Source organism: Phascolarctos cinereus, unplaced genomic scaffold, assembly GCF_003287225.1.
Source record: "Phascolarctos cinereus isolate Bilbo 61053 unplaced genomic scaffold, phaCin_HiC Scaffold_7;HRSCAF=346, whole genome shotgun sequence".
In the NCBI taxonomy this organism is placed as follows: Eukaryota; Metazoa; Chordata; class Mammalia; order Diprotodontia; family Phascolarctidae; genus Phascolarctos; species Phascolarctos cinereus.
The window spans coordinates 81,106,508-81,177,585 of record NW_027556180.1 but is presented as its reverse complement, the minus strand read 5'-3'; the positions used below and the strand labels follow the sequence as shown (position 1 = coordinate 81,177,585).

The window sequence follows — 71,078 nt, the reverse complement described above, 5'->3', positions numbered from 1 at the left end:
CCATTATGGAAAGAGCCTTGGGCTCCAGGCCCTCTATTGAGAAGGCTCAGCAGTTTTTTCCCCCATTTGCCACCAGTTATACTACTTTTGGGTTTCTTTGGAAATCTCCATCATGCCACTGCTCCCCCACCCCGCTTTTCAGCACCCTTTTGGGTATCATCTTTCCCCATTAGATTGTATGCTCCTTGAAGGCAGGGAACTGTCTTTGTTTTTATTCGTATTTACACCTCCAGCACTTACCACAGTGCCTAGCACATAGTAGATGTTTAATAAATAAATCTTCATTGTCTGATTAGGTTACCATTTTCAAAGTTGTTTGTTTTTAGAGTGTTATTGTTTTCAGTATTCATTTAAAAAATTTAAAGTTTTAAATTCTCTCCCTCCTCCTCCTTCCTTGAGAAAGAAAAAAATTAAGCAATTTTATATAGACTGTACATGTGCAGTCATGCAAACCATTTCCAGATTAGCCATTTTGCAAAAGAAAATGCAAACCAAAAAAGTCAAGAATAACAAAGTAAAAAAAGCTCCATTGCATGCAGATACTATAATTTGTTCAGCTATTACCCAATTCCAGTTTTTGGTCACCACAAATAGAATTATAATTTTTTTTATACATATTGGACCTTTTTCTACTTATTTGATCTTTTTCGAATTTAGGCCCAGTAGCAGGATAGCTACTGGTCAAAGGCCATGTAACTTTTTGTGTATAATTCCAAATTGTTTTTCTAGAACAGTTGTAGCTATTCACAGGTTCACCTAGAGAACATCAATGTGCTTGTTTTCTTTGTTTGGGTTTTGTTTGGTTTTTTTTGTTTTGTTTTTTGGCTAGGCAATGGGGTTAAGTGACTTGCCTAGGGTCACACATGCTTATTTTCTTATACATGATAAATATACGTTTATCATTTTCTTTTTTCAAAAATCATCTTTGCCATGCGAGGTAGAACATCAGAGATGCTTTAATTTGTATTTCTCTAATCATCCATGGAGCAGCTAGGTGGCGCAGTGGTTATAGTACCAGGTCTGGAGTTAGGATGACTCATCTTCCTGAGTTCAAATCTGACCTCATTTACTGTGTGACCCCTGGGCAAATCACTTAACCTCATTTCCCTCAGTTTCCACATGTGTAAAAATGAGCTGGAAGAGGAAATGGCAAACCACTCTAGCATATTTGCCAGGAAAACCCCAAATGGAGTCACAAAAAGATGGATGCCACTGAATAACGACCAAGCAACAATTATTCATATTCAGATAATTTTTTCATATGGTTATAGATAGCCTTGAGAACTACTTGCTCATATTCTTAGGCCATCTATCAATTGGGGAATGGCTCTTATTCTTATAACTTTGAATCAATTGGGAGAAAATAGCTACAAAGATTTTTTTTCCCAATGAATTACTTTGCTTTTTTAAAAATTAATTTATTTTGGTTTATCAACAATCACTTCGATAAGCTTTTGAGTTTTAAATTTTTCTCTCCCTGCCTTCCCACCTCCCTTCCCAAGATGGCGTTCAGTCTGATATAGGCTGTACATATACATTCCTATTAAGCGTATTTTCACATTAGTGTTGTTGTAAGGAAGAATTAGAACCAATAGAAAGGAACCACAAGAAAGAGGAAACAAAATAAAACAGAAGAAAAAAAGATCAAATAATATGCTTCGATCTGCATTTTTTCTTGATTATTTATTTTTAGTTTTCAACATTCACTTCCTTCCATAAGATTTTGAGTTTTAAATTTTCTCCCCCTCCCACTCCTCTCTCCCTTCCCCCTCAGACGGTGTGCAATATGATATTTATACATTCATATTAAGCATAATTTCCCATTAGTCATGATGTAAAGAACAATTAGAACTAATGGGGGGACCATGAGATATATTTCTATCTTTTAAACAAATGTTTTTAAATAACTATTTTTTACAATATAGTTTGGAGTCTGATAATGTTTATATTCCTTTTATTACTATTATATTTGTTCATGTAAAAATATTTTTATTGATTTTTTTCACCCTTAAATCACAGCCATTTCTCTCTCATCTCACTCCAGACTGAACTCTCCCTTGTGACAAAAACCAATTAAACAAAAATATCTGATACAGTGATCATGTTTGACTGTGTATGCAGTTTTCTCTCCTAGTAGCCCCACTTTTCTATCATATAGAAGGAAGTCTATTTTATTGTCTCTTTTCCAGGATCTTCATTGATTTTTTTTTACTACTCCGAGTTCAGTTTCTTTATAGTGATGATTTAATTACATTTACTTATACAAATCCTTTTGTATTTTTCTGCAAATCATCATACTCATAATTTCTTACTGTACAATAATGTTCCATTACATCAGTATATCATTTTTTTTAGCCATTTCCCAATTGATAGGCATCTACATTATTTTCAGTTTTTTTGTTACCACAAAGAATGTTGCCATGAATATTTTGAAATATATTGGGCATTTGTTTCTGTCTTTGACTTCCTTTGAGTACTCCTACTTTCTTTTTTAAAATTTTCCTTGAGATTCTAAACATTTGGTTTCTTTAAATGAATTTTATTATTCTTTTCCAGTTTTATAAAATACCTTCTTAGAAATTTGATTGGTGTAGAACTAAATTTATAAATTAACTCAGGTAATATGATTATTTTAAATATTATATTGGCATATCCCATCTAGGAGGATTGAATATCTCTTCAGCTATTTGTCTTCCTTTGTTTTTATAATGTATTTGTAGTTGCATTGATGTTAATTTTCTTGCATCTTTGTTGGTTAGCTCCCAGTTATTTGGTACATTTTGTAGTGACTGTTTGAATGGAATTTCTCTTATTATTTTTCCTGTTTTTTATTAGTATTGTACAGAAATACTGATGATTTCTACATGTTTATGTTCTGCTACTTTACTGAAGCTGTTAGTCTTCTCAGTTAGTTTCTTCATTGATATTCTTCACTGATGTCAAAACGTAGGTTTTTGCTGATCTAAGTTTATGGAAGAAGTAAAATCACTATATTCATTATGCCACCATTACTTAAGGCAAGCATAGATTCTGCCTAACATTATTAAGTTTAGTTTGTTAGCACTAGGGTAGAGTCTACCTTAAGAACCACCAGAGGGCAGCATTTATGTTGTCAGACAATAGAGAGAGAATTTGACTTAGAACTGAATATAACAGAAAACTGATTAGAAAAAAAGAAAGGAATCTGCTGTAGACCAAGGCAGGATCTCTAAGTGACTTAAACCTTTTTTTCAGTTTTATATATCTTAGTTCACTTAGATATTTGAGCACCTAACTCAAAGGCATTTAAAAGACCACATGAACTTTTGAATCACAATTACTGAATTTTCAGTAAAATGTGTGTATTGTTGCAAAAACCAACCAAATAAACAAACACTGTGCCTTTCAATGGAAAGTTCCAATTAACTACTAACACACAAAAGATCTGGCTCCATAGTGCAGCTAAGTGACATAGCAGTGGAGGGAAACAAAGCTTATCTATAAGTAGTGACTGAAATCGAAGGCATTCATAGTCCCAGCAAGTGACAGAAAAGAGCCATGATGAAGCTGAGTGCTGGACATGGAGTCAAGTTTAGTGCCTAGATTTGAAGCTCTATTCTTCCGCTGCGTTATCGACCTGTATGACCGTAGTTTTTCACTTTCTGGTCTCTTTCCTTATCTGTAAAATGAGAGTTAGACTACTAAGTATGGCTGACACTTATAGTGCCTGAAGTTTGTTTGATCCCACAAGGTAAGTACTGTTGTTAAACTGGTTTTACAGAAGAGGAAACTGAGGTTCAGAGAATTTCAGTGACTTGTCCTTGGTCACACAAGTAGCTCCTTTTTCAGTTTTAAATGGATGATCCGAAGGGCCTTTAATATGGTAAGTTAACTATCCTTGTCTCTAGAGTTTCCTTTTCTTAATTTTTTGTGGGGGAGCTACTTTCCTATGACTGATCACATCCTACTATGAGTAGCAGTTATGGCTTAAGTCTGAACCTGAAACTTAATTCCTTGGGTGAAAGTTAGAAACAATGGACAATCTTTTCACTGCTGTTTTTACTACTTCTTCCCCAATAGTTAACAAAACATTCTATTTTAAACTCTTTTCTAGGCCTATAGTTTACCTTTAGATTACAACCCTAAATTACTTTTCCTGTTCCTTAATTCCTAATGTTTTTCCTTTTTTGTTATTCAGAGTTGTGGATGAGGAGTGGAATCATCACATCGCATCTGGTTTCCATAGTATAAATGAGGAGCAAGGACTTCTTTTTTCTTTCGAAAACAATTGAGTATGTTATGCTCTAAATTGTTGTGCAGTTGTGTGCAACTTTGCATGACACCATTTGGGGTTTTCTTAGCAAAGAGTGGTTTTGCCATTTCCTTCTCCAGCTCATTTTACAGATGAGAAAACTGAGGTAAACAGGATTGAGTGACGTGCCCAGGATCACACAGCTAGTAAGTGTCAGAGGCTGGATTTGAATTCATGAAGATGAGTCTTCCTGATTCCAGGCCTGGGGCTCTATGTACTACACCATGTACCTCTCCATTCTCAAATTAGCCTATCTTTTTAGGCAGCTCTGTGATGCAGTACATAGGGGTGAAGCCTGGAGTTAAAATCCTACTTTAAACACTTACTAGCTGTGTGACTTTGAGCAAGTCATTTTACTTCCGTTTGCTTCATTTTCCTCATTTGTAAAACGGGGTTAATATTATTACCTACCTCCAGGACTGTTGTGAGAATCAAATGAGATAATATTTGTAAAGTGCTTAGCATATGCCTGGCACATTGTAAATGTTATGTAATTGCTAACTGCTATCATTATTATTATTACTATTAATAATAACAATAATAAAATTCTTTTACTTAGATACACAGTCCATCACTGGGACCATAGTTCATTACTATGACGAGGTTTGGCTATACTTCATTAAGAGTATGATTGCCTTTTCACTGGCTGTCTGCCATGATGGGAATCCTTTCTCTCTTTACCTCCACCTCCATGCTTCCCTGGTCTTCTTCAAGGCTCCGCTCAAATCCCTCTCCATCTCCTAGTGCCCTCCCTCTGAGATTACTTCCTACTGTACAGTATATATTTGTATATACAAAGTTGTTTGTTTATTGTCTCTCCCTTTAAAATGTGAGCTCCTTGAAGACAGGGATCATGGTTTTGCCTTTCTTTGTATCCCTTGTGCTTAGCACAGTGCCTGGCATATATTAAGTGTTTGTTGACCAACTAAATTATCTATGTAGCTCAAACTTCTTATGAGGAGTGGTGGTATAGTCAAGTGTTTGGACTTGGTACAGAATAAATGGGTATGTCATTGCTCTGACAGTTTGGTTCTTCTTCATTGTCTCTTCAAGTTGTAATTGATATTATTGATAGTTTTCATGTAAATGGGATGGGATAATTTTATAGCGTTAGGTGGGGTATGCCTGGACAATTGTAAGATTTTTTTTTTAATCATTCAGGAAGTAAGACATATGCAGGTTACTATTTAGGTATTAATAAAGATTATAATTAAATGCCCAAATGTATGTTCTTGGAGCTCAGAAAAGGATGAAATAGTGAGGGACAGTTTTGTAGAGGAAGTGGGCCTTGAACTGGGCCTCAGAGTATGGAAAGATTTTTAGAAATTTGGACAAACAATTTGGTACCATGCCCTATATATGTCCTGAAACAATACATACTCTTTGTCACAGTGATACCATTATTATAATGATACTCCCAAGAGATCACAGAGAAGGGAAAAGGGCCCATATATACAAAAATATTTATAGTAGCTCTTTTTTTTTGTGATAGCCAAGCACTGGAAATGGAGGGGGTACCCCTCATTTGGGGAAAGGCTGAACAAAGAATAGACTCAAGGCCCTGATTGTCCTCCCCTGAACAATCTCCAGCTTATCAATCTACTTCCTAAACCACAGAACTGAACACAATATTCCAGAGGTGTTCTGAAGAGGACCCAGTAGCAGCAGCACCATTTTACTATTCCAGGAAGCAATGCCCCTCTTAATGCAGGTCAAGATTTTTTATTTTTTAAATTTTTTTGTTTTTCATTTTTATTGCTGCTCATTATAGCTTTAAGAAAGATAATAAAACTAACAAATCCTTAACAGTAGTGTAATTTATTTTCTCACTGCCTAAAGAGGGGCATTTACAGTTCAAGGCTTTGGGCTGGAGGATGGATAATTGCTGAGAACTTTGGTATGATCATAAAATGATAAGCTGGATAAATCCTCCCTGACTCCCAAGTACAGATACAATTCAAAGGTATCTATAAGCCCTCTCTAGTCTCTTAAGACAGCTGAAGCTATTTATGAAATCAATCTATACAGAGCAGCATGTCGTACAAGGTAGGATGATAGATTTAGAGCTGGAAGAGAGCTCAGAGGTCGTCATCTCTACGTGTTTGCTTTTGTAGCTGCTATATAACGTGACTCCTAATCAGTTTACAATCCCTTAAGTCTACCAAATTCTTTTTAGAACTGTTGTCAAATCCATCTTCCCCATCTTATACTTGTGAAATTGATTTTTTGTGCCAAAGTACAGAACTTTACATTTATTCTTATTGAATTTCAACTTTGAAGAATAATACATGAATTTATTACTAAATCAATCAACACATTGGCATGGAAGCAAATGAGCATGAGTAGTCTCTTTAGCAAAGTTTCTTTATATTTGTACCTTAGCAGATAGTTCATATTCCTTATGAGGAGTGGTGGTATGGTAAAATGTTTGGACTCAGTACAGAATAAATGTTTGTGTTATTGCTCTGACAGCTTGGTCCTTCTCCATTGTCCCTTTGAGTTGTGATTGAAATTATTGACAGTTTTCATGTGAATCCACTAAGAGATGGGTCAATTTTGCTTCTGTATCTTTGCAAGAAATTTATTTTCCCTAAAAGCCTTGTGGGAATACATGTTGAGGACGTTGCCACTACACTTGTACCACAGTGGTAAAATAAGTGAAAGAGGCTTGAATTTCATCTAATTAGATTTAGCCCAATGCTTTAGCATTTTGGATCCTGACTCTATCATTCAATGTCTTAGCTACCACTTCTATATTGTAAATGATGTCATTTACAAATTTGGTGAGCAAACAATGCCTTTATCCAAGTCAATGATAAAAATGTTAAACAGCACAGGCTTGGTTGGCAAAAATCACACACAAAAAAAAGAAAAATTACACTCATTGGAGGGGTTGTGAAATAGTTGGGAAGGAGAGGAGAACTAGGGATAGGGTAGCCTCCTCCTCCCAGGAAAGAAAAGATGATAACTGAAGCATTTTTAAAAATGCTCAGAAGAGGAAACCAATCAGTCAACAAGAATTTATTAAACAATCTTACTCTGTTCCAGGCATTGTGCTAAGCTCTGAGGATACAAGAAAAAGAAGGTCAGAAAGAATCACAGACAAGAAAGTCAGCTTTGAAAGTGACACATTGAATTGATCAGATATTTAAAAAGAAAAATAAGTTGTACATAACAGAGATTCATAGTTACATTTACATTTCTTTTTTTCCATTTTATTCTGGATATGGAGTTACCTATTTTATTTGGTGTTTGTTAAATTTAGAATAAAGATACATAAAAAATTTTAATTTTTTAAATTTAAATTAATTAAACTTAATCTAATCAAGAAATCTATTATATTTATTTGTTATTATAAATTAATAATTTAAAATTTTAATTTAATTTTAATTTAATAAAAAATTAAAAATAGCAGAGGGTCAAACACAGATTCCTAGGGCATCTCTTTGGAGATCTCCTGCCAGATTGACATTAACAACTACTCTTTGATTCTTGGCATATATGATTGTTATATCATCCAATCCACATCACTCCATCTTTTTCATAAGAATTGTATGAGATAACATCAAAAATTTTGGTGAAGTCTAGGTAAATTATATCCAGAGTTTCCTTTTACCTACTAGCCTAACATTCCTGTCAAAAAAGGAAATAAGCTTAGTGTAGCACTACCTATTTTTTTTATTAATTTATTTTGATTTATCAACAATCACTTCCATAAGCTTTTGAGTTTTAAATTTTTCTCCCCCTTCCTCCCCAAGATGGCACTCAATCTGATATAGGCTGTATATATACCTTCCTATTAAACATATTTTAACATTAGTGATGTTGTAAGGAAGAATTAGAACCAATAGGAGGAACAAGACAAAACAAAACAGAAGAAAAAAATAGCGAATAGTATGCTTCAATCTGCATTCAAACTCCATAGTTCTTTCTTTCGATGTGGATAGCATTTTTCATCATGAGACCTGTGGCAGTGTCTTAGATCCTTGCATTGCTGAGAAGGGTTAAGTTTATCAGCATTAGTCATCACACAACATGGCTGTTATTGTGTACAATGTTCTCCTGGTTCTGCTCGCTTCACTCAGCATCAATCCATTGTTTTTCCAGGTTTTTCTGAAGTCAGCCTGCTCATCATTCCTTATTTCACAACAGTATTCCATTACATTCATATATCACAACTCGTTCAGCCATTCCCCAACTGATGGGCATCCCCTCAATTTTCAGTTCTTTGCCACCACAAAAAAAGCTAAGCATTACCTGTTTTTAATGGTACTTGCCTCTCTCTTTATAGTCATTGCTTCCCTTTTCCAGATGTTCATTTACCATCCCTTCAATGATCCAGTTTCTCAGGAAGTGAAGTCAAGCTCACTGGCCTATAGTTGAAAGACTCCATTCTCTTTTCTTTTATGAGAATCAGGACAATTTTATGTCACCTTCCAATCTATGTCACCTCTTCTGCTTTATGTGATCTTTCAAATAGTATTGACAATGGCCCAGAAATCACATCTGAGAGCCATCTAGTACCTGAGGATGTAGCTCATCTTTTACTTCTTTCTTTGCTTCTCTTAGTAATAATTTCTCTGATACTCACTTTGTGGGATTTTTGTGAGAAGCTGAATTATTTTTTAACCTTTCTGAGCCTCACTCTCCTCATTTGTAAAATGGACATAATAATACCTGCAAGATCTACCTCATTGGGTGGGCGTGAAGAATCAACTTTATAAATGTAAATTAGTGAAGAAATCTGAATGTCTACTATTAATGCCTTTGCTACTAGAAAAGATTGTGAAACCTGCTTCTCATCTTTATAAACAAAAGTGGTCTTTTTTACTAAAGATGATTCCAATAGAGCCCACCTGGCTATAAATGGATGAATCAGACAGCAGGCTAATAACGGGTTTCAATTTTATCAGCTATGAAACGAGTACTTGGGAGTAGAGGATCTCTAGAGCTCCTTTCCAGATCCATCAATCTATAATTGCTCATTTTCATAGGCTTTTGGAACTAGGGCTGGAGGGGATCTCTGAAGCTATCTTGTCCAATCCCCTTCATCTTATAAATGAGAAAACTGAGGCCTAGCAAAGTTAAGTGAGTTGCTCAAGGTCACACAAGATTTGATTCTAATTATGGATCCAGGGGTTCCCCTTACAGACCTTGAATTTCATGCTTTCATTTAATTTGCTTAATGGAGAAGATTTTTCTTCCTTCCTTTCTCTTTCTTTCTTTTTTTTTTTTTGCTTGCCCCTAGAGCTACTGGCATATTTTTAAAAATGAAAATAAGATTTAAACCTAGGAATTTCAAGAATCAAAGAGTTGGTGGCTATTAACTTGAAGGTTAATGTGCTCTAATATACTGCAAGTGCTCCTCATTTGGAGTTTTGGAACCATTAAGTAAATGGTTTAATGTGTGTTGACATCTGGATTATTTGTAACAGACTTTTGGGTAAAATGGCTCAGAAACAGCACTGGTGTTATCAATTCTGATTTCTTAGCTCTGCTGGAGGAATCAAAGCTTCAAATTAACAGTGGCAATCAGAAAAGAGGGGCCTGTCATTTACTTTCATTTTAAAACAGCTTGGAATTGGAATTGTTGAGGGGAGAAAATAGGAAAAACAACTTCATAATATGAAGGATTGACATAAAAATTCATTTTTTCATTTCATTTCTTTTTTTTTTCCTAGGCAGGGTGATATAAGTGGAAAGAATTACGAACATGGAGTCAGGAGAATTAGATTAAAATCCTGGCTGCAATACTTACTAGCCATATGATCCTGGGCAATCACATAGCCTCTGCGAGCCTTGTTTTGCTCATCCATAAAACGGGAAGAGGAATACTTGTACTTTCTGCTTCACAGCAAGAAAATGCTTTGTAAACATTAAGGTATTAACACATAACTGATTTCATTCTCCTGCATGAATACTTCTGGGAAATGCTCCAAAGAGTTTTTTTCTTAAAATGATTCTTTAACTTTTCAAACTTTATTTAGAATTACAGAATGTCACAGCTAGAAGGAACTTAGAAGTCACGTTGGCCAAAGTCCTTGTTTTGCGGAAGAGGAAACTGAGGCTCAGAGAAAGGACATAACTGGCAAAAGCACCCAGTCAGGCTTATGGCAGAAACAGAACTAGAATACAGATCTTCGACCTGCAAGTTCTTTCTACTGTGCCAGGCTGCTCCTTGTAACAACCCTTTTTCCCCCCTCTTTCTAAACTTAACACAGACACGCACAGAGCTTTTTCAGATTTCAAGGAGAACAGATAGCTAGGATAGCACGTGAACCATGAATTTCTGTCATTTGTTTCTTTTTCAGTACATGGCTTTCACAGATGCACTGATGGTCTGTGTTTGGGAACAGCTTCTGAAATGAAATTTCTGTTCAGTTCAAGCTTGTGTGATAACAATAGCTTCTTCCTGCCTTGCATCTTTCTCCACTCCAATGCATCCTTCCCTCAGCTGCAAAAGTGATGTTTCTCATAGGATAGGCAATGGGGGTAAGTGACTTGCCCAGGGTCATACAGCTAGTAAGTGTTTTGTGTCTGATCTGAGGCTGGATTTGAACTCAGGTCCTCCTGAATCCAGGGCTGGTGCTTTAATCCACTGTGCTACCTAGCTGCCCCCAAAAGCGATGTTTCTGATGCATAAGCCTGACCATGTCACCCCCTTCCATTACTCAGTTTACTCCATTGTTTCCCTGTCCTCTCTAGGATCAAACATAACCTCCTCTATCTGACCTTTAAAACCCTTCACTACCTGGCTCCCTCCTACCTTTCCAGCTTTCTTACATGACTCCCCTATGATCAGCTGCATTGGTATCCTTGCTGTTCTAACTTTGTGCTTTGTGCTCCTGGATGTCTCCCACGCTTGGACTAACCCCTTTCCTTTCCTGGTTCTTCCTCCCTTCCCTTCTTCCCCAGCACTGTGACTGCTTTTTCTCTGAACTTTCCTTTCATTTACTTAGTATTTACCTTATATGAAAGTATTTACATGTTTTCCCACGTTAGAACATAAGCTACCTGAGGAGCAGGACAATGTTTTTGCCTCTCTTTGTATCCTTACCATTTAGTGCCAGGTATACAGTAAGCCTTTAATCAAAAATTGTTGGCTAATGAAGGACAGAATCCCTAGCTTCCTTCAGAGCATAGTTCAAGTACCAGGCCGTACACAGGCTTTCCCCATCATTCACCAGGCCGATTCTCCTTCCCTCACCCTCCAGTCATTTATACTTTTCTCTTCTGAAATTAATTTGTACTACTTAGTACACACTCTGTGTAAGGGGTGGTGTGGACACATTTGTGCTTTGTCCACGTAAGTTATGTATGAACCTGTGTCTAGATGTGGCTTGCAGGGAGTCCAGAAAAGATAATTCTATCGTCTCTTCCTGCCACCAACCCCCAATCCTTCCCCAAGGGAGGCTTTGTTTCCTGCCATGAGGGGAAGCAGGAACTTGGGTCCAAGGGATGGCTACTCTGTTCCCCTTAGAGAAAGAGAGAGTACTAGGCTATAATTATATCTATCTGCTCTTTTAAATATTGTCGATCTAGGGAAAATAATGTTTAGGTTCAAACTAAACTCCTGATTTCTGTCTCTTAACGGGAAAGGAGTACTATAAGCTGTATATTCAAGGCTCTATTCCTCTTCCTATCAGACGCCAGTTAAACAATGAACACGTAGCAAATAGCAGATAAACCTATTTATTCAAAAGATAGTAATCAGAAGTCAGAGAAAGTATACATTTGAGATTACACACCAGAAAATACACAGAAATAATGGGCTCTCCCTTTGGGTGTGAAATAATTCACCTCAACCAAGAGAGTCTCAGATCTCATCCAAGGGGAAATTTCCCAAAGTCTCTAGTGTTATAAACCAGGAATAGGGACATGATTGAAATGCTGGCTCCTTTATATGTCACTTTCTCAGAAGGTGGTCTTCCCAGGTCTTTCTTTAGCAACCTGAAGAGATTCTGGAATGGTATGACTTCTCTCTTGAAGATGGAAGCCAGAAGACCAGAATCTCACTTTTTCTAGAAACCAACTCTACTTCTTGACAGGTAGAGATCATTGAATAATCAATTTCCACCAATAAAAGAGCCTCATATAAATGTGCTTTGAGGCTTGGGTTACATTTGTATGTACTTGTGAACAATCCAGTAGAATTTAAGCCCCCCGAAGGCAGGGTTATTAATTTCTTTTTTTCTCTTTGTGTCCCCAGTACCTAGCATGATGCCTTGCCTACAGTAGGAACTTATTTTGTTGAATTGAATTGTTTCTATTTAAGATGACTCTTGTGCATTATTGCTTGGACTTTTTAAAAAGTTACAATATGGAGAAATAGCGGAATGAAGCTAATGTGTCATCAAAGCCTTCATTTTATGAACTTGTTATAGGATCATAGGATTCAGAGTTAGAAGGAACCTTATAGTCCATCTTCTATTCCAACTTTCTTATTTTAAAGATAACGAACAGAGTCCCAGAGTGGTTAAGTAACTTGTCCAGTGTCATGGAGTTGGTAGAGATCAAAGTTCTTTTGGCTCCAAATTCTATATTTTTTCCATTATCTTTTGGGCAAGTCTATTGTCTACTTAAATGTCAACCTTGTGGGTTTATGATGTTCTTGACATACACTCACACATAACACCAGTTTTGAGAATCTATTTAAATTCCTAGTAATAAACTTTAAATGAATATAACATACATTCTCTGGCAGAATGCATGAATTACATAAAGTTAAGAATAAATCTATTTGTAACATTGTGAATATGTCTGTGAGACTATCTGCAAAAATGAAAAGGAATGTTAGAAGCAGCATACACCTTAGTATTCTTGTAAAAAAAATCTATCTTATCTTTAATTAGAAGCTCCAGGATCTTTTAAGTTATTCTAAGAAAATAATAAAATGCTTCAAAATCAGAGACAATGTCAGTGTATTGTAATGAGCAAGAATCAAATTTAAAAAGCTTTCCCCACATCTATGGCAACCCTAAATAGGGCTGCCTCAGTCAACAGATAGAAAAATGGCCTACTGGGTATCTTGTAATTAGATTTGATTCAAAGATATCCCAGTTAGGAAATACCCATATGCAGGCACATCCACACACAAAGCTATACTGCACAGTGGAAAATAAGAGAAGAATGGCTCACTGATAAAGTGGTTAACTAGCCAGTATTTGCCTGGCTTGTTTATTTTATCAAAAAATATCAGTTGCTTCTTACTAGCATGCCATGTCAGTTTGGGTTTCTTTTGTTTTAGCTTCAATTCTGGGGACCCTCCTCACAGAGTCATTTCTGGGAGGCACAGGTTCTTGGCCTCTGAGTGTTTAAGCTGTTCACTCGTTGTCCCGGACCAACTGACCTCGCGTAATGTATGTTTTAAGAGCTCGGCAACTGAAGTCCGGAAACGAGCCTGGAACTTCTTACTAACCAAGACATAAAGAAGAGGGTTCAGACAGCTATTGAAGAAGGCCAAACCAGTAGAGAGGGGGAGTCCTGCCTGAAGCACGTGGTAGAAGTGGCTGCTGTGGTGAATTGACAGCTCCCAAATGCTAAAGAGGTGAAAGGGAGTCCAACAAATCACAAAGGCCAGCACCACGGCCAGTATTGTCCAGAAGTGCTTGCTGGACCTCAGGGTCGCTCTCCTCTTCACCTGGAGGGCGAGAAGTGAGTAACAGATAATCATGGTGAGCAGGGGCAGGAGGTAACCCAAAACAAATTTTGTCCAGGTCAGAACATGGTGCCTCATTAAAATAATGCCAGTGTCATTCTGGTGGAAATTGTTGTAGCAGATGGTGTGGTTGTTGAGGTCAAGAGTTTCTCTGAAGTACAGGGTAGGACTACCAATCATAACTGCCACCAGCCAGACTATGCCAATGACAAAGAGGGCGTTCTTTAGCGTCCGGTAACGTTGAGAGAAGACAGGGTGAATCAGATGAACGTAACGGTCCAGGCTGATCACCGTGAGGAAGAACACACTGGCAAACATGTTCAACAAGGCAATGAAGGAGTTGGCTTTACACAGCCAGGTGCCAAAGGGCCAATGGAAATTCATGGCCACGTAGGAAATGTAAAGAGGTAGGAAGAGAACAAAGATGAAATCTGCAATGGCCAGATTGAGGAACCAGAGAGTGGCGACTGTCTTTTCCCACTTAAACCCTGTGAACCAGATGACAATGGCATTTCCTGGCACCCCAAGGACAAATGCTAGGCTATATAATGCAAGGGAAATCCACTGCACAGCTCCCAGGTGAGCCTTCTCTTCCAATTCCAGCTCTTCTTGAGAATACTCAAAGGGATAGGTGTAATTCTCAAACTCATCAAAGAAATAGTCACGGTCTTCCATGATGTCTTACTGCCTGGAAAATTAGGAAATTATAAAACAAGTTTAGTAGAAAAGGGAAAACTTCCTTTAAGATGAGCACAAATGAAAGAACATTTTTTTCATCATGGTAGACCTGAAATTTCTAGTCAGGAGTTCAAATTCTACTCCAGATACAAGTCATGACATTTCTGAGTAGGCACTGTGCTAAGCAACACAAATACTGTATTTAGAAAAGTTACTTCCTTGGCCTCCCTTTCTTCATTTGTAAATGGGAAAAAATAATTATCATTCACTTAATTTGTTGAGAAATTATAAGGCTTTTTATTTAGAAAGTGTTTAAGGCTCTCTAAATTAACAGCACTTTATCACACTATTTTCTAGACAGTTCTAAGAATCTGATTCAGATTAAATTTGTTGGGTTCATTAGAAGCTTTAACATGCAATAAACAGCCTTTGGGTGTTTAATGTTTACACAGGGAGAGATACCAAAGAAAACGTGAACTCTATATACAAATAATTTATGATCTACTTAAGACTACAAGCATAAATTCCTTGAGATCAGGGATTATGTTTTCTAGATCTTTCTATTTTCCACAGTAGTGCTCAACACATTGCCTTGTACATAGGGGATGCTGAATAAGCATTGGTCGAATGAATGAGTGAATCCTAGAATTTCAGAGCTAGAAGGGACCAACCATTTCAATTTTAGGGATAGACTGAAAGAGGTTAAGTGACTTTGCTAAGGTTATGCAGGTAGAAAGTAGCATTAGATTTCATATTGTCAGTCACTAGACTCCAAATCCTGACTATGTCCTTTACTATATAGCTCAGAGAAGACCCATGATTTCACCAGCTGCAGAGAATTCTCACTGTGGGAACCCGCTCCACTAATCAGAGCTATGAATCATAGTCAAATCCCAGGGAATTGCCTAAGGTGCTGCCTCATTTCATGCAGGGTCACATACCTAATGTCACAGAGACAGGTCTTTCTGATTCTGTGTTCAGCCCTCTGTCTGTTAGACCAGGTTCTCTCTTTTGTCCAGTGAGTAATCAAGTACATAATAAACTATATGTAAACTATATGAAAAATGCTTAGGAAACACAACCTACAGGAGAGGCTGCTAGAGACAAAACAACCTTATGCATAAGCAAAGTGGGTAGTCACCTACATAGTATGATTTGAGTGACTTTATGAAGACTACGTCCCCAGAGTATCTCTCCCACCCAGATGCCAAAATGCCTGAAATTCCACCATTTTAAATCCTTTTCCTTGGATTAAGCATTGCTCCCTACCAGTGGTGCTCTTTTAAAATGCAAATACTACTGAGAAGAGTAACATAATAGATCAGTTTCTTTTTTTTCTTTCTTTCTCTTTTCTTTTCTCTCTCTCTCTCTCTTTTTTTTTTTTTGGTGAGGCAATTGGGGTTAAGTGACTTGCCCAGTGTCACATAGCTAGTGACTGTCAAGTGCCTGGGGCCGGATTTGAACTCAGGTCCTCCTGACTCCAGCGCTGGTTCTCTATTCACTGCACCACCTAGCTGCCCTGATCATTTTCTTTTGTGATTGGAGAAACTGGGGTATTGTTGTTGTTCAATCCTGTTCTGCTCTTTGTGACCCCATTTGTGGTTTTCTTGGCAAAGATACTGGAGTGGTTTTCCATTTTCTTCTCTACCTCATTTTACAGATGAGGTAACTGAGGCAAAGAGGGATAAGTGACTTGCCCAGGGTCACACAGCTAGTAAGTGTCTGAGGCCAGATTTGAACTCAGGTCTTCCTGACTCCATGGCTGGCACTCTCTTCACTGTACCACCTAGCTGCCCCATGGAGATGGAAGATGAAAGAGCAAAAAGGGCTTTGAAAAAGTAGGTGGGGAGGAATTATGCCTACAACATTTCACCTACAAAGGGATAATTCTGCTTACAACAGGCAGAGTAAGACACAAACCAGGTTGTAGACAACTGAAGATTGAATGGGTGATGAAGAAGGAGAAACAGCAAACTTATGCTATCATTTTTACAAATGTAATGGTGAAGGGAAGAAGTAATATGTATGTGTTGGGTGATCAGCAGTGTCAAAAGAAAGTTTTATTTTTTTTTTAGAATTGAGGAGACAGCTGGTTATAGGCAAAGGAGAAAGTCAGTAGAACGGGAGAGAATGAAAGTGAGGAAGAAAATGTCCGATGGAACATGTTTATGGAGGAAATGGGATGAAAGGCACAAATGTAAGCATTAGCTTTGGCATCTCTTCTCCTTCACATTATATCCCCCTTTTGATATATTCTTTTCCTTCACTTATATTTCTCTATGTGCATTTCTCATGTGCATTTTCTCACCAGTGTGCTTCCTCAAGATTTCTTTAAATCTCATGGGTGTCTCTCCAACCTGGGGTCCTCATGCTTATTTGGGTTTAATGCAGGAGGAGGAATATATAGCTTGAGTCTCCATCCAGTAAGACTATAGTCAAAGGTCAAGCAAATCACCAGAAGGCTAAAATCAAATCAGTTAATTGAATATAGTAAAGTGAAAATAATGAGTAAACTTGTATAATAAAATCATTTTAGCCCCTCATAAACAAAGAAGAAATAAGGTAGGAGGCTAAATCTAATTTCTGCCAAACCACGGTCCAATTTTCCTAGCATTTTTTGTTAAATAATGAGCCCTTAGGAGTCTTTGGATTTATTGAACACTAGGCTGCTTGGTTCATTTTCTTCTGTGTATTGAGTATCTGATCTGTTTCTCTGATCTCTCTGTCTCCCTCTCTTTCAGCCAACACCAAATTGGTTTGATCATTCTGCTTTGTAGTACATTTGAAATCTGGTACTGCTAGGCCATTTCCTTCTCACTGTTTTTCATTATTTTCCTTGCAATTCTTGACCTTTCTTCCCCCCAGATGAATTTGGTTATCATTTTATTCTAGTCTTCTAACATTCAATCCTTTAGTTTAACAATTTCCTCATAGTCTCCCACGCCGGTGGAAACGGGAATGAATTGCCCAAGCTGGGATGAACTTCCACTCTGAGGACGCTAGAGGGGGAGCTACTTCATGTTGTTGCTGGCCTGCCTCTCAGGGCAGGCTTCTTCAGCTGTCACCTGCTGTATTTGTGCATCCACCAGGGTCATTTGGGGGAAATTGCCTCTGCAGCTGGTCCTCTCCAAAGCCCCACCTCCACAGCTGTCAGTTGTAAAAACCCTCAGCTCTTCAATTGTTTACAGCTCTGCCTCTCTATGGCCATCTCTAACTGCCATTTCCACACCTGTCAATCTCAGAAGCTCTATAGCCATATTTGACCCCACATCTCTTTTCTGCCCCTGTAGCCTCAGGCTTCCTAGTTGCCTTTGGTCAATGCATTCTGCTGTTCAACTGAGCTGCTTATGTTTTTTAGTACTTTTTTTTTTTAAGCTTTATACTGTCCAAACCACCTGCCATCTGCCTGTTGTTAGACCTAGCATTCTTTATGATTTTTATTTCACCTAAGAAGTATCAAAAATGGCTGCTTAGGCGGTGGCCATATTTTTTTTCCCTCCCTTCCCCTAACTCGAGGTCATCAGCTTTGACTCCCACCTAGGATAGGATGAATTATTTTAAATGATCTCTTTCTCACTCCAGGGTATGGGCAATGGGACCTTAAAGTGTCTTTCCTCTTGCTGCCTCTGTCTGAGACTTGGAATAAACTCATTCATCTCTTTGTGTGCCCTTTTCCTCTCCCATCATGGTCTCCCTGGCAGCTAGCACATGCAAATTTTCTGGAAACATCACAGAGCCTCAGGTTGGGAGGTAATAGGAAGAGGCACAATTTGGCTGTGTCTATGGCATTCCTGATGACAGCAAAAATCTCATGTCTCACACTATATTTTGGCACAGACTGGACATTTCATATTAGGACAATAGTTCCTTCTTTTCCTCTTCTGCGATTGCCTTTTTTCTTTTTTTCTCATCAAGATCTCTAAAACATTAAATGTTTCTGCATATCCCATTTCTTCTTTTAATTGACATCAATATTTCATAATTCTATCTCTCTTCCTCCCTCTCTCTCTCCTCCTCAGACATACCATATGCATACAGTTCTCTAAATCTATTAGAAAATTGTGAAAATTGTCTGGTTTGAACGTTCTTAGAATCATCCTTCCCAGCTGGGGGTCTGACCTGAAGGATTTGAAGACCTCTACTTCCCAAAGACATCCATGTGCTATGGGCATACAAAAGTTGTAAAAATATTCCACATTCCATTTACCTACATACCACAATGGCACTATTTCAGTTTTGGAATAAAATACCATCTACTGCTTTGAACCCAAGTATGCGAGGGGGTATATGAGCTGTAAGACATTGCCAACAGAATGGGTGGATGACTACTAATCTATAAAATCAAGATTATTATAATAATTAGATCAGTAACTAAGTATATTTGGTCAGAAATGGATCTTTTTTGAAACTTTTAAATACGACCAACGATCTTGAGTCTGCTCTGGAGTTTAGCATGTAGTGGGAAATTTGTTATTCAGAAATAACATTCTTAAGATTTAGTTTAATCTGATGAAGTTTGGCTATTTATGTGTAGTTTAGACTATTGCCCTCCAAAAAAATGTACTTGACATGCTTGTACCAATAAACCTACATTAGAGCTTTATGATAAAATTTTTGCACTTTACAAAGTCCAGATAGTTCACATAGAGATTAAAGAGAAAACCAAACATTCATACTTTCTCTATATAATCACAATCTTTCTTTCTCTTTTTTCTTTCTTTTTCCCTTCCTTCCTTCCTTTTCCCCTTCCTTCCTCCCTCCCTTACTCCCTCTTTCCCTTCCTTCTTTCTTCCCTCCCTCTTTCCTTCTCTTCTCTCCCTCTCCTACCTTTCCTCTTTCCTTCCTCCCTTTCTCTTTTCCTCCTTCCCTCCCTCCCTCTCTTCCTTTCTTCCTTTCTTCCTTTTTAATTTTTGCTGCAGAGACCTCACAAGTTTAGATCTAGGTTCTCTCCATTCTGGAGATCAAATCAGTTTGAGGAACTTTCCTTTACCCCAGTGGTCTTTCTTTATGCTTCTTCCTTCACCATGGACACCAAAGCTGTTCTCTTCTGTGATCATTCTTGGATGAAGCCATTTGCTTTGAATGAACAGAGAGAGAGGAAGGAAAAGCTTTTGCTTGAATTCTTAGCTAAGTCTGAAGATGCTTCCTCTAGTGGGAGAAACATTAAATATGATGACAGCAATGAGACAACAACCCAAAATTTGGATGTAGCCAAAGCAGTTCTTAGAGGGAAATTTAAAAATGCATATGAATTGATAGAAGAGTGAACGGACTAGAAGAACAATTTATACTATAACATCAATATTATAAAAATGAACAGTTTTGAAAATGTATATAAACTGATGAAGAATGAAATGAGCAGAACCAGAAAATGTATACAATAACAACAACACTGGGAAGACAAACAACTTTGAAAGTTGTAAGAATTGTGAACAATGCAATGACCATTCATGATTCCAGAGGACTGATGATGAAACATGCTATTCATTACAGAGACATGGCAGAATTAGGGTGAAGAATGAGACACATGTATTTTTGTATTTATACTCCTTGAAGGAAATTGTTTTGCTTGACTGCATACTTGTTGCAAAGAAAAAAAATTAGTTTTTGTTTTTAAATGGGGTAGGAGGGAACAAAAATGGATTTCAGTTATTTATTTTAAATAGAGAAGTTCGGGGTTATAGACGTGAAATGTTATGTGCATTTTCAGATGAGGTCACTATATTAGTAGTTTTACTTAATTGCTTTATTTTGTTACAAAAGACCTCTCACAAAGTGGAAGTGAAATATAAATGTATGTAACGTATAAAGAAGACAAATCAACAAAACTTTAAAAAAACCACACTGTTCAGATTATACCATATTTCTAAGTGTGAAGTTGGTCTTCTGTAAAGATGCTATAGATGCTATATTTAAAGAGGCAGCTAGGTGGCACAATGTAAAGAACTCCAGGCCTGGAGTAAGGAATACTCATCTTTGTAAGTTCAAATCCAGCCTCAGACACTTACTAGCTATGCAACCTAGGGTAAGTCACTTAACTCTATTTGCCTCAGTTCCTCATCTGTAAAATGAGCTGGAGAAGAAAATGGAAAACCGCTCCAGTATCTCTTCCAAGAAAACTTCAAATGGGGTCACGAAGAGTCGGAAACAACCGAACAAAAACAAAAGATGCCAAAGACTCATAGCAGGGGATTTTTGACTTCTGAGTTCAGGATATGAATGGTGAGAATGGGGAATGGGTATGATGAATACACAGATGTATGAGAGAAGCCTACTTTACTTGCTAAATATCAGTTCTGGTTCATTTACAAAGAACCTCATTCTTGAGGACATAAAATACTTCATTACTGAACTTTGTGGAGGGCTTATTTTGTAAGATCTGTCTGTCTTCCTGGGGAAGTGAGCTTGACCTAGTTTAAAAAAGAGGGGTGGGTGGGGCTTGATTAGAGCTATATCTGAATGTTTTTCATTTGGTGTAGAACATAAAATGCTGCCCCACCCAGGACATACTCAAAATGTTTGGCACCAATGATATCCTTAACTTCTCTTTGGAGGAATGTCCTGAGGGAAAGATTACAGGAGGACGCAGAGGCAAAGAAATATTTTATAAGGACACCCTGTCTAGCCACCACACAAGGGAGGGAGGGTGATGAAAGAAAACTCATTCTGGAGTCAGAGGAACTGGGTTCAAATTTCACCTCTGACACCACCCATTTGACCTTGGGCAAGTCACTTAATCTCTTTAGGCCTCAGTTTCATTTGTAAAGTGAGGGAGGTTAACTAGATTGGCTTCTGAGTTGCTTCCAGCTTGTGAAATGGATTGCTTCTCTATCATTGATGTTGACAGTTCACTTCTGATTGGTAGCCACTATCTAAATCAGTTGGGGTGAAAAGGATATTTCCTCAACCCAGTGAAGGTGTAGTCTTCCATGTCCCTAATCATTAGAGCTTTCTGTCTCTTGGCGTCTTTCCTATCCATGCCAATCAATACTTTTAAGACCGAATGTTCGATGTCTATCAGCGAGCCAAATGTCACAGTGGCTCAACTTCAGGCCACAGAGGACTGGTTGCCAGGCTGAAGTGGTGCCATTTGTGGGTGCTGAAATGTGGTCTTTCTCTACAGCTGGTCAGCAGGTTGGGATTCAGGCCAATGGCTGGGAACGTGCCACTTCCTAACTTCCTTCATCCTTACCACTCTACATCAGTGAGTAGGAATTTCCAAAGTGAGACAAAATCAACAAGGGGCAGGACGGGGAGAAAAGCTCACATTTACAATAGCAATTCAGTTCAACCAATGGTAAATGCCAGGCATATTGAAGGCACTGTTTTGAGCACTGGGGATACAAAGACAAAATAAAAATTGCCTGCTTCTGTCCTCCAGGAACTTACATTCTACCTGAATGTAAGCCCTTTACAATTTAAAAAGCATTTTCCTCACAACAACCCTTCAAGATCAGTAGCAAAAACATTATTGTCCCCATTTTACAGATAAAATAATTGAGGCTTACGGTGCTAAAGTAACTCATAGGATAGTAGTTTTGAAGATGGTAGGGATCTTAGAGTCCAACCTCCTCATTTTACAGATGAAGAAAATGAGACTCAGACAGATTAAATAATTTCCCCAAGGTCACATAGCCAGCAATGGCAGGGCTACATGTGGACACTTCATTACTATAGGCTGTTCCCGTCTTGCCAGTGACTTGAAGTGACTACTCCAGGCAGTTAGAAATCAGCAGCTTAGAGCTGGGGAAGGATCTTAAAAGGCTAATGGTGGACAGTAACAAGGAAAAGGGACCATACCCTGAAGAGCCTTCCTGCTTCTGAGGTCTATCCAATAAACAATTCTCTCTCCAATCTTTCCATTCATTCCAGAAACTGTCCACATGCAATATTGCACATGTCAGCCTCTGGGAAGCTCCCAATTCAAATTATCTTGTTAACTGGAGAACCTAAGTCTCCAGTACAAAGACTGATTCAAATTTAGAAATCACTTCTGAAAGTCTTCATCTTGAGTCACACTTGAAATTTAAGGAAAAAACAAACACGGAATTGTCTTTTACCCCATACTTATGACAGTGACTCAAACTTGCTTTAGTTACTTAACCTGGCTAAGGAATCTACAGGGCAATTAACTGTTTGGCTGTGCTTCTCTGGTCATGGTACCACAGAGATGAATCACACAAGAGTATTTTAGAACTATAAGGGACAAAATAGATGAGCTAGTCTAAAATCTTCATTTTACAGATGGGGAAACTGAGGTCTGGGAAAGGGAAACTACCGGCTCAAGGTCACACATCTAGATACTGGTGAGGCTGTTTAAAAAAAGAGCTGATATCCTCTGACTCCATCCAGTGTTCTTTTCACTACCCCAGATGACCTCATTTCAGTTATGCTGAATTTATGATTTTGCCTGGGGTGCTATTAGGCGGCTTTCATAATTACATGATTAAGATTTCTGAAGCCCCACTTTTCATTCTGGAATTAAAATTTTAGCTTGTTCTTACACAGTGCTGGGTTTCAGAGCAATTTGTCAGAAAAACAAAACAAAAAAACCAAACCACGTGATTTCCAAAGAATAATGATAACCCTGTCGACTGCTCATGATTCTTGAAGTGTGCTGAATGGTGACTGAACACCTAGAAGCAGTGCTCACAGAATGGGTTCTATTTTTTTTGGAGGGTTTCTTCAGCAGCTACAAGGGGATAGAGGACGTCCTGGCCCCCTAGGAAACTGATCTAAGGTCAGTTCTAAGATAATGATAAAAAGGTACTTGCCATTCCAACGGGAGCAGAAGAGTTTGGCTGTCGTTCTACAGAGTGGGAATGAGGCAGGCAGTAGATTTTGGTTGCTAAAAATAAGCTACTTTGAACTTGGGCTACATTATTAGAATTATAATGTTCACCATGAAGGGAAGTAATAGTGTCATTGTACTCAGAAAATTTCTGAGCTTTTGTGCTTAATTTTGGATGTCACACATTAAAGGGGACATTGACAATGAGAGTATGTACAGAAGAGGATAGTCATGATGATGGTGGTTCTGGAAACTGTACCATCTGAAGAATAGTTAAGGGACCTGGGAGTATATAGCTTAGAGAAAATGACATTCCGAGTTGGGGGAAATGAACATGTTATTTGTCTTTAAATGCCTGAAAGGCTTACTGCATGGAATTGGAGTAGATTTTTTCTGCCTTGTTCAAGAAAGAACGATGATTACCAATGGTTGGAAACTATAGGAAAGCAGATTTCAGTTCAGGATTTAGTTTAATTTAAAAACTTTCTAACATTAGAACTGTCCAGAAAGAGAATGGGCTGCCTCATCAAGTAACTCGCCCCCAGTCACTGACAGAGACTGGTCATCTTTTAGGGATGTTGTAGAACAAATTGATCCTTGGAGTGAGAAGATGATCTGATTGACCACAAGTCTTTGTTTTGACTTTTCCACCCTGACCTCCAAAAGAAGGGAGCAAGCTGGGTTTTAGGCACTGGGGATTCTTCTAGGCCATCTTCAACATTAGATTGAGATTAGGGGTGAAGATATCTGTAATTCCACAGATAGGGCTCTGGAATAAAGACCAATATGGAGTTAACTGGACTAGGCCTGTCTTGAGGCTACAACATTGTTGTTGTTCAGTCATGACTGACTTTTTGTGACCCCATTTCAGGTTTTCTTGGCAGAGATACTGGAGTGGTTTGCCATTTCCTTTTTTAGCTCATTTTACAGATGAGGAAACTGAGGCAAACACTATTAAGTAACTTGCCTTGGGTCACACAGCTAGTAAGCATCTGAGGCTGGATTTGCACTCATAAAGATGAGTCCTCCTGACTCTAGGCCCAGCGCTCTATCTACTGTGCTACCTAGCTGCCCCAATAATAATAGCTAGCATTTATATAGCACCTACTACATGTCAGGCATCGTACGGAGTACTTTAGAAATATTATTTCATTTGATATTCACAACAACCCTGGAAGGTAGGTGCTATTATTATAATACCCATTTTACAGTTGAGTAAACAGAGATAAAGGGACTTGTCCAAGGTCACAGAGCTAGCAAGTGTCTGAGACTGGATTTGAGCTTGGGTCTTCCTGACTCCAGAACCAGAACTTTATCCACTTCACCACCTATCACAAATACTAAGGATCCTTTTAGAAGGCACTGCCAATTTTTTTGTGGTCACATTACCACATCCTTCAATTAACTTGGCGTTAAAATTTAATTCCAACAGAGAGTGCTGGCTTACATTTGGGCATACAAATGTTTTATTTAATTTTAAATAACTGTGATTCCTTCTTTGGGGAGGAAAGAGGCAGAAGAGATTTCCCTTATCATAAGGCAATTGGCATTTGCTTCTGGGTAGGGTGGAACTAGATTAACTTCTAGTGATATAATTCTGGAAAAAGGCTCTTCTCAGAAAAGGCTCTTGGACACACATGGCTGTGCATGTGTAATCACTATACATTTGAAAATTTGAAGAGGACACGGGTTGACACCCAGAAAGTCCATGCCCATGCCCCAGTCATTTGGATCAGTATATGCAGCTATTCCATTTGTACATACTGAAGTAAACATTGAAAATGAATAATTGCTAGGGCAGGGGGTGGGAAAGCAAGGAGGAGTGTCTAAAGGGACTTAGATTAAATTTGGTTTTGCAAATCTTTCAGGTTCAAACTTCAACGATTGTAAGCACCCATTGGGAACATTTTCTTGGTGCTCTATCACAGACAAAGGAGGCCCAAGGTAGTGGTGCATCTCCGTGCACTCCATTTGGGGTTTTCTTGGCAGAGACACAGAAATGGTTTGCCATTTCCTTCTCCAGTTCATTTTACAGATGAGAAAACGGAAGCAAACAGGGTTAAGTGACCTTCCCAGGATCACACAGCAGTTAAGAGTCTGAAGTTGAATTTGAACTCACTAGGATAAGTCTTCCTGATTCCAGGCCTGGTGCTCCATCCAATGAGCCACCTAGCAGGCCCAATAATAATAGGTAGCCTTTATAGGGAATAAGAGAGCCTTTAAGTGGGGTCTAAAAAAATTTTCACTCTATCTATCTATCTATCTATCTATCTATCATCACTATTCACAGCTGTCTGTGGCTTTGCTAGCATATCTATTTAGGTGTAGCAACTTAATCTTCTGCCTGATTCCCATGATGGCTCTAGAATGGCAGGATGGGAAATGTTTGGAAATATGTGGTCATACTGATATTACGATTGTAGCTACAGGTGCTAAAATCCAAGATGATTCAGGAGGATCTCTTTGAGATAACAGAAACTTTAGAAACAGAAAATTTTGGAGGACCATCCTGGGATGATAGAGAATTTTGGGGTTCGACTGTTCATAGGCATTCAGGAGAATTGTTTATTTTGGGGTTCTTTATTTGGGGCCTTGAGGAAGAGACTTCTGCTTGAGTGGATGAAGGTGGAGATGAGGTGGAGAAATGAGAGAAAGATAAAAGCAGATGAATACATGGGCAAACAAGCAAGAGGGAAGAAGACAAGTGTGTGTCATGCCATTGAGACCAGGAAGAGCTGACATTTCTGGCAGCTGGTACGAGTGAAGTCTAGTCATCAACTCCTTTCTTTTTGGGAAGAAAGATCCCTGACTTTCTCAAGGCACAGTGCCGGGAAAATTTCAGTCAGTTTAAATCTCAGACCATTCTTTTTTTTTCCCTCTCTCTTTTTTTTTTTTAAAGGCAATCGGGGTTAAGTGACTTGCCCAGGGTCACACAGCTAGTGTCAAGTGTTTGGCCTGAGGCTGGATTTGAACTCAGGTCCTCCTGACTTCAGGGCCAGTACTCTATCTACTGTGCCACCTAGCTGCCCCTCAGACTTTTCTTCAGCAATTTCCCCTCAGGATTATCTGGGAGAAAGGTTAACGGAAGTCTTACAAGTTATTGCGGGTTTTGTTTTGACTGTTTATCAGTGTTTTTTATGTTATTTGTTTCTAAAATATAACATAGCCATTAATGATAATTCTGAAGCTTATAAATTCACAATTTGAGACTGAGAGAAGGAAAACTTCCATGGGAGAAGAGATTTCCGCAGTTTTATTTTGGAGTGGGAACCAAGACAATTAGAGAGTTTCTGCTGTTTTGGTAATTTAACGAAATTTTCCTGAAGCACAGTCACTAGACTGAATTTGAACCTGGAATGAAAGAATTAATAAGGAGATGAGCCAGTAGCAGAGAGGGATTAGGTTGGTATGGTTGTTCCCGACTACATCTGAAAGACCAGGCATCAGACTGCTAAATCCCCTGAAGGGCTATACTACTAATTATTTTTATACAACAAATGTCAGATTATCATAATTAGCAATAATTTTAGCAAAAAATGATAAACTTCTTATATGTGTAGTGTGACTGTCTCAACGTGGCTCACAGGGAAGTAAGAATGGATCTCTTCTCCTTACTTTTCTCTAAAGGAGACTTTGATTCCTGCCAAGAGGGGAAACAGGAGGATAGAGCTAGGGGCAGGTCACTCTGCTCCCAGGGAGAGGAAGTACCAACCTAGAATTATATCTATTTGCTCCCTTAAATGTTAGTCTGGGGAAGTAATATTTAGGTTCGAGCCAAACTCCTGATTGCTATTCATGAACAGGAAAGGGTGGGCCCCAATCTTTATGCCCAAGGCTTGATGGAGCCCCTTCCCACTATATAAATAACCCTTCAAGACAGGAGTTACATATTTATTCAGCACTTTACAATTCACAAATACACATTACCTCCTTTGATCTTCCCAACAACTCTATGAAGTAGATAGGGCTATTTTTTTTTTAAGATGAGAAGGCCAAGGCCGAGAGAGTTTAATGATTTGTACAAGGTCACCCAGCTAGTAAGTGGTATAGTTGGAACTAGAATCTTGAACACATAGCAATTCTTTGGTAATATTGACAAGGGAATGGCTTACTGCAAGTACTCTAATTAGGTTTCTTTTTCACTTGAAAATGACAATAATCTAGGTGACAAATCCCATTTATTTTACAGCTGTTAAAATTAAGCTTTCATAGCTTAAAACTGCACTAGCACTTTTGGGATACTACCTATAGACTAATATTATATGACTTGTCTTACCAAAAGTCTACATTCCCTCCCAATTCTGGAATAGGATGCAACATGGTAGGGCAGTGGATAGAGTGCCAGGCCTGGAGTCAGGAAGATCTGAGTTCAAACCTGGCCTCAGACACTTACTAACTGTGTGACCCTGGGCAAGTCATGTGACCTTGGATAAGTCACTTAACCCACTTTGCCTCAGTTTCCTCATCTGTAATAAGAGCATCCCTGAGTATTGTGAGAATTAAATGAAATAATAATTGTAAAATGCTTAGCACAATGCCTGGGACATAGTAAGAACTATCTAAATGTTAGCTATTATTACTGTTGTTGTTGTTCTAATTATTAGACTTTAGACCAACTGTTTTATAGAAAGCAACTTGGTATAGTGGTCAAACCAGAGCTGTGAAACGTGAGCATATTGCTTAGTATTTCTGAGTCTCAGTTACCTCATCTTTAAAGTGGGGATAATAGAAGTTGTAGCTTCTACCTCACAGGGTGGATGTGAGGCCCAAATGAGATAATGTATTTAATCTTAGGTAAATGTGAGTTAATCATTATCCATTTCTGTCTGGATTGCTTACTAATAAGAGTCATAGGAGTTTGTAGGGTAACACAGCATTATATTTTTATTCCCTCATTTTTAGTTACATTCACTGTCTTTGGCTCTTAATGTTAATTTTTCCATATTAAAGTTTGGGTAAGATGATCATGCAAAATATCTCTCTGCCCATCAATCTTTTTTAAAAAATATCTATTTTATTTTATTTTTGTTACATTTGAGTTCTAAACCATTTCCCTCTTTACCTCTCAAGCCTGCATTAAAGAAGGCCAATATTTGAAACAGATATATATGTGGAACTATATGGTACCTAGTTCCATATGTCAGTTGTTTCTCTGGAGGCAGATAGCATCTTTCTTCATTGGTCCTTTGTAGTTGATTTGAATATTTATATAACTCAGAATAGCTTAGTCATTCACATTTACTCTTCGAACAATATTGCTATTACTGTATACAATGATCTCTAGGTTCTACTTGTTTCACTCTTCATTACTTCATGCAAGTCTTTCCATGTTTTCCTAAAGTTAACCTGCTCATCATTTCTTACAGCATAGTAGTATTTCTTCACAATTATATGCCACAACTTATTCAGCCATTCCCCAATTGATGGGCATCCCCTAAGTTTCCAGTTCTTTGCCACTGAAAACAGCTGCTATAAATATTTTAGAACATATATGTTCTTTTCTTTTTTCCCCAATCACCTTGGGAACAAAGCTAACGGTGGTATTACTTAGTTACAGGGTATACACAGTTTTATAACTCTTTGGGTATAATTCCAGATTGCTCTCCAAAATGGTTGCCTCAGTTCACAGTTCTACTAATTGTGTATTAGTATCCTAATTTTTGCATTTCCTCTCCAACATTTGTCACTTTCCCCCCTTCTATCATTTTAGCCAATCTGATAAGTTTGAGATAGTATCTCAAAGTTGTTTTAATTTGCATTTTTCTAATCAATAATGATTTAGAGCATTTTTTCATATGGCTATATATAATTTTGATTTGTTCATTGAAAAACTGCCTGTTCATATCCTTTGACCATTTATCAATTGAGGAATGACTCATGTTCTTATAAATTTGACAAAGTTTGGAGGCAGAGCCAAGATGGTAGAGTAAAAGCAGTGACTTGCTTGAGATCTCCCCCAAATCCCTCCAAATACCTATAAAAAATGGCTCTAAACAAATTCTAGAGCAGCAGAAACTACAAAAAGATAGAGTGAAACAAATTTCAAGCCCAAAACAACCTGGATGGTTGATGGGAAAGGTCTGTTGCACCAGGCTGAGAGAGGAGCACAGTTCAGCGTGGGCCACACAGACAAAGACTGGGCCTCAGCAAATCCAGAGCAGGCCTCAGGGGACTGAATCACTAGTAGTTGTAGCGGTTTCCAGACTTCTCAACCCACAAACACCAAAGATAACTTAGAAGGTCAGTAGGAAAGGTCTGTTGGACCTTGGTGAGAGAGGAGTACAGTCAGGCCCCAGTTCTGGTGCAGCCCCGGGACAGTGGCTACTTCCAGAGCTTCCAGCCCACAGATGGTGGGGGGATTGAGAGGCTGATTAGAGGGCGATTGCCAGGGATCTCTTTGCTGGTGCTGAGACAGTATTCTCTTGCTTTGCCCCTGCTTGAATCTGGGTTGCAGTCCTGAGTGGTAGTCCTGAAGCAAGGAGGAGCACCGGCACAGTAGGGCTTGTGGCAGCAGTAAAGAGATAACCCTCTTCACAGGTCTAAGGCAGAAAAGAGTGCTTGTGGTCATTCATAGACCACAGTACAGATCGGGAAAGGAGTAAATACCTCAGCTTTGATCATATCACCCTGGAAGAACTGAAATCTTACAGGTCCCTAGAAGTATCTCTGAAAACAGATGCAAAAAATCTCTGAGGCTTGGGACAGCACACTCTCCACACTGGAGAGCCCTACCTTAAGAAAGAGTTTAAAAGTTAAGTAATTATCTGGAAACATGAGCAAACTGCACAACAAAAAAGTCAGACCATAGAATCTTTTTTTTGGTGACAAAGAAGATCAAAACATACAACCAGAAGAAGACAACAAAGTTAAAGCTCCTACATCCAAAGCCTCCACGAAAAATACAAATTGGTCCCAGGCCATGGAAGAAATCAAAAAGGATTTTGAGGGGAGGGAGGAAGAGAGATATTTGGAACCCAAAGTTTTAAAAACAAACGTTAAAAATTGTTTTTACATGCAACTGGGAAATTAGATACAGGCAATGGGATATAGCAATCTATCCTGCCCTATAGGAAAATAGAAGGGGAAGGGGATAAGAGAACGGGGAAGGTGATAGAAAGGAGGGCAGACTGAGGGATAGGGGAAGGGCAAAGATGGGGAGAAAATTTGAAACTCAAAATTTTGTGGAAATGAATGTTGAAAACTAAAAATAAATGAATATAAAAACTTTTAAAAATTTGACAAAGTGCTCTATATATTTGAGATATGAGACCTTTATTTGAGAAACTGTCTATAAATACACTCCCCAATTTTCAGCTTTCCTTCTAATCTTGGTTACATTGGTTTTATTTGTACAAAAACTTTGTAATTTAATGTAATCAAAATTAACCATCTTACATCTCGCAATGCTCTCTATCTCTTATTTATTCATAAGTTCTCCAATCCATAAATCTGATAGGTAATATGTTTCATGTTCTTCTTATTTACTTATGATATCCCCCTTTATATCTATGTATATATTTTAACCATATCATGGGAAATGGTGTAAGATATTGGTCTATACCTATTTTCTGCCAGAATGCTTTCTAGTTTTTCCAGTAATTTTTTACCAAACAGTAAATTCTTATCCAGAAGACTTAAATCTTTACATTTACCACACACAAGGTTACTGTAGTCCCTTACTATTGTATATCTACTCTATTCCATTGATCCACCATTCTATTTCTTAGCCAGTACCAGATAGTTCCAATAATTACCACCTTATAATACAGTTTAAGATCTGGCACAGCTAGTTCTCCTTCCTTTACATTTTTTTTTTCATTAATTCCTCTGACATTCTTGACCTTTTCTTCTTCCAATTGAATTTTATTATTTTTTTCTAACTTAATAAAATAATTTTTTGGTAATTTAATTGGGATGGCACTGAATAAGTAGATTTATTTGGGTAGAATTGTCATCTTTATTATATTAGCTCAGCCTACCCATGAACAATAAATATTTTTCTGATTATTTAAATCTGACTTATTTGTATAAAAAGTGTTTTATAATTATATTTATATAATTCCTAGGTTTGTCTTGGCAGGTATACTCCCAGGTATTTTATATTGTCTGTGGTTATTTTAAATGAACTATTTCTTACCATCTCTTCTCGCAGGGCTTTGGTAGTGATATATGAAAGATTTATGTGGGCTTAATTTATATACTTCTACTTTACTAAAATTATTGTTTCAACTAGCTTTTCAGTTGAATTGAAATTTTCCAAGTATACTGTCATATTGTCTGCAAAAGTAATATTTTTATTATCTCATTGCCCATTCTGGTTCCTTTAATTTCTTTTTCTCCTCTTATTGCTGTTGCTAGGATTTCTAGTACAATATTGAATAATATTGGTTATAATGGGTATCCTTGTTTCACTCCTGGTCTTATTGGGAAGGCTTCTAGGTTATTCTTATTACAGATAATGCTTGCTAATGGTCTTAGGCAGGTGCTTCTTATCATTTATACCTATGCTTTCAAATATTTTTAGTAGGAATGAATGTTGTATTTTGTCAAAATCTTTTTCTGCATATATTAATAACCATCTGATTTTTGTTAATTTTGTTATTGATATAATTCATTATGTTAATTATTTTCCTTATGTTGAACTAGCCCTGCATTTCTAGTATAAATCTCATTTGGTCATAATGTATGATCTTTGTGATATATTGTTGTGGTCTCCTAGTCAGTATTTTGTTTAGGATTATTTAGGATTTTTACATCATTATTCACTAGTGAAACTGTTAATGAAATTGGTCTATAATATTCTTTCTCTGATTTTACTCTTCCTGGTTTAGGTATCAGTATCATATTTGTTTCATTAAAGGAGTTTGGTATGACTCCTTCTTTGCTTATTATTCCAGATAACTTACTACATATTGGAATTAGTTGATCTTTACATGTTTGATAGAATTCACTTGTAAATCCATCTGCTCCTGATACTTCTTTCTTAGGAAGCTCATTTATGGCATGTTCAATTGTTTTTCTAAAATAGGTTTATTTAGATATTCTATGTCCTCTTCTGTTAATCTGGGTAGTGTATGTTTTTGTAATTGTTCTTCCATTTCACTTAAGTTGTTAAAATTACTAGCATATAATTTGGCAAAATAACTCCTAATAATTGCTTTAATTTCATCTTCATTAGTGGTGTATTAACCTTTCTCATTTTTAATACTAATGATTTAGCTTTCTTCTGTTTTTTTAAAAATCATATTAACCAATGGTTTATCTATTTTTTTTTCATAAAATGCTCTTTTATTTATTACTTCAATGGTTATCTTACCTTCAATTTTATTAATCTCACCTTTTATTTTCAGGATTTACAGTTTGGTGTTTCATTGGGGATTTTAAATTTGTTCTTTTTTCTAGGTTTTTTTTTTGGTTTTTTTTTTGTGAGGCAATTGGGGTATAAGTCACACAGCTAGTGAGTGTTATGTGTCTGAGGTCAAATTTGAACTCAGGTCCTCCTGACTCCATGCCCGGTGCTCTATCCACTGTGCCACTTTGCTGCCCCCCTAGTTTTTTTTTAAATTGCATACTCAGTCCATTGATCTGCTCTTTATTTTATTTATGTAAGCATTTAGAGATATAAATTTTCCTCTGATTACTGTTTTGCTGCACCCCTTAAGTTTTGATATGTTGTCTCATTATTATTATTCTATTTTATAAAATTATTTATTGTTTCTATGACCTGTTCTTTAACCCTCTCATTTCTTAAGATTAGGTTATTTAGTCTCCAATCAACTTTTAATCTGTGTTCCCATGGTCCTTTATTAAATGTAATTTTATTGCATTGTGATCTGAGAAGGATACACTTAATATTTCTTCTTTTCTGCATTTAACTATAAAGCTTTTATGACTTAACATAGGGTCAATTTTTGTAAAGGTACTATGTACTGCAGAGAAAAAAGGCATATTCCCTTCTTCTTTTTGTTGAATCATTTTTCAGTTGGGTCTGACTGTGATTCCATTTGGGGTTTTCTTGGCAAAGATAATGAAGTAGTTTGTCATTTCCTTCTCCAGCTCATTTTACAGACGAGGAAACTAAGGCAAACAGGGTTAGGGTCACACAGCTAAGAAAGTGTCTGAGGCCAGATTTGAACTCTGGAAATGTCTTCCTGACTCCAGGCCCAGCATTCTATCCACTGCACCACCTAGCTGCCCCATATTCCTTTCTAATCCCATCCAATTATCTCCAGATGTCTACCATATCTAGCTTATCTAAGATTCCATTTGTCTCCTTGACTCCTTTCTTTTTTATTTTTTTTTTGGTTAGATTTATCTAGTTCTGAAAGGGGAAGGTTGAAATCCCACACTGTTATGGTTTTACTATCTAAATCCACCTGTAATTCACTTATCTTTTCCTTTGAAAATTTGAATGTTACAGCATTTGGTGCATATTTGTTTAATATTGATGTGACTTCATTATCTATGGTACTTTTTAACATAATATAGTTTCCCTCTTTATTTCTTTTAATTAAATCTATTTTAGCTTTAACTTTGTGTGAGATCATGATTACTCTGCTTTTTTTTTTACATCAGCTAAAGCATAATAAATTCTACTCCAGCCCTTTATTCTTACTCTATGTATATCTTTCATTTTAAAATGTGTTTCTTATAAACAACATATTATCGGGTTCTGGTTTTGATCCGTTCTGCTGTCTGTTTCTGTTTTATGGTTGAGTGCATCCCATTCACATTCAAAGTTATAATTACTAATTGTTTATTTATTTTCATCTTATTTTTCCTCACTCTTTATCCTTCTCTCTCTTTTTTACCCTATCCCTTCTCAGATAATTTATTTCTGACCACTGCCTCCCTAATCTGCACACCTTTCTAAGAGTCCCTCCTTTATCCTACCCCCTTGCCCTCCTACTTCTCTGTAAGTGTTTTTTTGGTTTTGGGTTTTTTTTTGGCTAGGCATTTGGGATTAAGTGACTTGCCCAGAGTCACACAGCTAGTAAGTGTCAAGTGTCTGAGGCTGAATTTGAAGGCAGGTCCTCCAGACTCCAGGGCCAGTGCTCTATCCACTGTACCACCTAGCTGCCCCAATGATTTCTTGAAGTATAGTGCCTATACTCTTTTCTTTTTTTATTATAACTTTTAGGTAGTTCAATAATTCTCAGATTCTCTCTCCTCAATCTGTTTTCCAGATCAGTGGTTTTTCTAATGAGATGTTTCATATTCTCTTCTATTTTTTAATTCTTCTAATTTTATTTGATTATTTCTTCATGTCTTATGAAGTCATTAGCTTCCTTTTGCCCAATTCTAATTTTTAAGGAGTTATTTTCTTTTGTAAGTTCTTAGATTTCTTTTTCTGATTGGTTGACCTTCTTTTCATAATTTTCTTGCTTTTCTTGCATTACTCATTTCTTTTCTCAATTTTTCTTCAACCTGTCTTATTTGATTTTTAAAGTCCATTTAAAGCTCTTCCAAGAACTCTTTTTGGGCTTGTTACTATTTTACATATTTTTTTGAAATTTTACAAGAAGCTATTTTGTCTTCTGAGTTTGAACCCTGATCTTCTCTGTTGCCATAGTAGTTACCTATGGTAGGTTCTTTCTGTTTTTCACTCATTTAAAAAAAATGGCCTATTCTTTGACTATTAACTTTATATTAGAGTTGGGCTCTGCTCCTAGGGAGTGGGGGATAATGTCTCAGGCTTCAGGTCTTTCATGATACTGTTTTCTAAGCTCTATCAGGGGGACTTCCCAATGTTCTTAACTAGGTTCTGATAATTAACACTCACCTTCCTAAATCTAGTTTTCAATCTTGCTGATAGCAGCACCTAATACTCCAAACTGCATTTTCATGGACAGAAATCTCTGGCAAGAAACATAAGAACTTTTTATCAGAAACAATGTAACCACTGACTTTGGAAACTATGGAGGCCCCATAAGGCAGAGTGCTTAGACTGTGAGAAAAAAAACTGAACCTGTTATTGTTGATTATGCTGCTTCCATGACGTACCTCAACTTCCTAAGTTATCCTTAATTTGTCCCGAGGGGACACTTCAATTCTTGGCTATCTTTTCTGCCATAATAAAGAAGTTAGTGGAAAGCCGTAACCCATAGTGTAGGATACAAGTAGGATAATTCTTCCTTTTATTCTAAATCAGCCTATTTTCTCCCAAACAACGGAAGACCATTTTCTTGAAGAGTAAGAAATAGCTAGGTACACTCTGAATCCAAGCCAAGTTATAGAAGACATCCTACCCACACAAATTGATAAGTGAACTTTGTGATGGGTGGAGGAGAGGAAAACCTTTATTTATAGCCAGAGCAATAAGAGAGACAGGATTTGAATGGTTTTGTCAGCTTGGTGAAGGTTGAGGGGGTGAAAAAGAGAGTCTAGTAGTTTCTGAACTTTGAACTGGAATTTTTCAGAATTTTTGGAGGAAGAAGTGTGGGATGAAATGAAATGGTGGCAAAATAGTAAACAAAACAGAAAATTACGCTATTGAACAAAGTATGAGTTCTGTGGGCTGACTCATTTGCTGTGAATATTCAGGCATGCAAAAATAACATCACTAGTTTTTTTGGCGCTGGAATTTTACAACAATGATCTCAGGAAGAGCCTTCTTATAATTTTAAGGTCAAAGTGTTTCTTAGTACAAATATGAGTTGAGAAATTAAGACCTTTCCTTAGTATCCTCCCTCTCCTGGTACACATAAGGGAAGGAACCTCCCAACAGGGTTAGAGCTTTGCAAAGATAGCTGGTTTCTTTCTAGTCTTTTCCCTGTGGCCTAATCATCCCTTAGCCCTGTGGTGCCAGAGCATCTTTATTTTTTTCCTGCCATATAATAATAGCTGACATTCATATAATACTTTAAGGTTTACAGAGTGTCTTTCATACATTTTCTCATTTAACACTCTTATCGTTATCCCCTTCCAGGCAAGGTTAAATAAACTGCCTTCAATAAAAACACATCAAATAAGTGCTAGAGACTGGCTTCAAACCCAAGCCTCTCCTGACTCCAAGTTCATTATGCTTTCTGCTACATTGTGCTGCCTGTACATTCATATAACCATGGATAACTTAGAACCACAGTGATCCCACAAGTCCAATGCTCAGATCAGAATCTGTTCTCCTGAGGTTATTACTGATATTTTCAAGGTCATATCTTGTACTGCTCCAGGACTGCAGCTAATTCCAGTGGCACTGCCTGATTTTCCTATAGCCATTTGTAAAACACCTCATTAAAATGTCTGCCTATTTCCCTTCCTTCCTTGTATCTTTGTTTTGCCTTGATTCTGAATTCCAAAGACTAGCCTGTTTTTCACAGAAATATTCCTATACTGCCTTCTGACATTTTGAGATTGACCCACTTGTCATAAAGCATTTCTATTATCCAAAAGTTGGACCATCCACTTGGGGTTGATTCAGTCTATTCCAATACATCAGTGAAACAGAGCACTGGCCTTAATTTAATTAGCCTGATGAACAAATATGATCTGATGGGTAATCCTAGTAACACCACTACAATACCCTATATATCCTATGCTCTCTTTCCCCCATTGCTTCCTGGGGTCAGCAGTTTGTGTTATTCATTCAGTTAGGTTATGCTGCCAGATAGTAGTTCGTTTGTATTGATTTTGCTTTTTATAGAGGAGGCTAATTACTAGAAATACATATATACCTTTGGATAGAATCTAATGATAAAGTATAACTGATTTGTGAGAGACAGAGAGTATTACGCTAGTCTGGGTTGTTTAGGGAAGGTGAAAGCTGGAATGTTTATCAAGCCTTGGAAAACACTTTTATAAATGGGTGTACACATAGGGGCTTCAGGGGAGAAAGAGTTGGATCTATTACTCATTTCTAATTTATCTTGTAGCTTGTAGCTTGTTTATACATCTTTAGTTGCCTGTGGTCTTTCCCCGACTAGATTGTGACCTCCCTGAGGGCAAGAACTAGCTTTTACCCTTCTTTGTATTCCAAATGCTTAGCACACAGCAGTACTTACTAAATGTTCATTGATTGACTGTTCCATGTTCTCAGTATTTTGTTGTTGTTGTTTTCCAGTCATTTCAGTTACATCTGATTTTTTGTGACCCCATTTGAAGTTTTCTTGGCAGATTCTGGAGGGATTTGCCATTTCCTTCTCCAGCTCATTTAACAGATGAGGAAACTGAGGCAAACGGAGTTAGGGTCACACAGCTAAGTAAGTATCTGAGGCTGGATTTGAACTCAGTTCTTCCTGACTCTTGGCCCAGCACTCTAGCCACTGTGCCACCTAGCTGCTCCATGCTCTCAGTAACCCCATTTTTTTTAAAAAGAGAGGTATTCTAGCTAATCACAGCAGTGATGGGATAATTTGCACTCATCTCAGCCAAGGAGATAGTTTCCATTTCTTTCTACCTAAAAGAGACATTTGATCTGATACCTTGTGAGAATGACCTTAGTTTCATCCTCATTTATATCAGGCAGAATAGTATAGTGGAAAGAGCAGTAACCTGGGTGTCAGCAGAACTGGGCTCTAGTTTCAGCTTTGCCATAACTAATTTTGTGATCTGGGGTAAATCCCTTTCCCGGTTTCCTCATCTGTATGCACATGGGGTTTGCATGGACCATTCACGGAACTTCCCTGCCTGATTATGGTCAGCCACATGCTCTGGCTTGGAGCTTGATTATTCCAGGGAATAATGTTTTTGGCCAGGCATGTGTGACTTTGGAGATGACAAAGCAGTCTCCTTATTTGCTGCAGCACAGGAAGAGCCATTGATGCAGTAGACCTTTGAAAGGAAATAATCCTCTCTCAGTTGTTTCTTACTCTTTTCTTCTTTCGAGGACAGCAAGAGACCTCTTTCAGTGACGGGTTGTGGGGAAAAGTAGCTAGCTTTTGTCCTCCATCCTGGCTAACACATGGCCATGAGCTCATGGTAGCTAAAGCACATGAGCCTACGTGACCCTGAGACTAGACTCAGAGACATAGTTCCTTCTTTGGTTTTGAGTTTCTTTCCTAAGTATATAGGTGACTGAATATCAACCCTGAAATGAAGTGCATAGACTTGGTAGTGAGCTTGTGAGGTCAATAAGTCTAGAGATTTTGGACCAGTCAGGGGAACATCCTGGTGGTGTTTCAAACAGAGAAAATGATTACCAACAAGAGGTAGAACTCAAACCCTGGTCTAAATGGCCAATAGACATGGATTTTGAGAGGACACTGAAAAGCTGAGGTGAAGGATTAAAATATATATTCAGTAATCCTGCAAATCGATTTATATTCTGATGTAGCTACTTGGAGAGTAAAATTTACTGAATCCTTTTTAAAGTCTTTCTGACAACGTTTACTTCTGTTTTATGTTTGGTATTTCTTTTACGTGTAGAAAATAAATAGCTGTCCCACACCCAATTCATATGTACCTTGATTATCTTTTTTATTCTTAATTTTGGGGAGACCCTAGACATGAGTTCAAATCTAAGTTTTAAGTAATTTTCCCTAGGCCTCTGAAATGGAGTATGTAATGAGCCACAGTATAAGAAAAGAAGTCTAACAACACTCATTAGCAGTCAGGCTCCTCTAGCACTGAACTCAGTCCAGATTGCATGCATGAGTTCAGAGAAGAGGAGCTTCTTAGTGGATAGAGGGTACAGTGTCCCAGCCCTTCTGGTGTTTCATAATGTTAGATATAAAATAAAGAAGTTGTATGAGATGACCTCTACATTCCCTTTTAGCTATACATCTTCATTTCTATCTTTGATCTTGCTCAACCATATGTCAAGCGAGTTTCATAAACAGGAACAATGTCTTCTAGATCTTTTGCTATCTGATTTCTTCTTTCCTCATACTTTGAACACACACACACTACAAATCATTAGAAGTTCACATATAGTAGACTCACAGAATCAGAGCATTTACAACATAAAGACTTGTTATGGATTATCAAGTTTTTTTTGCAGGTGAAGAAACTGATTCCCAGAGGAGAAGTGAATTTCTCAAGGTCACAGAGGGAGTGAGCATTTGAGAACTACTTGTTAACAGATTTTTGTACATTGGAACCAAAAGCTGTAGAAAGTATATCTACCAATGAAAAACACTCTGCACACCTGAAACCAAATCCCACCAAGCAGACACATGGATCATGATGACTCTCCTCTACCTAGTTAAAAATAGATAACGCAGCCTACTCCCCTTCTTTGGTCACATAAGCATGACAAGGTTTTTTTGTGTCTCTGTCCCTCTATCCCTTTCTACTACCCACTCCTCACCCCCACCCTCCATGTGATTTTGTTTCTACCGGGGAACTCTAGATGAAGAAACTCCTCCTACCAATGAATATCTGCTACAGTTCTTGGAAAGCGAGTTGGAGCACTGAGAAGTTTAAATGACTTACTCAGGGTCACATACAGCCAGTAGTATCTGGGATGGGACTTGAACTCAGGTTCTTCCGACTCTTAAGTCAGCTGTCTATCCACTCACTATACCATACTGCCTCTCACACATTTGCTTTTTTCCAGGAATATTTCCTGCAGATATTTCAGGTTTTGAGAGAACCAGCCTTGTGCAATCCATTCCCTTAGGGGATTTCATTCTGTACAGAAGATACTAGTACCACCCTGGTGAGTCACTTTTCATAAAATATAACATCTGCAAGAAAAGGTTACAAACATGCAGCAGTGCCCAACATAGTTGGAAAGAGAGCTGAATTATACCAAAAAGAATTTCTACTTACCAATTAAATTTTTTTTTAATGTTTAAGTTTATTGGCTGGATATCAAGAAAAGGAAATAGCTGGACACACTGACTAATCTTGCTTTTTCTTCCCTTTCTCTCCTTTCCCAAATGAACAAGATTCTGGTCTACTTTTTAAAAGTTGAATTTGAACTCTGATATTTAAAGCCTCTCTTCCCTATGGTTAAACCATTTTTTTATAGTACCATGTTTTATTCTGATCCCTCCCTGCTTCCATTTATCTGCCTTCTGATCACATGGCTGCAAGGAAAAGGAAGAAAGTAATTCTGAGTTCTCTTGGCTACACCATTATGAAAACAGTTGGCAAAGATAAAAGATTATGAAGCAATAATAATCCAGGTTCTTAGAATAAATCATTTTAATTTTTACTTTCCTTCTTTTTTCACTTCAAATATTATTGTCCATGGCCCAGAATGACTTTGAGACGATTGGATAGTTTATGGTGATGGATACTCATGAGAGGGATGAATAATGGTCATGTAATTGACCTGTTTCCCAGGGCTTGGGGCAGCCCAAATACCAAGTGTTCTTCTGGTCACTCTGGTCTCAAGAAACCACCCAGAGAGATCTTGCCACCTATACAAACCATACGGTACATCTTGGTAGAAATGAAATATAAACAGACTTTTGGAAAGAATGCAGTAAAAAAAGTCATCTTGTCCAATAACGTTTTTAAAAGTAAATCAATTCAAATATTAGAACAATTTCTAGCAGTTCTAGTCTGCAACATCTTCTCAAGGTGAAGCAAAAGACTCAGAACTGAGAAGGGCATTAAGCTTGAAATATAAACCCATTTCTCAGGGACCCAAGTTCAACAGGTTGTCTGACAATTTGCTACAAGGAAATAGTTCATTTTTTTTTCATCTTTTGACTCTGAAACCACCCTCCAAAGTAGCCACCATAGCAGTTACAAGGTCTATTCTGAGTTCAAATTTTTTTCATTACCCAGGTATTCAAAGATGATGAAAGTTTTATAAGTTAAGAGGTTTAGGACTATCATTTTTCTTAGTCTCTAAGTATGTATTGCCACCACACTGACCTGAGAAGCATGATTCACACAGCACCAAAGCACCCCAGAAGTTCTTCAGACAATACCTATTATCCTTCTCCTCAAAACCTTCTTTGTAATCAGTTCTTTTCTTGAAGCATTATGCCTTGCATAATGGGATGTCTCTAGCTACTCCTTCTTTGACAAGTTCCCCTATTTGGAATATACATGGTAGAGGTGTTTCTGAACCAGGTTGCAAGACCTGGACATTTTCCCAAGAGGCACTTAGCTAATTCTCTGCTCCATGCTTCCTTACATTCTGTGTAGGTGCGTCTCCACCTGCCTCAACCACACCTCTCTTGCATTTTAACCAATGTAAATTACTCACTAAGGGCCCAGAGGGTTAGTGACCTGTAGAACCTTAAGCACTAAATTATACAGGTGAAACATGTGTTCAGGTACACTTTATCTAGGTCCATGAGCTCATTTTAATACCATGTGCTCGATGCTGTCTGGTTCTTGTAAGCTGTCATATTAGGTGAACACGCAGAATTCTAATTCTACTTCAGTCATTCTATTACAGATATATTTCTACTGAGTGTCCCATCCCCTTCTTTAAAAAAAAAAATTAAACCAGCATTTTACAAACTTTCTTAAGAGCAGCGACTGTTTTTTGGTTCTTATCTTTCTTTATAACTGTAGTGCCTGGCAGACAGTAGGTGCTTAAGAAATAAATGCTTGTTTACTTGATTTGATTTTTATTGTTGGGGGGGGCAGTGCTGGAAGAAATTTTAAAAAACCCAAGAATCCTTTTTTTTTCCTAACAGGTTTCCAAAAATAGACTTTTTAATCAGTCTAGATAAAGTTCCTTCAAACTCAAATTCTAATTCAATATGAAGCCTGCCTTTGAGGTTGACTATATGTAATTCAGGTGTGCACTATGCTGCATATTTTCAGATGTCAAGTATACCACTATTGATTTTGCAAGAGACTAAAATATTTTCTGGCTCCGGGGAGAAAGGCAAACGTTCCTTAGCGAGGAAACACTTGGGGGAAGGGCTGACCTTTGGATAGATTCATCTTGACTCGCAAGATTGCCTTCCTCTCCTTTGGGAAAAGGGAATTATGGGTAGGAGAATCCAAGAGCCAGGTAAACAGAAAGAAGGAACTAGTACATTGAGCATGATAGGGAGCAGCTGCTGAGAGATAAGCCACGAGAGCCTATCAGAATATTTGGATTCAGATGGTGTGGTGGGAGCATCACTGCTAAAGGAATCACATCTGGTAGAGAGTGAAAGTTGGTCCAGAGGATGGAATGCCCTCATACTTACTAGCAATGCTATGTTCTTCCTTTCTAGTTAAGTGTGCAAGCCAGTGAATTCTTTTATCTGTTGCTTTCACTTGAGATCTCATTTACAGGGAAGACCCTGTGGGCCGGAAGAAATGCTAACCTATGAGTGTATTTTACTTACGTTCAAATAAAGAGGTGATAAGATTGAGAGCATTCCTTATTCTAGAGAAACAAAAGTTTTGATCAATAGGGGCTGATATGGGAGCTTGGAGCCGTTAGGACAAAATGAGAGAGACAGAGAGAGAGACACAGAGAGGCAGAGGCAGAGACAGAAAGAGACAGAGAGACAGAGACAGAGAAAGAGACAGAGAGAGAGAGAGAGAGAGAGAGAGCTATAAGTAGATTGTAGAAGTCTGGCTTGTGAGCTTGGGATTCAGCAGAAATAAATCTTGATCCAGTGAGAGTGGCCATTTCGATGGGCTGATTTTGAAAGGAAAGCTACTCCCCTGTAGGAGGAAGTAGGTGAAAGAAAGCCATGTAGGAAACTGATCCTCTGAGAGAGAAACACACAGAGACAGAGAGATAGAGAGGGAGAGACAGACAGACAGAAAGAGACAGAGAAACAGAGAGAGGAGAGACAGGAGAGAAAGAGAAAAGAAAGAGAGAGAGAGAGATGTTTGATATAGAGGAAAAGACATAGAAATCTTTTACCCTTGAGTTTCCAGCTATAGTCTCTGTCCCTCTTCTTCTTCTTCTTCTCCAGTCCACTTCAAAAATCATCACTTCCAATATTTTCATCTTACACACGAGGAAATTAAAGATTGGGAGGGATCTTAGTAAAGCTAGAGCAATATTAGAGAAAAAAATCCTAGCCTTAATTTAGGTGTTTTAAAAGTAAATGATCCCTCCCTCATCAGTAATCAAGATTTGGATTTGATTTGTATATTTCTTTTGTTTTTTTCATCTTGATTTGTATATTTCTGACACAGAGTAATAGGTCTGTGGCATTATAGACAATAGAGTCCTTGACCACAGCTGATCCAGATGAGAAATAATAGCCTTGAGTCAGACCCAGCCTCAGGAAGAGTGTGGGACAGGTATGGTTTAGCAAGAGAATAAGAAAGGACCATAGATTGGGAGACACTGAGAAAGTGGATGTCTGAGGGTGTGTTAACACACATAAACATGAGTGGTAATAAGTCATTACACCTGCCTCTTGGCAGAACTCACCTTTCCAAGGAAGCTGTTGAGAAACTGAGCAGTGAATTAGTCCAGGGGAACTTGCAGATAAATGAAGAGTAGAGCAGCTGGGAGTGGGACAGGAGGCTGAATAAGTGGAGTGGGGAACTTCCTCCTATAACAACATTTGAGACAAATTTGGAAGAAGGAAACAATGGCATTCTTATTGGGGGAGAGAAGCTAAAACTTGTCCCTGGCTTTGCCTTTGTGTGTGAGACTATACCTCATCCTCAGGACCAGTCTGACAGGTTGTAGGGACACAGGCCAAATGAAAAAATGAGCTCATTTGTTTGAGAAGGCAATGATTGAGACTGAAGAACTGGATGAATATGGCTGTTAAGCTTCTTGCCCACAGGTATCATCTGAGAGTCCTGAGATGCTTATTCCTCCTCTCCTTTGGACCATAGTTTGGGATCTCTGCAAAGATTATAACAGCACTGTGCGTGGAGTCTGAAAGTGGCAAAGCCTCAAGTAGAATGATAGGTCCATGACTTCAGGGAGGCAGAAAGTATGCAGATAGGCGTGCTTAGCTTTCAGGGTGAAAGGAATGAAGACAGGTTTTTGTGCATCTTTAAACTTCCTTGACTAAATATCATGTCCCCTTTCAATATATTTGGGTCAAAGGGTCTAAGAATAATCCTACTGACTATTCTAAAATTCAAATACTCTCAAAAGTATTTGTTTTCAAAGCAAAATATTCAGTAATTTTCTTTACTTTCCCCCTAACATCCTCTATGGACCTCTTCATTCTTACTTTTTTCTCTCACTTTTTTCCCTGACTTAATTTTCTTCCACAAGATTTTTAACTTTTTGATTCTCCAAGTGAATTTTATTACTTTTGTCAAGTTAGTTTGGTATGACACTAAATTTGTAAATTAATTTAGGTAATATTATAATTTTTAATTGTGTTGGTATGACCTAACTATGAACAATGACTATCTCTTTCCAATAGATAAGGGGTCAAAGGAGAGGAATAGGTAATTTTGGGGGAAAAAAATGTAAACTATCAACAACCATATGAAAGAAGACTCCAAATGACCAACAATAAGAGAAATACAAAATAAACTTTGAGGTTTCATCCCATACTCATAAGATTGACAAAGGTGAAAATGATAAATGTTGGGGGCTATGGGAAGATCGGCACATTAATAGACTATTGGTGGAGCTATTAAAGAATTCAACCATTCTGGTAAATACACTAAAATGTTTGAAACAGACACATAGAGACACTCTATGGTACATACCCTTTGACTCAGCAATATCACTATTGGGCCTAGACCCTATGGAGGTCAAAGACAAAAGTTTATACATACATATATAAATATATATGTTTATATGAGCTATAAAAGCATTTGTGTATGTGTGGTAACAAAAAACTTGAGGGAAAATAGGTTGCCATCAATTGGGGAAATGGTAGAACCAATTGTGGTATATCAATATAATGGAATATTATTATACTCAAAAATGACAAATATGAAGAATTTAGAAAAAATTAGGAAGACATATGAATTGATGTAGAATAAAGTAAGAACCAAGAGAACAATTAACACAATGACCACAGTAATGTAAAGGAAAATAGCATTAAGACATATCAGAACACTAATCAATCTTAACTTCAGATGGACAGTAAACCTTCCTACATCAGAGAGAAGCTTCTATAGATGAAGTAATAGGCATAAGTTTTCAGATGTGACCATGTGTTCAATTGTTTTGTTTACCTATATTTGTTATAAAAGAGGGTTCAATGATGGGGGGAAGTGGCAGTGATCTTTTTATTTTTACGAGTATAAATAAAGCATTTATTTATAATATGTTATTATATAAATATTTATGTTATTTAAAGAAAAATAGTTTCTTATTAATTAGCATATCACTAACTATATATTCATTATAATTATAATTATTTATAATTTATTATATATAATAGTGGTTAATATTAATACTTAAATAATATTATTTAAAGAAAATGAAGGTGTTGAACTTTGATAATCTCTAAGATTTTTCCTAGCTTTTTGATCTTATGTTCCTATGATTAGTAAGAGTCAATAAGCATTTATTGAGTGTTTGCTATGGGCCAGACACTGAGCTAAGCAGTGGGGATAAAAAGAAAAGCAAAAAACCACAATTCTTGTCTTCTTTAATTCTAGTATCTTTCTTGTGATATTCTCTCCAATTTATCATGTATATATCTTGTTCACACACAGTCTCCCTTATTAGATTATAAGCTCCTTGAGGGTAAGAATGGTTTTTACCTTTTTTTGTATCTCTAGTTCTTAGCACAGCACCTTGCAAATAGTAGACACTTAATAAATGCTTGTTGATTTAAAGGAGCTCACATTCTAATTGGTGAGACTATATGCAAATAACTATGTACATACACTATACATATGAGGTAAATGGGAGAGGTAAAGATGGAGGGCATTAGCAGTAGGGGATGGAGAGGCAGGAGAGGCTGCTTTTAAAAGGTGGGATTTAAACTGAGACATCAGGGAAGTCAGGGAAGTCAGGAAGAGGAGGGGAGGAGGGAGAGTAATCCAGGCATGGGGGACAGCTAGTGAAAAAGTGTGGAGTCCAGGTGATGGAGTATCATGTAAAGGATGCTAATTAGGCATACTAATTTGAAATAAGCTAGAAATAGACTTGCCTCTCTTTTGGCTGTTATAATGAATGACTTAATATTTTTAAAGCTGCTGAAACTTCTTAGAATAAAGATAGTACATTTTGTAGAATAAAAATCTTACTAAGAATTACAAAATGATTCCATTTGACATTATCCTAGTACCATCTATCCAAGGATTAGTGAGATCTTATTTTTACTGCTGGGTCTTAAATATTTGAAGAAGTTGAACATTTCTGTGTGTATGTGTGTGTGAGTGGATATTACCAGGCTTGTGGATTAGTAGGGTAAAAATTAGCCATATCCTACAGGATCCCTTATATGTACTTCTACAAAGAAGAGGGAAACAAAAGTAGAGACTTTCAATAAATTAGCTCTTGGGATCTGCTAAGGAGATAAATTTAAATACAAAGTTTGAAAGTGTAAAAACTGAGTTGGCTCCTAAATTTGTTACTTATTTTCAGTGACATCACCAGTATGGGTACTTTCTCCACTAACACAGATTGTAAGCCTTCTACAACTTGGCATACAGTCTTCCTTCTTGTCATACTGGTTAGTCAGATGTATCAGTATGTCAGATATAGAGTTTGTTGCTAGGCCTATGCTCAAAGCCTTTCCAGTTTAAGACCTGATAGAACTTGTGATCTGCTGGCATCACCTTTCAAAATGCAGTGCCAATTCTACAATGAGGCCTTGGAGTGGTAATTTAGTGGAGTTCCCAACCTAGTAGGCTAAAATAATGATAGCTAGCACTTATACAGTGCTTTTAAGTTTTACAATGCACTTTTCCTATGCTATCTCATTTCATTAGGTGATATATTTGATAAAATGCATTCATTTATTCCAACAAGTAGGAGTGGTTATTATTGCTAGTAATGACATTGCACATCTTCTAAGTGTTTTTGAATTATATTCATGAGATCGATGATTCATAATAACAACATTAGGCATTTACATATAGCACTTTAATGTTTGTAGAGCACTTTACATATATTCTCTCTGGAGCCTTACAACTAGTCACCTAAAGGGGTAGGCTATGTGGGCATTATCTTCATTTTACAAATGATAAAACTGGGATTCTAAGAGGTAAAGTCATACAGCCAACAAATGTTAGAAGTGTTATTTGAACTTGTGTTTTCCTGACTTGTAGTCCAGCAATCTAGCCACTAAACCACAAACCTTTTTGAATAGGAGGCTTTTTTAAAACATTAAAATATTTCATGGTTCCCTACATAATAATCATTGTTTTATTAGCATCCCATGATTTTGAAAATACTTAAGGACAAAATGAAAACCATGAATTAAAAAATAAAACTAGGAGTTGTTTTTATGAAAAAACCCAATAAAATAGATAAATCATTGGTTAATATGATTTTTAAAAAGAGAGGAAAACCAAATCACTAGTATTAAAAATGAAAAGGGTGAATACACCACTAATGAAGATGAAATTAAAACAATTATTAGGAGTTATTTTGCCCAATTATATGCCAATAAATTTAACAATTTAAGTGAAATGGAAGAATTCTTATAAAAACATAAACTATTCAGATTAATAGAAGAGGACATATAATATCTAAATAAACCTATTTCAGAAAAATAGATTGAACAGGCCATAAATGAGCTTTTTAAGAAAAAAGCATCATGATCAGAAGGATTTATGAATAAATCCTACTGAACATTTAAAATCAACTAATTCCAATATTAAACAAATTGTTTGGAATGATAGGCAAAGAATGAGTCCTACCAAATTCCTTTTATGAAACAAATACGGTGCTGATACCTAAACCAGAAGAGCAAAAATAGAAAAAGAAAATTGTAGATCAATTTCACTAATGAATATTGATGCAAAAATTCTAAATAAAATGCCGGCTACAACAATACATCACCAGTTACTGTCTATCTAATTACTATCATATCTGAAAAACAGATTCAAAAATGATGCTTGATGTGAGTTTGCAACAGTAGTATTAGAAGAGCTGATTAATTCTTCCTTGGCACTATATCTGTAATCTAGGTAGCTGCTAAGGTGGAACAGAGTAACCTGTGTCTAGTCCTTTAGGCGTTCTCCATTAAAACATTTCTTAAAACAACAATATAAATTATGGCAAATACTTTTTAAGAAGAGCAAGATAGTGAAGAAGAGTAGAAGAGAGAACTAGACTGGAAGTCAAGAAGACCGCAATTTAACACGTATGGACACACACTATGGCCAGGGAGCATGCATGGCCGGGGCAGCCGACACCTCTAGTGTTCTAGACCCATTCTCCCATGATGTAATCAGGCTGCTCTTAGAGTTGCTCTCTGCTGCTTATCAGCTACAATATGGCGCCTTCATTTCCTGAGTTGTTACTGTTGCTCTCTATAGCTGCTTCCCACAGAGCAAAGGAGGGAGAGCCTTCTGGATCTTAAGCTCTTTTTGGTTCTCTTTTTCTCCTGCTCTCCCCTAGTTTTCTCAGTCTAAACTCTTACCTGAGTTACGGTTTGAAATTCTTTCTAGTTCCTATTGTATACCTGGGTAATTAGCCTGATTTTCCAATCCTGCTCCCATGGCAGCAATAGCAGCTTTTTGCACATGGTAATAAATCCATGCATTTATTTAGATGAGCCTGAGACTGGGTCTCAAGAATTGTTCTGCTTTGAGTTTCTTTCTCTGAGCACAGGTGACCAAACTGTAATCTTGAGATGGCTATTCCTAATATTGGTGACAACATCATGACTTCAAGAAGAAGGGAGCTCCTGAGTCTAGGCTCTGGTTCCTCAGAAGGAGCCAATGTCTGCAACAAGTTCTTGAAGATGATCCCACCAGGATATTACTACAAATTAAAGTACTAAGAAAGCCCGACCCAGAAAATCTGGACCTTGAATGAGTTGCAAGGACAATACAGATCTGAAGAGAGACTGAAACACCTGTTTAGCAGCCTCACCAAGTGTTTCACGCTTTAGTATTTTAAGTGTCAACCTCTTGGGCAGAGTTTAATGGTGTGACGGGTTGCCGCATCATATTTTAAGGATTTTTTTTTCAATGAATGTATGACCCTTTTGCATTTTGAACATTTCCTTTGGGATGGAGGAAATAACTGCCCTATACCTGAATTATTTTGTACACTGAGGACCTTTCTAGAGAGGACCCTGTTTATCCATTGTGGATATAGTCTAGACATGAGTCATTCTTAATTAGCTCCATTTTAAAAATAGGTTTCCTGCAGCCCTCCCCTTCCCCATTCTGCTCTGGGGTGGGGGGCATAATAAATCAGAGAATGTAAGACTATGCCTGACCCTTCTCTTTGGAGTCAGCCACTCCCAGGCCTGAATTTGGTCTTTGTGAGCTGGATGCTAGAGCCCCATGATGAAAAGAGAGAGTTTCCTACCAGGTTATGTGTTTTTGCATAGCCATTAACAATTACCTCCACTTATGTCACCCTCTTTCTTTTCTCTCCTCCTCAGTTTTACCAGTTCACCCACCATCTTCTCATTTGCTCGCTCTTATTTTCTTTTCCTACATTTTTCTCCTTCGTCTTGCACCATCATCCCATCCTTCCCCCACTATTTTTTTCTTATTTCATCCAGAGCTGTCCAACCAAGGGCAAGTCTTGAAGCACAGACAAAAAAAACCCCCAACAGATTTTACTTGGCTAATACTGTTCCGTATTGGATCTATTATTAAGGAAGCCTTGCAGGAAGGGGGAGAATCATTGACAGATGTCTATGTTGAAAAGTAGCAACTCCTTTGGGCATCCAGCTTATTTAATGGTCAACAGCTGTAACTCAAGAGCTGATTTTACAACATTATTTGTGGTTAGTTTAGATAACATTTTGGATCTGTGTTTATTACTAAAAGAAATGTCAACTGATTGATACCACTCTAAGTGTATTAGGATCATTTTTTTCCTACTGCTAACTTGAAGCTATGTTCATTCCTTTACAAAGTAGGATATAATGATGCTCTGATTATCTTCTATTAAGGAAAGTTTATTTATCTTACATCAAATGATTTCTGTAGATTAATTCCTTTCTCCTGATGACTGTTGGTGTTATAGAACCTGGTTTCTTACTGTCATGACCTTCTGCGAGAGAGAACAGACCAGCTGTCAGCTCCAATAAGAGAAAACATTTTTTTCAGAAAAATTCAGAGGTTTTTTTTTCCTCTTTAATTTGGTAGAAGAATTGTTTTCTGACCTGCTGAAGACTGTCTAAGGCAGAAATCATGATCTTTTAAGAAACTGGCCAGTCAGCCACTTAAAGAGTTGGTCCATTTGGCACAGAAATAAATAGGCCCATTTTAAAAAAATGGATTATCGTCAATATTTTGGGGAGCTAATATAAAATTGAGAATAGCTAAGAGTAAGTCTAGAGCAGCACCTGGTAAGTCAGACAGTCAATAAGTATTATTAAGTGCCCACTATGTGCCCCACACTGTGCTGGGAACACAAAAGCAAAAGACAAGTCCTGCTCCTAAGAAGAGCACAGTTTAGTGGAGCCTCTTTAACTACTCTGGATCTCAGCGTCTTTATCAGCAAAATGAAGGGCCTGGGTTAGGTCATCTCAAAGGGTCCCTTCAGTTCTAAAGAATCTTTTGATTTAATATTGTACTCTGCATTGGCCTTGTTGTACCTTGGGAGAACCAGATTTGGTTTTAAGTGGGGAATGAAGATATGTGAAAAGAAAATCTTATCCATTTTGACTACCCTCCTTTTTATGGAGGAAACTGAAGCTTAGAGAGTAACCATAAATTCTTTCCCCTTGGGAGTTTGGGAATTCTTTCCCCTCAGGTAGTTTAATAAGTTTGGATATGTATATAAGTCCTTAGGGAAGGTAGAGAAACATCTACTAGAGAGAAAAGGGGTGCTGTTCTTGACTGTTTATGGGCTCAGATACAAGCCCTCTATAGATAGTGGCTTAAATAAAACCTAAGATCTATTTTTTTTTAGCCTAGTACTTCCTGGGGAGGTCAAGGGCCCTTTAAGAGAAAAACAAGAGCTCAGATTCTAATATTCCTGACCCAGGAGGTGGTATGAACCAAATTCCGATGTTCCCAGGGCAAAGTCTGATTGGGAGCAAAATAAGTCATTATATAGTTATTCTGAAACCCTGAAGGGTAAGCCCAATCCATGTGAGCCCAAAGGTACTATGGACCGTCATTTACATGTTAAGAATTTCTATACAATTGTATATAATTAAGAATTTGTCTATAATTATAAGCTTATTGAAACCATTTCAGACAGGTTGGCAGTTATAGAAGTTTTGTTATAGATACTGAAACCCTTCCAGGTGGTTTGGCAGTTACAGACATTTTATATCAAAGAAAACTCTGAAAAGCACTATGTAAAATGGCAGGAACACAGTGGAGCTTTTCTTATCATCAAATGCAGGGGCTTTCACATTGCATAACTTGTTATCTGTTTCCTAACCTTACAGCTAGTCATGTTAAAGAAGATCTGGGATTAAAGAGTGAGGCTGATATTTTTAGGGTCAGGTAGGTAAAGCAAGGCAGAAGTGAGTAGCTGTTTGTGAAGAGCAGTTATCTCTGGTTCCTTCCAGCTCTCAATGCAAGTCACGCGAGAGTGGAGAATGACAATCAAATCCAGAGACTGAGACTTTGCATAGGAAACAGTGGGATGTGCTAAAACGGTCCCTGGAATCAGTAGACCAAAATTGGAGTCCCCACTACATTACTTACTAGCTGTGTGGCTTTGCATAAATGATTTAACCTCTCAGCTTTAATTTCCTTATCTATAAAATACTGAACCTTTCCAACTTCACAAGGTTGATACAGGGACTAAATGAGGTACTGAATGTGAAAGCATTTCGTATCCACATGGTATTATACAATGAGTTGACATGGAGTATGTACACATGTGCTTTTTGCATGTTGTTGCCCCCATCAGAATGGGAGCTCCTTGAGGCAGGGAGCATGTTTTTATCTTTCTATCTGATGTGCTTAGCACAGGTCCTGGAACATAGTAAGGGGTTAATAAATGCTTATTGACTGAGTGACATATTGTGCAGAATATGACATGCAGTTGGATGGGTAACCCACTGAGCTGGTTAGTCTATCAATATGTATTTTTTGGACAAGATCTATAGACAGAAAATGTGTTGAGCCTGGAATTGAATAAGGAGCAAGCTAGCAGGGTACATCCTTCTTGACCTTACTGTAGAATAACTGTTCTCCCTGATATTTTCTTCTCTGTAGGTTTTCCCAGCACTTCTCTCTCCTGGTTCTCTTCCTACCTACCTGACCTTCCTATCTCTGCCTCCTTTGCTGGGTCTTCAGCTAAGCTGCACAGTTTTCAATGATCCTAATCTGCTGATTGCCTCAAAACACCACCATTAATATAAATTTTTTCTTGGAGATGCTATACAGGTACAAAGCATGGGGCACCCCATGACCTCAAAAGCATCATAGTTGTCAGTTAACCATGGGGCAGTTAGGCTGCTTCATATTAACTGTGATGACAGTTACAAAAAAGATACCATAAAAATAGTAAGGACATGCATAGCCTAAGAAAGGAAGAAGGGGCAGTCATATATGAAAGTGAGAGATAACAGATGGCTACATGTTACACTAGTTTTCATGAAATACAAAAAGAACTAAAAGATCTCTGGTGAATTAAGTAGATAAATCATGTAGGATTTGTCTAGAGCAGGGTTCTTAACCTGGGGTCTGTGAATTTATTTTTTTAATTATTATTAATTTATTTTGATTTATCAACAGTCACTTCCATAAGCCTTTGAGTTTTAAATTTTTCTCTCCCTCCCTCAACCTCCTTCCCTAAGACAGTGCGTAATCTGATATAGGCTATGCATATACATTCCTATTAAACATATCTTCACATTAGTGATGTTGTAAGGAAGAACTAGAACCAACAGGAGAAACCACAAGAAAGAGAAAACAAAACAAAACAGAAGAAAAAAAGAGCAAATAGTATGCTTTGATCTGGGGTCTGTTAATTTATTTTTTAAAAATATGCTGATAACAATATTTTATTTAATTTGTAATGTGACTTATCTTACTTTTTTACATTTAAAAATATTCTGAGAAAGGGCTGATAGACTTTGTCAGGCTATCAATAGCAACAGCAGCAATCATAACAAACAGCATTTATGGAGCACTTGTAAGTTTGCAAAGTACTTTACAAATATGAGCTCATTTTATCCTCACAACAACCCTGGGAGGCAGGTGCTATTATTATCTTCATTTTACATAAAAGGAAACTGAGACAGACAGAGGTTAAGAAACTTGCCCAGGGCCACACAACTAGGTTGGATTTGAATTCAGGTCTTCCCATCTCTAGGCCTAGCTGTCTAACCATTGAGCTGCCAAAGGAGTCCATCACGCAAAAAAGGTTAATGACACTTGCTTATATGATTTAGTCCATGAAGCAATTTTTTTTGGTTATGAATTTTCCATATTTCCCAAGTTTATTTTAAAGATAAGGAAAGCAGGACCCAGAAAGATTAAGTGACAGAGCTAGGATTGTACTCCAGATCCCCTGACTACAAGTCCAGTGGTTTTTTCATTGTATTATTGTAACATCGCATTTTTCCTTGCATTTTTGTTCTCTGACATTGGTAATCTGTGAAAGTTGTCTATGATTACTCTTAGGCAACCAGAATATTCAGTTAACCAGAACTCTTTAATTTTAACCATTCTAGAAGGGTGAAAGTTTGCTACACCATCATCATGTTTCTTCTTAAGAGCAAAACATATTATAAATCAACACTGATGGAGCTACACAAACATGGTTTCATTTTCAATGACCTAATTTATTACAAGGGGCGGCTAGGTGGAGCCATAGTTCATAGAGCCAGGCTAAAGTCAAGAACTCATCTTCCTAAGTTCAAATTCAAGCTCAGACTCATACAAGTTGTGGGACCCTAGGCAAGTCACTTAACCCTGTTTGTGCCAGTTTCTCATCTGTAAAATGAGCTGGAGAAGGGCAAACTTTCTTTGCCAAGAAAACCTCAAATGGATTACGAAATGACTAAACAACAAAATTTGTTACCAAAATATTTTTCATTGAGACAAAGACAATTCAAAGAATCATAGTTTGCTAGTGTTAGAAGGCATCTGAGAAATTATAACATCTAATGTCCTTACCTTACAGATAAGGAAATTGAGGTCCAAAGAAGTTATGACAAATGGTCATCATAAAGCCATCATTTGAAGAAGTCCCATGAGGAGAAGCTACCACCCCATAGCAGTCCATCCTAATTCTTAGGAAGTTTTCCAAATGGAAAATGACAGGATGATACACATTTTATCAAATGGAATAAGTTCACTTTCCAGTAGGGATTGGACCTTCACTTTCTATCTCTTTCAAGTTTGGAAGTATGTCAGCTGACTGGACTACCTTGCTTAAAAGTCATACATTAACTTTGAATCAGAGATTTCTCCTGAAATATAGTCAGATGATTTTGTTTTCATTGAACTTTTGGTAGAAAAACCAAACTGAAGAGGACAATTTGGTAAAAACCAAACCAAACCAAACCAAACCCTGAGGTATTATTCTACAATCCACCATGTCTTTCAAAATGCAATGCAAAGAAATACAAACCACTTTCCTCAGGAGGAAATGCAGTTATTTGATCATTCCAATTCAAACACTAAACTCATTATTTTTCTCTCAGAAATCCAATTAGATCTCCATATTTTCCTACTTGTCTCAATGCTACTATTCAATTCAAATGCATTGAGATCTATCCATGCTTTGTTTTCCCATTTCTCAGTTTCCCATATTCAATAAATCATCATTATATCAATTATTTTTTCCTAATATCACTCATGTCCGTTAACTTCCTCTCTCCATTCCTATCTATTGCTGTTCCTCTAGTTAAGCCCCTCATCATCTTGTGCATAGACTGTTGAAATATCTCCTAACTAATCTCTTTGCTTTTAATGTTTTCCTGTGTTTTCTGTTCTACCTCTCTCGGGCAGAAGATGGGCAGGAACCATGCTGGCATAAAGGTGAGGCCTGATATCCTGAAGCATTATAATTATAGTCTAAAGAATTAAGGCCCTCAAATTTAGAGAAAAGTTAGGTAGGAACCCCCGGCCTAAAATTCTTTCTTTATTAAATTAACTTTTTTCAATTAACAAAAAACAAAAAAAAATCTAATTTCTCTCCTTCCCCCACTCCAATGGGGGGGAGGGGAAGGAAAGAAAAGCAAATTTTTTAACAACTATGCATAGCCAAGCAAAACAACTCCCACATTGGCCATATTTAAAAAGTATATGCCTCAGTTTGCACCCTGAATCCATCATCTCTCCATCAGGAGACAGGTAGCATACTCCAACAATGGTCCCCTGCAACTGTGGTTGGCAATCACAATGATCAGAGTTCTTAAGCATTTCAAAATTGCTTGTCTTTACAGTGTTGTTACTGTGTAATTTTCTTGGTTCTGCTTTTTTCTCTTTGAGTTAACTTCAGGATTCCCTGAAATCATCTCTTTCCACATTTCTCACTGTACAATGGTATATTCCATTACGTTCTTGTGCAATAATTTGTTCATCTGTTCCCTAACTGAGCATCCCCTTAGTTTCCACTTCTTTGCTACCACAAAAGAACTGCTAAAATATTTTTTTGCATATATGGGTCCTTTTTCCCATTCTTTGATCTTTTGGGGGGTATAGGCCTAATAGTGGTATTTATAGGTTAAAGGATATACACAGTTTAGTAGATTTTTGGGCATAGTTCCAAATTGCTTCTCCAGAATGGCTGGACCAATGCAATGCACCATTTGTAGTGCATTATCATGCTCCTTTTCCTGCAGCACCCTATGGTCTAAGCATAAGAATGAGCAGAAGCTCTCAAGGGTGAAATTCTAAGAACACAAAAATAAATCATTGCAATTTAGAAGAAATGAGGAAACTATCTAAAGAAACATGGAGATCAATTTCAATTTTTAAAAGAGGAATAGCAGCCCTGGAATCAGGAGGGCCTGAGTTCAGATCTGGCCTCAGACACATAACACTTACTAGCTGTATGATCCTGGGCAAGTCACTTAATCCCAATTGCCTCACCCAAAAAAAAGAGATAAAAGAGGAATAAAAAAGAGAGGGAAATTTCTATAAGAATAACATTAGGGGCACTAAAATTCAGAATGAACTGGGGTGGGAAATGAATTTTAAGATCAGCAAAACTAACATTCCTTTAGTTATTTTTGGGAAGAAGAGGGAATAGGACCTCATAGGAAAAGAGAATAATGATAATAGTTAACACTCAATAAACATTTATTAAGTGTTTGCTATGTGCAAGGCATTGCGCTATATGCTGGGAATATAAGTACAAACTGAAAAAAGTAGTCCCCGCCTTCAAAGAGATTACATTTTAATAGAGGGAAGAAAATTCATAAAAGGAACCTGAAAAGGTGTGTGTGAGGAAATGAAGGTAAAAATGATAAAAGATAATGGTGAAAAGGTAGAACTATTCAATGTTTATTTTCCTTTTTTTCCCTCCACTGAGAATTACTTTTTAAACAGGAAAGATCAGAAATAGATAACAGAGAGTAATAGTTGAGACATAGCCTACTCTTGATGTACCCAAGTCATCAGTTGCAGAGGAAACTACATTTCAGAGTTCTCAATGTACTGAAGTAATTGCTAAGTAGGTGATCTTAGCCAGACTGAAGAGAATGGGAGAGGAGCCACAGTACTGGAAAGAGCAAATGACCTGGTTTTCAAAAATAAAAAATGAAAACAGTAGAGTCTGTAAACTATAGGTCAGTGAGCTTGGCCTCGATTACTGGCAAAATTCTAGAATGTATTTTTAAAGGATGATTACTGAATGGTCAAAGGAGCAAGTAGTGATCATGAAGAGCCAGGAATGACTTCATTTGGAATAGATCATGGCAGTGTCATACAAACAGTGTGGCTGGACACAGTGGAGAGAGGTGGGATAGATAATTGTCCAGCTATGGTGATTTGGACCTAGTTGGATAGCCAAACCCCAAAGGTAGTCATTAATAGCTTGATATCAGACAATTCCAAAGGACTCATGATGGAAAAATGGATCCATATCCAGAGAAAGAACTAATAGAGTCTGAATACAGATCAATGCATACCATTTTTCCTTTTCTTTATTTTTTGGGGAGGGGTGTGTCTTCCTTCACAACATGACTAATATGGAAGTATGCTTTGCATGACTGCACATGTATAAACTATATCAAATTACTGTCTTAGGGAGGGAGGAGGAGACAGAGGAAGGGAGAGAATTTGAAACTCAAAATTTTTAAAAATGAATGTTAAAAACTATTTTTACATGTTATTGGGAAAAAATAAAATATTATTTAAAAATTAATAGCTTGATATCAGTATGGAAGGAAGTATCCAGGCATCTGTGGTTGGCCCTATGTCATTTTATATAAGATGTCATGTTAATTCAATTTGCAAATGACACAAACCAAGAGAAATAGTAGACACACTATATGACAGTCAGGATACAAAGATATCACAAAAGGTTAGAATAATAGGCCAGATCTAATACGATAACATTTAAGAAATGCAAAAGTAAAGTCCCACACTTGTGTTGTTAATGTTGTTTTTTTTTTCAGTCTATTTTGTAAGAATAAGACTGGGAAGCATGGCTGGACAAGGATTGCCTAAAAAAGATCTGTATTTCTTAAGGGAATAGAAGCAAAGCAAGCAAGTATTTACTAAGTACTCACTATACGTCAGACACTATGGCAAATGCTTTATAAATATTATCTCTTAAGAGGGCTACAATCTTGATATGAGCAAATGGGGTGACCAAAAGAGGTAATATGATTTTTGGGGGTAGCCTAGCTGATGATTTTTGTTAGTACAGTATCTATGTAGGAATTCCCTCTGCTGATACAGATCTGTAACCCATCAGTAACTTATTTTTTTTCCCTAAAGAGTCTTTCTAGGATACCATCAATAGTCCTCTACTCCAAAGGGATCAAAGAAAGAGGAAAAGGACCCATATGAACAAACACTTATAGCAGCTCTTTTTGTGGTGGCAAAAAAAAAAAAAGGAAACTAGGGGGAAGGCCATCAATTTGAAAATGGCTGAACAAATTATACTATAAAAATTTACTGGAATACTATTGTGCTATAAGAAATGGTGACAAGGATAATTTCAGAGAAACTTGGAAAGACCTGCATGAATGGATACAGAGTAAAGTGAGCAGAACAAAGAGAACAATTTATATAGTAACAATATTATAAAGACAAACCTGTCTCCTAGCAAGGAGTCTGTGGACTCATGGTACAGAGGGAGACATGCAGTTCTGAACAAAGCCAATGCAGGAATTTTGGTTGGCTATGATTATTGATTACAAGGGCTTCCTTTTTTGTTTTCCTTTTTTTCCCCCAATGGGGTTAGGAGAGATGGGAGGGAGTGAAAATAGATTTTCTGCTAATTGAAAATACTTTTTTTAATTAAAAAAAAACAGCATTGCTAGGGTACTGAGAAGTTAAACTATTTGCTCATGGTCACATAGTATATACCAGAAGCAGAATTTAAACCCAGGTATTTTAGGAAGGGCCTGAGTCAGGCTAGTCTCCAGGTAGCTTAGGTCTGATAGTGTAAAAAAAAAATGAAAAACTTCTTGGGGGAAAATAGGGACTACAATTATTTTGTGATATCTTAATGTACTAACGATGTAGAAATTCGCCCATCTATCTAGTGGCCTAATATTAGAAAGGCCTCAGTCACTATCCACTAGTAAAGTAGATGGTTTCTTTTATCCTCTGTTTTAACTATTACTTGCTGTCCTTGGATAAAGGGACTGCTTTCACAATTGTAAAAGTATTTGGTCTTTCTCCCTCATCTGCTGCCCTTGAGCAGGGAATGTTTTCTTATTCTGATTATAAATCTTGCTATTTGCATTTCAAATACTCCCCTTTTCTTCCTTGTCTGGGTCCCCTTTTTTGTCACGCATCACTCTATGAAATGCTTTAGTTTTCTGTTCCAAGTTGCTTCTGAATGGACTGATTGGCTGTGCACTTCAAGCTTGCCTAGAAAGTTGTAAAAACCAAATTCAGAAATCTGAATTTGTAAACAGCAAGAGCAGATCCCTTAAGATGTTAATAAATCTCTTTACTTTCAGTCTGTCCTCCTGTCTCTGGCCATCATACCCCTGCTGATGGATATGTTTCTCCCAAGAAGATGAATACCCCTGTACAACCACAGGTTAGCAAAAAATTTTACTTAGCCATAGCATAGAAGAGATGTACAATAATAACATAGCACTTAGCTTGGGTAAATGAGGCCCTTCTGGCCTTCATATGGAAAAGAATCTGGTCAGTAGGGAAGGGTGTGGTAATTTGTGTGACTTAGGGATATCTGCCAAGTGTCTCAGGCCCTTACTTCATCTGGATAGGTTTCTTTTATTCTTTTGGGTGACCAAGAAGCCAGGTAAATTGATGAGCCTTCTTCCCTTGACTCAATCTGAGGATAATTTTAATATAGTTTAAGGAGAAACTCTCCAGTTTCTTTGCCAAGAAAACCCCAAAGGGGGTCATGAGGAGTTGGACGTTATTGAAATGACTGAACAACAACACTATGGAGAAACTAGCTTATTCTGCATGGGGCATGGTCTTAGGAAAAGCTGAAGGTGGCAGAGGCAGACAACATTGCTCCTACCATACATAGCAAGACTTTTCCACTCCAATGCTAGCCACTAGTCTTTATCTAGCCCTTCATTTTGGTTTTCATGTGATTTTAGGTTGCATTAAAAGAGTGTCTGGAGAAGAAGAGATCATTGGCCCACTGTGTTCTGTCCTAGTCAGAATAACGTCTGTGATATTATATTTGTCTTCTGGACATCCCATTTCGGGAGGATAAGCTGTTTCTAAAAGAAGGCAATCAGGATGGTGAAGGGTACTTGAACCTATGTCACTTGTCAATCAGTTGGTTGAAGGAACTAAGGATATTCAATCTGGAGGAGAGAAGGCTTGAAAGGTACATGACAGGTGTCTTCAAGTATTTTGTCACGTGGAAAACAGATTAAACATGTTCTGCCCAGCTCCAGGGAAAAAACTAGAAAAGATGGGTGGAAATGGCAAGAAGCAGATTTAATGATACTGTTTTGGAAAAAAACTTCCTAACAATTACAGCTGTTAGGGCAAATGATTGGGGAGTGTTGTTGAAGGTTTTCATGTGAATCACGGATTGAATTCATGGCCTCTGAAGTCTTTTCCAATTTTGAGATTCTATGATTCCCCAGCCAGCAGCGTTTGTAAAAAATATAACAGTATAGATTGCTGTCAATGGAGAAAATTGCCCAAAGGACAAGGCAGAGGACCCCATCAGCATTCAAAGCAGAGGGCTGCAGAATCAGGTAGATACCTTAGAGACCCTTCAGGGAAAGAGAGAAGCAAGATGGTGATCTGGGTGGCAGTCTTTGTGGGCTGTGGCAGAAACTTCCGCCTGGACCTAAGCAGCTGCCAAATTGATCTTAAAGTACCGTTTTACTGAGTTGAACTGGCCTATAGGGGCCCTCCTAGATTATCTACCAAGGTCTCCCTTGAAAACTTCTGGGGACTCTGAGGATGAAGTCACTCAGCATTTGGGCACACCAGAGATGATGGACTTCTTTCTGGCTGCTTCCCCGTGCTAGCTGAGTGCTGAAGGGCGTAGGTACTTTGGAATCAAGATGCAATCATTGGCTGCTGATCCAGTGGATCTGATGACTCAGTGGACCTTTTGAAAGGAGAGAATCCTTCCATCTCAATTTCTACTGCTTCTGCTCACCCATGCAGCAAGTAAAGTGATTTGTTTCTAGTCTTCCCATGAGGGGAGGCAGGCACATAGGCTGTGCTTTTGCTCCCCCATCCCACCACTGCTCCCACAGCACTTACTGAGCTTGCTCCAGGGCTCCTGGCTGCCTCTTTTTTTTCTTTTTTCTTTTTTTTTTTAACAAGACTTGGAGGTAACTCTATGAATTTGATAGTCCTGGAAGTCCAGAGTCAAGTAGATACAACAGGTTAGCAGAAAAAGATTCCTTATCAGAAAACATGACCACGTACATCGGGATTGGCCTAAGCCTGACTGTTTGTGTTTTTTTGTTTTTGTTTTTGTTGTTTTGTTTTTTGTTTAGTTTTTTTTTTTTACCATCAAACATATACCCAGAGTTATTTAGTCCAGGCATTGACAAATTCAAATTGTTGCCTGTTTTTGTACAGCTGGCAAGAGTTAAGGAGTTTTTTTTTAAATTTAAATAAAGTTTTATTGTATTTAAAAATAGAAAAACTATTCTTAGCTATCAGGCCATACAAAAACAAGCCATATACCTGATTGGGTCCTCTGGTCATAGTTTGCTGATTCTTGGTTTAGACAATGTAGAGCAGATATGAAATGCCTAATCAGTATTCACAAATGGCTTTGTGTGCTGGTGAGGCTTAAGTATCTTCCCAGGGAATTGCAATAATAGTCATAAGTTAATGAAGCCTGTTTTAACTTGGTTTTTGTCTTGGGAGTGTTCTTTGTTTATAATTCCTTTTGTGTGAAGAAATAAAAACCCGTCCCGTACATCTGCTGTATATTGAGTACCTTTTTAACTCCCTCTCTTGGGGAAATCAAATTACATGTTCATTTCAAAATTATAAATTTAGAAAGTAAAACCACTTGTATTCCTTACATCGGATTTCTTTGCAAAAGTAAAAGACCAGTATCTAAAAAGCATAGGAATCATGACAAGAATGACAAGATTAATGTGAAACTGAATGAGGGCAGGACAATGTTATAAATATATACGAGGAGTTTTAATTGACAATATAACAGTGTTCCCTTTTTCACACTTGGTCATTGCAAGCTCAATACTATGCTTTAAAAAAATTGCTTAGAACTAGTCACACTTAGAGTCCTTTATACAGTGACGCTTTGGCAGACATGCCCTCTTTCTTATCAGTCCAGATACTCCCTTATTTCTGGCCTTTGCAAAGAGCCTTCATGTCTGGCTGTGGCCTTCAGCCTTTTTGTCTCTCCCTGGTAACTTTGCTATTTTCACAAAATTTTCCTACAGACCAACACAAATGTAGAATTTTTGAGCTGAAAGGGACCATAAAGATTATCTAGTCCAGTTCCTTTCTTTTACAGAGATAGGAACCAGACCTGTGATTCCATCGGTACTGAAGTGAACCTTATCTTCCCCCACAGCAATATATCCTCTCCCCACACCCGGAGCACGGTCCCAGGCTCATCCAATTAGCATTAGCCTTGTGGTTTAAGGGACCTTCCTTGAGCACGTGAGAGCTCCCTCTCACATGCGCAGTGACCCCCAAATGTGACCGAGTGTAATCCGAGTGACAACAGAGCAAAAGCACTCCTCCTTAGGGGTAGCTAGGTGGTGCAGTGGATAGAGCTCTGGCCTTGGAGTCAGGAGGACCTGAGTTCAAATCCAGCCTCAGACACTTGACACTTACTAGCTTTGTGATCCTGGGCAAGTCACTTAACCTCAATTGCCTCACCAAAAAAAAAATTAAAACACACTTCCTTGGAAAAAGCTACCCACCTCCTCACTTACCTGAAAGCCCCATGAAAGGAAAACCACTTCTCATTCCTCCCCCAGGGAGGGACTTCTTAGAACTTGCCTCAGGTTCCTGGGTCCATACAAACCCGAATCCTGGGCCCTCTCAACAACCAAGAAGCTTCCTGACAATGCTTGGTTCCCTTTGCTTTTTCGACAATAAAGCTGCACCCATTGATAAACAAGTCCGGCCTCTGGGTAGTTCTTATCCTTCAAACCTGCTCTCCCACTCCTGGTGTAGGAACTCCCAGGGGAGGAAACTCCCTCCACTGATGAAGGTCGGCACCTTCTCTGTATTTTATTGCATCAGAGAGCTGCTTAAAGCAGAGGTATCAGACACTACATTGTGGCCCACAACATTCCCAAGTTCAGGCTGAATCAGATTAAAATGTAATTGCAAATAGTTAATTAAATAAATAAAAATACAACAGAACATAGACAATGTCTAATATGTGATTTTCTAATTCAATATGTAGTCTCAGGGATCCTTATATATGGTTTAGGGATCTTTATGTACTGTTTAGCTGCCCCCATTTCAATCTGAGGGCACCTAGGTGGCACAGTGAATAGAGTGCCAGGCCTGGAGTCAGAAAGGCCTGAGTTCAAATCCGACCTCACATACTAGCTATATGACCCTGGGCAAATCACCTAACTCTGTTTGCCTCAGTTTCCTCATCTGTAAAATGAGCTGGAGAAGGAAATGGCAAACCACTCCCGTTTCTTTGCCAAGAAAACCCCACATAGGGTCACCAAGAGGTGGACACAACTGAAATGACCCAACAATAACAACAACAATTTCTGAGTTCAATACCACTGGCCCAAAGCCTTGAGAAGTTTAGTGACAGCTAGTATGTCGGAGGTGGGAGGCAGCTTAATCAAGTAGCAAAATGCACACCAGAACTCGGGTCACCTAACTACTAGTTCAATGCTTTCTCCTCTGCGCTGTGATGTATTGGAGCTCTATTTTAGCAATAAGAATGATGTCAGATTGCAATGGCAAATGATGACACAAGATGTATCCAGTGAAATAATATGTGTAAAGTGCTTTGTGAGCCTTAAAATGCTTTACATAAATGTTAGGTATTATCAATGCTAGAAATTTTTCAGTAAGCATTTATTATCAAATGATAATATACGTGAAGTGCTTTGTAAACCTTAAAATGCTTTACATAAATGTTAGATATTATCAATGCTGGAAATTTTTCAGTAAGCATTTATTATCAAATGATAATATACGTGAAGTGCTTTGTAAACCTTAAAATGCTTTACATAAATGTTAGATATTATCAATGCTAGAAATTTTTCAGTAAGCATTTATTATCAAATCATAATATACGTGAAGTACTTTGTAAACTTTAAAATGCTTTACACAAATGCCCCATCCTAACTGCCTTCGAGGAGCTTACCATATATTGGACGGGTGGGAATGGGGCAGGACATCTACACAGAGAAATAATTACAAAGTAAATTTGAGGAGGTGGGCAGCACTAAAAAAGAGAGACGGTCAGGAAAGGCTTTGTGTAGGGGAGAACTAAGCTATGCCTTGAAGGGAGCTAGGGATTCCAAGAGTCAGAGGTGAGGAAAGTGATCCTCCCACTCAAGGGGCGAGGGCAGGAGGCAAACACATGTGGGCAGAAGATGGAGCATTGTGTTCCCAGCAGAGCAAAAAAAGGCCAGTTTAGCTGGAAGGTAGAATGTTGAGGGGAAGTAACGTGAAATCTGTCTAGACAGATAGGTTGGAAAAAGACCAAGATGAACTTTTAAATGGCAAACAAAAGAATTTATATTTTATCCTAAGAACCACTGAAGCTTCATGAGTAGGGGAGTGACTTGACCAGACTTGTGCTTTAAGAACAGCAATTTACCAGCCTCTGTGCAGAGGATGGATTGGAGAGGAGAGAGACTGTGGGTTGGGAGACCAATTAGAGACATTTGTGATAGTCCTGGAGAAAGGAGATTTGGGTCCCATTAGGGTGTTGGCAGTTGCGTGAGCTGAGAGAAGGGAACAGATGTAATTACTGATGCAATTTATTGATTTTATATATATAACTTGAAAATTATACACATACTATATCAATATAATTTATTGATCATTGATATAAATGTAATTAGTGATGTAATTTATTGATTGTATATATAACTTACATATTATATATATTATATCAATATTTATTGATTATTGATATAAATGTAATTATTGATGTAACTTATTGATTATATATAACTTACATATGTAATATCAATACAATTTATTGATTATTGATGTAAAACAAACAAGCCAGTGACTGGCTAAAATTGGTGAGGGAGAGTAAAGAGCATTGGAGGTGCATTGGGAAACAATTCTACCTATTCGTGCTGGAGACTTAAAGCTTTGTAAGGCTTTACTGGTTTTTTGTACACACACACACACACACACACGTATGTACACATGGTCTATGTGTACATATATACATATATGTATGTATGTTCTATATGTGCACATATACATATATATTAAAGGCAGGAAAACTAGGCTGGGGGAAGATAATGTCCTTGCTCCCTGGGCTTGGCTTTGTTTCTCTGCCTTTTCCCCTACCCATTGATCTGCATGGGACAGTGGAAGGAATTTTGAAATTGACAAACTGAGAAACTCGAGAACCTTGGCAGTTTGTTAAGAATAAAGACAGATTTCACGTTACTTCCCCTCAACGTTCTGCCTTTCAGCCAAACTGGCCTTTTTTTGCTCTGCCTGTAACACAGTGCTCCATCTCCTGCTCATGTATGGAAGATGGCTAGGTATAGTCTTGTCATCAGAGATTAAAACTGGGAGCTATAACTGAAAGGTATATGCACTGTGTGGCCATGTAAAATCTATATATTCACATGGGATTTGAATTATATCTATTTGGCCATCTAAATATTGCTAGTCTAGAGGAATGACTGATTCAAAACAAAAGCTGCTTCCTGGATGCGTTTAAGAATCTTTTTTTTTCTTTCTTTTTTTTTAGGCAATCGGGGTTAAGTGACTTCCCTAGGGTCACACAGTGTGTTTAAGAATCTTGGGGAAAAGGTTATCCCATCACACAGTGTGTTTAAGAATCTTGGGGAAAAGGTTATCCCAAACTTACACCTGTAGGTTTAACTCCTTCCTACCCAAATACTGGTTACATAGAAAATTGCCACAAATAATGGACTGCAAGTAAACCTATTTATTCAAACAAATAGGTAATGGAAATCAGAACAGTTACAGATTAGAGAATCAAAAAAAAATACAGAGAGTGAGATAACACAACTCAAACCAAGAAAAAGGTCATGATCTCACCCAGGAGGAAATTTCCCGAAGTCTCTAGAGGGGTAGCTGGAAATCAAGGATGTATTGAGGAAGTGGCTTCCCTTACATGTCTGCAGCTTCCAAAATCTTTCTTTCTCTCTTCATATGTCTACAGTTGGTTCTAAAAAGAGTCTGGCACCATGTTTCCTTTCTCAAAGATAAATGCTTTCTCCTTTTCCCCAAACCTCTTTCATCAACTCTACCCCTCGTTTATGTATACAGTTTTGCACTAACAATTCTCTCAACTGAGCTGGAGTTGTGCCTAAGTAGTTGGGACACGAAACACCAGGTTTAGGTATGAGTCTGGTTACCCAAGGAATGCCCAATCTAAGTTAGAGTGAAGTCTACAAGAGAGAGACCCTAGTGAATTCTGCTCTATTTCCTAGGGAGTTTGGCACCTGCTACAAATAATCTTCTGCTGGGAATAGAAGGCCTTATTGCCAAGATTCTAGGAGGAACAAAATAAGCCACGCTTTTTTTTAAAGTTGGTGTAAGTGACCACAAAGGCCATTTCAACTTCAAAACCATTTGAATTTCTTTCTAGCCATGACTTTCCCATCTTGTACATGTAGTTTTTTTTTAAACCTAGATGTAAGAAAAAATTTCATCTTATTAGCTTCAGCCTAGCCTGTCAATATTCTTTTGAATGTCTCTTCTGATATGCAATGTGTTAGCTAGTGTCTCCAGTTTCATTTTACCTACAAATTTGATAAATATGCCATCTATTGAATAAATTTGTTGAATAATATAGAGTAAAGGGCAGAGTATTGTGGCAATATGCCAGAGACTTCAGTCCAGGTTGACATCAATTCATTTGTTAACTCACTTTGGATCCAAACAATCAACCAGTTTTAAAGCTAATATACTGTATTGGCATCCAGTCCCATCTCTCCAAGTGGCCCATAAAGATAGTATAGGGTCATAGCTTTGGAGATGTAAGGGACCTCAGGGGTCAATATTGGCCATTCCTTAAGGAAAAATAGTTGGAAAGGTTCCCCCCCCCCATTAGGGACTTTTGTTGGGTTCATGGCTAAGGATATTTTTAGGGTCTTTCCCCCTAATTTAATATATTTTCACCCCAATTACATGTTATTGTTTTTATTTTTGAGAGCTAATTTTTTTTAAGTCTTGGGATTTTAAACTAAAAGATCATTGCAGAGCCCACTCTTCTTCTGAGGCACTGAAGGAGCTATAATCAAGGGCTTCAGCTGAAGCTGGATCACACCATATGTCTAATAGAAAAGAATAGGAGCGGGCCTTATTGGAGTAGTATGAGATATGCATATATATACACACACACACATATATATATATATATACATATATATATATATATATATATATATAAAAGCATATATATGCACATATAAAATATATGTATATATACACACATGCATATATGAGTATATATACACATATAAAATATATGTGTGTATATATATATATATCCATATCCATATCTCATACTATTCTAAAAAGGCCTGTATAAGTGTGTATATGTAATATATATGTATACGTATATATGGTATATATGTACACATAAATACATATATACTTTAATAAGTGTATTTCAATATTATTTCTTTCCTTTATAATCCTATATATTTTATATATACATTTTATTCATCTCTTAAGCATTTAAAAATATGATTCTGAGGTAAAGGGTCCCTAGACTATACTATATTGCCAAAGAGGTCCATGACTAAATAAAGGTTAAGAAGGTTATCCAGGGGCAGCTAGATGGTACAGTGGCTAGAGCACCGGCCCTGAAGTCAGGAGGACCTGAGTTCAAGTCCGGCCTCAGACCAAACACTTGACATGTACTAGCTGTGTGACCCTGGGCAAGTCACTTAACCCCAAATGCCTCAAAAAGTAAAAACAAAAAATAAAACAAAACAAAAAAAAATAAAAGGTTAACCAGAAAAAAAGTAGAAGTGAATTAGGACTGAAAAGTCTATACTAGCTTAAAGGTTTAACCTCTGAGTGGTTCAATGAACATTAAGTCCACACTGATTAATAGAGCAAGTTCACATTATGTTTTTCTTCATCAGAAGCACCTGAGGGCTGGAACTTTATCACTAAAAGAGACAGTTAGAAAGACAGATTTTGAAGGGAGGATGTTGAGATACTTTATTGTAAAGCCTTGGGAGAGTGACAGGATAGCTTTATTTGGTAAAGAAAAGCAGGTAAGAAAAATGCTTGAAGCTTTCTTAGAAACTAAATAGACTTGCAGGCTTTCATCTAATTCTGAGAAATTTTTAAGCCATTTAATGACTTAAAAAGCACACACTCTGTGAAGTATTCAGAAAGGAATTACTGCTGAGAGCTAAGAGAGGGAAGTGGCAGTTTCACCAGATTTTGGGAGAAATAAAAACAAATGAGTCTGCTGGTAAAAATATCCTGAAAGAAATTTTGTAACAAGCCTGTGGATTACCCATTGAAAAAGTGGATCTTAAGAGTACATTAGATACTGAAGAGAGAAACTACAGGTGAAACCTTGATTTTTAGCCAGTAAGAGGAAACTAATTGCAAATGCCTTGAACATAGTAGGGCCACCGCTTCAACTAGCCCCATAAACCATGATCTTATAATTAGCCTTTAGCCCTTCATTAGAAAGAGCCCAGACTTGAACTACTCATGTCATTTACATGCATGATTATTTCAGCACGCTTTTAATTGTGAGATCTAATAAATTCTGGTGCACCAAAAGAAATATAGTGAAGCCTTTTTGTAAAACCTCTTCCTACAATAACCACCTGCTAACTGGACTTAGATTCTTGGCTATCGAAGATGAATAATCGTACTGAACATCACAACAATGAGCTTTGCAAAAGTTATTTGACTATTTCTGGGATTTCAAGTATTCTAAATCTAAACTTATAGACTGTTCTTACTTATGTAAAGGTTCAGAAAATGACTTGAAGTGCCTAATTTTTTTTCTTCTCCTTGCTCTATTTTTTCTTTTCTGAAATTTCAGAGTTAATGTCCAGCTGCAGCAAACCTTGTATGATCTCTTAACACTTTTGACATAAGACCAAGAATATGAATTTGGAGTGAGCCTGCAAATAGAGAATTCTTTTCTCTCTCTCTTTTTTTTTGTTGTTTCTTTCTTTTTAAGAATCATGATCCCTTTTCTGCTAGCTGTTACTCATTCTAATCTTGTTAGGTATATAAATTGTCTCCAAAAATCATTATCAAGTCAACTGCAAATGTGTTAACTTATGGAGAAAACAAACAGGAAAGTACAAGAATGAACCCACTTACCAGTTAATTTTCTGTCAGCAAGAGAGGTTATTGTGATCCTGGGTGTAACCTCTGGAGTTCAGAATGAAAAACAGTGTGGATTTCAGAACAACTGTAGTGCACAGCTTTCCCAGCCTCCTCACTTGGCTTTTGAAATGACACCGTGGATGAGGAAGGATGCTGGTTCTGCAGCTTTTATGCAACTCTCTGGAACTAGTTGTGAATGTGGTTCTTCCCCTCCTCCCCTGCTGCTCTCCATAATCATCTACTTCGGGAGACAAGCAGTATGCATATTACACAATGGAATAATTTTGGTCAGGGTGCCTGGGTATATGAGTAACCTTGGTTTACTTTCTGAAAGGAAATTGACACCATGGGCTGCATAGTGCAGTTTTAAACAAGGGAGAAAGTTTCCCTTTTTAACTTGCATTTCAGTTTTGGGGAAAAGATATATAGGTATACATACACATACATTTATGGGTATATGTATGGAACCATTGGGGAAAAAAATTACATTACATAAGGAGTAATTGGGTGGTAAGGTGTTTCAGAAATGCCAGAGAGGGCTTTTCCAAATGATCCTTGAAATGAATTTTATTTATAGTTGCAGATTTTGGGAAATCATTTCAAAGTCAGGTAGTGATAAAAATATACCTACAGATTTCCCAACCAAGTCCCAGTTTCCTTGTGTTCCATTAATAAGTGAAGGAAATAATTTTTGCCAATTATCTATCTACAGGATGGCCTCTAACAATGGAATTAATGATAATAATTTATTTTTTATTTTAAGGTTCTTCGGAGAAAGAATGTCAATACATAAGAATAAGAAATGGTTTCACTTCTAGGGAACTGCCCTGTGTGTTTTAAGACTAGCTTTGGGCAATCTGGAGGATTTTACTGCTCTGGAAAAATTGAAGCTTTGCCTCCACCCTTACCCCTCCAACACATCTGTCTGCAGCAGTAACTTATGGGGTGGAATATTGACCCTGGTGAGCCCCCTTACTAGAGGGTTATCTTGGCTTTTGTGAGCTTTTTTTTTTAAAGATAACCAGAGGTCTAATGACAATAACGACTCATACAGCACCCTACAATTGCAAAATGTCTTGCTCCTATTACTTCAGTTCATCCTCACATAATTTCTATAGGGTAGGGCAGTGCCAATATAATTATCCCTCCTTTATAGATGATGAAACTGAGGGTCAGAATTAAGTGATTTGTTTGGGGTCAATAAGTAATAAGTATACTAATAACTGTACTTACAAGTAATACTTGTAATAAGTAGTAGAGCTGGCATTCAAATCTTTCCTGATACCAAAGTGACTGTTCTTTCACTCCCTTAACAATAAAGGCCCTTAGTACCTTTGTCATTCAATAAGCATTTATTAAGCACCTACTCTGTGTCAGGCATTCTGCTAAATGCTTTGTAAGAAAGAAAATCTAAATATCTAAAGTATTGACCTAAAGAAAGTGGTAAAAGTAGTAGGTTGGATATATATTACATGGCTGAAGGCTATTTGTGTGAGTTATTAGGACCAGATGGATTGCATAGAACCAGACAACCTAGTCATTGCTGAAAGCACTAAGCCCTTAGCACAGTGCCTGACAAACAGTAAGTACTTAATAAATGCTTCTTAATCAGTCAATAAACATTTATTAAATGTCTACTATGTGCAAAGCATTGTGCTAAGTGCTGGAGATACAAATACGAAGAAGAAAAAAACCAGTCTCTGCCCTCACAGGAGCTTAAT

At 37.5% G+C, this 71,078-nt stretch overlaps 1 protein-coding gene and 1 pseudogene across 2 annotated transcripts; both read right to left on the bottom strand.

The window, feature by feature from the left end:
- Nucleotides 1-6,748: 6,748 nt before the first annotated feature.
- LOC110198522 (large ribosomal subunit protein eL39-like) lies at nt 6,749-6,904 on the bottom strand (annotated as a pseudogene).
- Nucleotides 6,905-11,967: 5,063 nt separating this feature from the next.
- On the bottom strand, nt 11,968-69,593 carry CMKLR2 (chemerin chemokine-like receptor 2). 2 transcript variants are annotated; one of them, XM_020972855.2, is made up of 3 exons: nt 69,352-69,592; nt 43,658-43,781; nt 11,968-14,637 (listed from the first exon to the last, which is right to left on the bottom strand). In XM_020972855.2, the coding sequence occupies exon 3, from the start codon at nt 14,622-14,624 to the stop codon at nt 13,560-13,562; it is 1,065 nt and encodes a 354-aa protein (XP_020828514.1). In that variant the 5' UTR covers nt 14,625-14,637; nt 43,658-43,781; nt 69,352-69,592; the 3' UTR covers nt 11,968-13,559. The 2 variants fall into 2 exon arrangements, with proteins under 2 accessions (XP_020828514.1, XP_020828515.1); XM_020972856.2 differs by lacking the exon at nt 43,658-43,781 and having other exon boundaries at nt 69,352-69,593.
- Nucleotides 69,594-71,078: the final 1,485 nt, after the last annotated feature.

Excerpts from the sequence above, each read along its gene's own strand:
- CMKLR2 (XM_020972856.2), bottom strand. The coding sequence starts at position 14,624 with ATGGAAGACCGTGACTATTTCTTTGATGAGTTTGAGAATTACACCTAT.